Here is a 60,948-nt window from a genome sequence, read left to right on the forward strand (position 1 = left end):
ATTCCTGTGATGGACACACTGGTGTCAGTGAGCTGGCAGTCCTCAGCATCACATCTGCCCTGTCTGTGTACCTGTCATGCACATGGGAGCATACGGCTCAGATTCCGGCTCAGTGGTATAACTTTTTTTTTTTTCTTATCCCAGATATATTTTAAAGTTTCAAAAAAGAGAACCTGTGGTAGACTTCAGTTGTCATGAAAACCCCAAAAGACCTGATTTCTTTACCATTTTTAATGGTAACCCAGTTTATGGATGGAGCGACATTGTCTCCTTGACCTGTTTTCCTTTTTTCAGCCCTTGACAGAAGTCTGTGTTCAGAGAGGAATCCTCCAGTGGCAGGGGCTCTTCCTCACTTCAGACACAACACATCATCAGTTGGACATTTAAGTGTAGCTCCATTTTTCTGTGGGACACATTGACAGACTCTACTGAAATGACTTTCTATTTTACTTCAATAATTCAATGTCTTTCAGCACATTAGTACATTTATTTGGACTAAATAGTGGATTCAAATAATGGTTTTAAATATTGAGTTTTTCTGGGTTTTCTGAAGAATTTTAGCTGAAACACAGACTGCAACTGGTTATCAGATTACAGTTGATAATCTTCTATTAAATTAAAATATAAACTACAGGAGATAGAAGATGTTACACAATACTTTGACTAGACAATGTACAAAAATTAACACATTCTAATCATCCATGTTATTAGTTTAGATTATTTAGAAAATTCCCATTGAATCTTTTCATGTCTTCACTAAAAACATTTACATTTGGCTCCCACTGCATCTCCCATCACTTCCATGTCTGAATATACTGGTACGCACACAGATTATCAGCTGATGTCACATATGTTACTGTTTTTTCAGTTGGCAATTGATCAAGAAAATCAGCAAGAAGATGGTTGACAAGTACAAGTTCAGCTCTGAACGCAATTATTTCCCCCTCATTCCTGCCAATAATGTGTTGATGAGAGTGGACGCCCGGTTCAGGTGATGTGTCTCTGTAGGTTCATGAATTTAAATGTAAAACATATTGATTACAGATGTAGAAGTCGAATATCTGAACACTTCCCGCACCTCTGTAGGCCTGAGTGCATTTAGAATCCATGACGAAATGAGTTTAGCCGTGGTTGTTAGCTGCTGTGTTTCCACCTGAGAGGTTTTCAGAATGTGTGTCTCAGGAAAGAGACTTGATGCCCTTAGGTCAAAATCAATACGAGGATTTAAGTTCACTGTATACACACACACACACACACACACACACAAACACACACACACACACACACACACACACACACACACACACACACACACACACACACACACACACACACACATTCGCATGCACATACACCCTCAAGCAAATATTTGTATAGGATTAATATACCTCTATGAAATAGTCAAAGAAGTAATTACAGTGATAACGGTGACACACTAATAACAAGGTTTAATAAATGTCAGCTGAGCCTCGTTGACTGACTGGCTAAAAGCGTATGCATGCATCAAAAACTGTAATTAAGATTCAGTCCAGTGGGACAGTGATCATTTTAGAACATGGTTCATAAATACAAATGTACACACATATCAAATATCTGACATTAAGATGTTGGAAAAGACAAACAAATATTGGTGGTTTAAGGACAAAACGTTTGACCGTGTTGTGCTTGTGATACAACCGAAACCTGTGTTTATGTACTCTGCCATTCATCCCTAAGACCTGCAGCGGAAGGTCTCCTGAAGGCTTTCTGCCTTTTCAACTCCCTCTAGTTTAAAAGCCTTTCACACCAGCCAGAGACACTAAATCACATACGGTTTTCTCACAGGCTCTTGCAAATAAATGATCTGCCGCATAGAATTCCTCTGAAATAGCACTCCATTCTTTCCGCCTTTCATGGGCTCATCGCAGTGGCGCGTCCTATTGACTGGTTCGTCGTGTCGGCTTTTCAACTGGTCACCCCCACCAACTGATGAGGTGTGAAAAGAAGCTGTGGAGCAAATGTCTCTGCTGTGGGCAGAGAGAGGGACGAGGGAGATGAAAGAAGGAAAAACTGAACACTGGGGGATACTCAAAATCATCCCACACTGCTGACTTGAATGTGCCCCAAGTGTTCGGTAGAATCAGGGTCATCATCATTATGAGATAATTAAACTGTTACTTATTGTTAAATAGTGCAGAGGAAGCAAGTGTATTTGCCGCCTTACTCAGTATAACCCATCTGGAATATTTTTTTCTTCTACTGTTCAATACCTGGATATTCTTATCCACCTCTTCTTCTCCCAGTAGGCAAAACTGTAAATATGAGTCTGTCCCCTTTTCACTGGTGTCTCATCTGCTCTGTCATTCCTTGGAGACTCTCCAGGCAAACAAGGATTTCTTACAGCAAATAGAGCAAAAAAAATGGACCTCTCTCTAGAGGGCAAGCAATAGGTTCTGGCACAGGTGTGTGTCTGTGTTTATATGTGAGGTGTGACAGTGTGTGGATCCGAAATATGCTAAAGAAAGGGAGAATAGGTAGGAGGAGGCACAGCTCATGGGTGATTGCGGTGGTTATGTGGGTCCCTCTTCTACCGCCCTCCCTCTGTCCCTCTGAATCTCAGAGCTGAGAGAGACAACACCGTGCCTGCCTGACTCCTCAAATCACTGTGGCTGCTGGGAAGCTTGATTTAAGATCTGCAACCAGAGAGAAACGGGGTGAAGAAAAGAAGAAGAAGATCGACTCATTTTGATGAACTGCAGAGACGCCACACAGGGATTTTCTCAGGGTCTCCGCTCTTGAACATCTCCACAGGTAAGATATAATTCACTGCACGCATTTACATAAATGACTTGCACAAGTAAGGACACGCACTAAAAAACATGGCACCATCATTCTTCAACACATGTCCATAATTGTCTAATTAGAATTGTTTTTCAAATCAGATACCATTCAGCTTGTTGATTCAAGTATTATCTTATAAGACGCCACATTTTATAAACAACATGTTCTTTGTTTTGAGGTTGGACAAAATAAAGAAGAGCCTGAGGTGAATGACTTGAATCTCAAAGTTACTTACAATCACTGCCTAACCAAGTCTGTCCCAGATTCATCGATTATGACGATTTAATAGTAATAATAGGTTTAATTGTCCTGCGTTTTTGTGTGTGAGCTTTCAGGAGCATTAGCACGACAGCAGAGCACCAAAGCATCTTTGTTCAACCCCCAGGTGCAGACTGCGTTTCAGTCCTGAAAGCCACAGATTAAATTCTATATACAGGAATTTTTGTTCCCAATAAAATATGATTACAGGAACTTTCATTAAAAATGTTAACTTGTCTGATTTATGTTGCTGTAGCCTGTGCTGTTATTGCATGACATATTCATGTGCTTGCGTGGGGCATGTGTATACATAGATAGAATGGAAATATGACGCATTTCAGCAGTATTCATTCAAGACAAAAAAAATTTCCCTGCAAAGCATACAATTGCACATTCTATTCATATGAATAAATTCATACACATTAATATTAAATATTTATGGTATAAAAAAAATATGATCTGCTAGCAGGCATTCAGCCTAACACAACTAGCCTTAAAGCCTAAATTCAGATTTTGTATTTTAATTCCCTGAACTTTTTGAAATGTGTTTTTATGTGTTCGGTCATCTTAGATCGTGCTTAGCCGTTCCTTGGCGGATGTTAATTAGAGCGGTTTTGACCTCTCTTAATGAAAGGCTCAGCAGAAGATATTAATATTTGGCCAGCAGTCGATCATTCGCCCTGCAGAGAGACATTCTCACTGCGGTGTGAACATCAGTGTGACTCTAAAACACCCTGAACTGTCCAGAATCTGGTTCAGACTTTCATAACCATGCAATTTAAACATGACATTTCATTCATTGAGATTAAGTGTTAGAAATTAGATATCTATATTTATAACACAAATTGTTTTACATTGTAGTATTTGCACTAAAACACATTTTGTGTGGCAATCATGAACAGGAGAAGACCTATGTTTCTCATTAAATTATCGACGGACACTGTTAACAACTCATCGGAACTGCGTATCACCAAGTTGACCTTATTTGGCCCCCAACTCTCTGATGCCTCTGCACTCTCACAATGATGGAAATGCAAGATTGATATAAAGTGCTCAGGTTCGGAAATGTCAGTCGAGGCGGTCAGAGTGAATAAGTGAAAATGTTAAGATGGCGCGGAGGAGAGAGCAGGCTGAACAGAGTGAGAGCCATCATGAGCTGTCCCTCCTGTTTTGCATCTGGAGGGTTCTCAATTCTCCTCACGTCTCACAAATTAGCTGCCTTCGGTTTCTACATAGGCCACAGTAACAGCGTTACTAGGCGAGGGTGAGTTTCTTTCAGGCGTTGAGATGAAGTAGCCAGCAAAGAACCAGATGGGATCAGAAAACCTATTCCTAGGTTGATTGTGGACACGTGCAGAGCAAATTAGAAATCGAGGACACAATAACATCTGCATCTGACAGGAGCTAGATCCAACATGGAGAAAGCTGCTCTGCAAGAAATGTTTTCTAACAGGATTAATATTGGACATGGAACATTTCCAATACGCCCCTTCGAGCTGATTGCATGGATGTGTGACACATATTGAATCTCTGCAGTCGAACCACCTGTTAAAGATTTTATCAACTTTTTCAATCATTCATTCACACAGTGATGGAATGGAAAAGGTCAGCTGTGCTGTAACCACCTTTATTGAAGAAGTTTGTTCATCCTGATAATTGTGAATGAAAACGCCTCCGCTACTGTGTCAGTCTCCGACAAACCTGCAGCAGCTGCTCAGTGGGTTTTAATTATTTATTTTCTAGTTATTATATGTCAATGGTAGAAGCAAAACAAAATTGCACAGCTCAAAATATCAGCCTATAATCTTTCACTGATGTCAAATGGGTACAGACCTGCGTCACTGATGTCAAGCTGTGGTCCATTATCACACATCAAACCATTCAGTGACACATCCTGCCTTTCAAGCTTCTGCATTTATGTTCACGTAGAGTGAAACGTTCTCAAACGTGTCCTCAACGTATCTTGTGTGTGTTTGCTCGGGAACTTCACGGATTTTTGATCTGATCCTGAGATGATCACGTGGTCAATAAAGATTCATGGTGAAATGTCTCAACAACTATTGGATGGATTGAACCCAATCGATGCTAGGATGCTTCAGGATGCTAACCTGCTGAGCCAAGATGGTGAATGCTAACAAACAGGTTAATATCAGTATGTTAGCATTGCTCTCATGCTGACATATGCATTTAGTGCAAAGCATTACTGTACCTAAATAAGCAGATACACTGCAGACTCTTTTTGAGTTTGCATTTATTCAATTTGACCACTCTGCCATTTGTATGAATTCAGTTCCCACAAAATATATGAGGCCATGGGATGAATGTGGCGACGCCGGCGAGCTAGTTCTGGCAGGAAACTCGAGCTGCGCTGCGCCAATCATGTGACATACATCGTGTGACATACCTCACTCTCCACAACCATCTATATTACACACCCACCTTATCAGGTGGTCCCATTTCCCATCAACCCCTCTTGCTCGCACTGCTGCTGCAGTATTGCCATTAGTTGCTTCAGCCCCTCCACCACCCCAGCATCCACCTGTAGGTTCCAACGGGGGGGTTTCAAGTATTTGCTCGTCGCTTTCATCATTCCTGTGTAATCATATGGGAGAGTGATTAAGTTGGAGCTTAGATGCCAAACACTTAATCTGTGGTAATGCTGCAATAAATTATCCAGCGTGAGTTGACTGACTGAAATACATATTTCTTGCTCAAGCTGAACTATTGACATCTTTTAATCAATTTTTTGCTGCCCTTGGCAAGTTTGTGTCGAGCTACATATATCTATTAAAAAATCCCACAGGAATCAAACATTAAGAAGCAGGTCTCATAAGATACATCATCTTTTTCTACCTCAGTCCTGTCTAATATCAGTCATATCCCACCACCTTTCTAAACACATTGATTCACTTCAAAATATAACTGTAAGTGTTCTTCTACAACCACCAGTGCCAATACAATAATTCAACAAATTATTATTAGAATGTTGACAGATTATAAATAAATAAAGCTTGTTACATCCCCTGGCTAATTTGCATAGTTTGCCCTTATTTTTACCACCTCAAGCCCAAAGTGTCATTGAGAGACTAAAGAACTAATTAAATCAAGAGTGTGGAACATGGAAATGCAAATGTGAAAGGCCTTTAAAATGTTTACAATCTCTCACTCCGATTATTTCTGCATTTTAAGTGGATATTTACATTCCATTATTCTATTTATTTATATTTTTGTTAGCTGTTAATGGTGTTTTGTAAAACCCTCATAATTCAAACTATATATTGATGCATTAGTATTTCATCTGTTTCATCTGTTTACATCTGTAAACTACTTTTTCTATTGCTATTTAAATATCAAAAACAGGTCACCACAGAGGGTTTGGGGCAGCAGGCTGTTCAGGTGCTGCAGGAAAACAACAACATGTGACAGCAGAGAGTCGGCTTCCAAACAGCTCCTCACCCAAGAGTTTATTACAGGAAAGTCGTTTTCGAATTCAAAGAACTGAACCTCTTCTCAATCAATATTTACTTTCAACTGCCTTCACGAAAAGACCTTTCAAGGGAAAATAATAACGATACATAAAAAACCTAAGAGAAATCTACTCGACCTACCAGTATACATTGTATAAAAAAAGCTGCGACAAAGGTTAGGGTTATATATATTTTTCCATTTTGAAAAGAAAGGTACATTGATAGACGTCATGAATCATTGTAGGTGCAGGCCATGATTTAGCAGGAGCTGAGGTGGTGGGGTTTTTCAGTATCGACTGAAATTATAGAACAAGTTTTGTTTTGTTTTTTTATGTCTGAGAAAAAGTTAATATTTCATATTCTTACAAACCAAAGCAGTTGAGGTTTTAAAGGTGAGCATGATAGATTTATTATTAATGGAAGTTGCTGAAGTGGCCAGAAATGGGATTTCACAGCTACTTGGAGAATGTGCATAATGTTCTATGGTAGGATAAATCACCAGGTATTTGCCTGCATACAAAATCCTTTATCCATCATCTTAGATTGCTCTCTGGACAAATGAGTGAATCTTTGCAACATTCGTCATGAGGGTTCATCTTTATCTCAAAACTCAACTAATTTATATTCACACGCAGTCTGCAGCAGGTTTAGTTTCATAAAAAAAAACAAGCTACAGATGAGATTCGGTATAAACCAGATCTCTTCACAAGCATTAAAGAGTAAAAGAAGAATTATGATTCTTTGAAATGCTTGGGAGGATTTGACACACACATTCTCCTGCGTTCATCTAAGATCATAATCATTCACTTTCAGAGCAGTTTCTGGATTTGGATCTAGACAACATACCTTGCACTTTCACTCATTGCGTACATGGTTCAAATAACAGCTGCCACACAGGAAAGAACATTAGTAACTCATATTTTATGTGCCTTACAGTCCCTGGGGAGATCATAACTCCGATGTACAGCATGATTTTGAAGTTTTCTTTAATTTAATTAATTTTTTTTTATTGGTAAAGCAACAAATCAAAACATTCATTATCACACAGCTTTAAAGATACAATATTATTAGATACAATTAGATACAATATTACAGAGAAACCCAATATTACAGAGAAACCCAACAATGACCTTTAAAGATACAATATTATTAGATACAATAAGATACAATATTACAGAGAAACCCAATATTACAGACAAACCCAACAGTTCCCACAGCAGCAAACATTTGGTGAATGTAGAGGAAGAAAATACCAGCTAACTCCAGACTCGGTGTAGGCGGCCATCTGCCTTGAACTTGTTGCTGTGAGAAGGGATAAATCAGAGAGAGAGAGAGAGAGAGAGAGAGAGAGAGAGAGAGAGAGAGAGAGAGAGAGAGAGAGAGAGAGAGAGAGAGAGAGAGAGAGAGAGAGAGAGAGAGAGAGAGAGAGAGAGAGAGAGAGAGAGAGAGAGAGAGAGAGAGAGAGAGAGAGAGAGAGAGAGAGAGAGAGAGAGAGAGAGAGAGAGAGAGAGATCCAGTGTAAGGTGTACGCAATGTGCAAACATGTCCTGCTGATAGATCATTTTTCATAGTTTGAAATTAGCCAGTTTGTAAAAATGTAAACAAATATAAGTAGAAAATTTATGAATTTTTGAAATGGTTGCATGGCAACATTAAACTCCCCTCTTCTTGCTTATCCCACATTTTCAGTTACATGCGCTCTCACTTATTTCTCCAGAGACCCTTTAAAAGGCCAGTTATTAACCTCTTGTGCAATATCCAGCAGCAGGTCATGGAACATCAATCACTCGCATGTTTGCTGCTGCACCAGAACAATGGAGGTGAATAGAATTTCACATACATTTTACATGGCATCAAAAAAACTATATGTAAGAAATGAATTAACCACAACCCCATGTCAAATGATGCAGTGAACTTGTTTTTTATTCTGTAGATTAGAAACAGTCAATTATTTTCTGCTGTCACTGACATGTGCAGAGATCTCTGTGACTCAGTCAATTCCTTAAGAACGTGCGCAGGCATGTATTGATCATACAAGCTCCACCAGCAGAATCACTAATACGAGGTTTATCAGTTACTTGCTGTCTATTGGTTTGTTATTGATTATGCTATCCTCTATACTTAGGTTGGTCTGCAGAGACATGGATATTTTCATGGATTTCAGTGTGACCAGTAACATCAGCCGTGAAACAGGACAAGAAGGCAGTAAAAGCTACGGACTCAACCGCAGCGACCCCCTGGACAGTTTCGTGGGCATGGAGCTTCTTCTGCGTTTCAAACCCCTCTTCTTACCTCTCTACTGCCTTGTAGTGGTCGTGGCCGGGGTGGGAAACTCCATCCTGTTGGCTTGCATCCTGGCTGACAAGAAACTCCACAATGCAACAAACATTTTCATCGGAAACTTGGCAGCAGGCGACCTGCTGATGTGTTTAAGCTGCGTTCCCCTGACTGTGTCTTACGCCTTCGACAGCCATGGCTGGGCCTTTGGGAGGCCCCTGTGCCACCTGGTCCCCTTATTGCAATGTGCCACGGTGTTCGCCTCAGTGCTTTCACTCACTGCCATCGCGGTGGACCGCTATGTTGTTGTAGGTAAGAGCAATGGAAGTCACTATGTACAATTATCACCAAATACATTTATGGGGAACTTTACTTGAGCATGTTTCCTTGTATGCTACTTTCTATCACTCCACTACATTTCAGAGGGAAATATAATACTGACCACTTCACTACATAAATTTGATTGCTTCACTAACTCGTTCCTTTTACACAATAGACTATATATCAAACAATCTCCACCAAGTTGTGTTCTATCCCTTCAAAACTCGCATGTGGTTTTCATTTTAGTGAATGTCTAAATGAAAATGATACAATTAAATGCTAAAACACAGACTATTCAGTATTAATCATCTTATTATGTCATATATAATAATATATCAGTCAGAGAGAATACATTTTTTTTCTTTCACTCTGATAGTGAAACCACAGTTTGTTGCTAATGCCTTTATATGCATCTTTAGCTGAGTAGGATTTTAATGCAGGACTTGTATGCAGAACGAGTATTTTTTACCTACATATTACATTACTTGTTTCCTCACTGAGTAAGTGACTTAACATTATTGTAAATGATTAGGGGTCACATTTATAATAATGAGATAAAGTTAAATAAAATAAGTCAAGTTTGAAGACTGATATTATATATCAATTAAATTATAAAATCAGGTATATTTTAGGGAAATTATATCACTCTACTGAACCATTCTAGTTTGAAATAGGTTTTAATCTCACTTCTACTCATTTCAAATGTAATGTGTGAAATATTCTTCTATGCTTTCCTCTGTTGTACACAATATCTGTTTGTCTCCTTTTGGTGTCAGCTCACCCGGTTCGGAAGAGGATTTCTGTGTGGGGCTGTGGTGCAGTGACTCTGGGTGTATGGCTCTTATCTCTGGCTCTGGCCGCCCCTCCCTCTATCTATACTCGCTATGTGGACCTGCGGCCCAGTGGTATCGACTTGGTGGTGTGTGAAGAATTCTGGCCTAATAGTGGCAATCTGCGGCTGCTTTATTCCTGCTTCATCCTCATAGCCTCCTATATGATCCCCCTGCTGTCCGTCAGCATGTCCTACTGTGCCATCACTGTCAGCCTTAAGCGCTATTCAATACCCGGGGAGCCATCCAGCAGTCAGCAGCGCTGGAGCCAAAGGAGGAAGAAGACCTTCTATCTTCTGGTAGCCTCAGTTCTGGCCTTCGCCCTGTGTTGGCTCCCACTGCAGGTGAGTCTACGGCCATTTTAGTTGGACTATTCTCCTCACTTACTCCATAACTGAAATATTCCGTTTAGCAGATTCTTAGCACGACCTTGATTTGGCAGAGGCTTGGGAGGAAGATCCAGTTGACAAGTATTTGCTTTGAAATAATAGACTCGACAGCAGTGGAGTGGAAAAAAAGGGTGAAGCTTTGATTGCCGACCAGATGATTAGATTTGACACATCACTGAGCACAGAAACTCATCTACAGGTAATTGTGTGCACAAAACAAACGCTGCATCCACAATGAGCCTTACAAAACACAAACAGATTAGGATCGCATAATAGAAGAAGAAGGCATAGTTTATATTTCGGTGTACTTGCACAGACCTTAGCCTGTTTCACAAGGGTTTTTTTTTGGGGGGGGGGCTCCTGTCTTAAAGAGACAGAAGCCTAAAGTTTTTCAGACAGAGGCTGAAAAGAGGAGCTGCAGCAGTGGACAGTATGATGATTGTGTTATGTTTTAAGAAGATTTGAGCATTTCCAAATATTTAAGCAATAACCCAAATTTTAATGATGAACCTAGATAGGAGCATAATGTGTTTCCTTTAAAACCTAAATTGGCCAGTTGGGTAAATTAAGCAGTATCAGCATTCTACCTAGCACGATATCATTGCCTGCATGGTTATTTTTTACATTAATTTACATTTCATTTAGCTGACGCTTTTATCCAAAGCACCCATGCTCCTAGGAGTCTGGGTGGGAGCTAACACGGAGTTGTCAACTGTATTTGTCACTTTGTGAGTGGGAAAGCGTTTCCCTGGGAGGAAAAGCTGTTCAGTCTTGTCAAGGTTAATTGAGCTTGACAACATCCACTGGGAGATGGCAATCAGACAGGCAGAGATTTGTGCTGCTACCTGTGTTTCAGATTGGGGAAAAGAGAGGATTAGTTGGGTGTCATCAGCATAGTTATGGTAGGAAAAGTCATGTGAGTGAATGACAGAGCCGAGAGAGTTGGTGTACAGAGAGATGAGGAGGTGACCCCGGACGGAACCTTGAGGGACCCCAGTATTGAGAGGACATGGTTCAGACACAGATCCTCTTTTACCCAGTTACCCAGTAAGTGCGGTCATTGAGGTAGGATGAGAGCAGGGAGAGAGCAGAGCCTGAGACACCCAGGTCCTGAAGGGAGGAAATAAGGATCTGATGGTTCACTGTGTCAAATGCAGCAGAAAGGTCTTAAAGGATAAGGACAGAGGAGAGAGAGGCTGCTCTAGCATGTGAAGTTGCTCAGAGACAGCAAGGAGGGCAGTCTCAGTTGAGGGGCCTGCCTTGAAACCCGACTGGTGAGGATCAGGAAGGTGATTATGGTGGAGATAGGAGGAGAGTTGATTCAAGATAGCTAGCTCGAGAGTTTTGGGTGATCTACCCAGTGTCCCTTTGTTGTTGCACTACGATCCAGGGGCAGCAAAGTCATTATCACAATCTCACAAATGGTATATTTTCAAGAATTCCCTACACACTTTATCACAATTGTTGCCATGTCACTCTGTAGGTCCTGAACCTGTTGCTGGACCTGGACCCGAACTTCCACTTCATAGGGAAGCGCTACATAAACGTCTTACAGGTCTGCTGCCATTTAGTAGCTATGAGCTCTGCGTGCTACAACCCGTTCATCTACGCTTCACTGCACAGCAAGGTCCGCTTGCACCTGAAAGGCTACCTCTGTCCATGCCGCAAGCGTCAGAGCGCCGTGGTGGAGAGGGCGACATCAAGGAGCTGATTTCGACCTGTGTCTGCTTAAACTACTACTTCTACTGCTACTACTGCTACTACTACTACTACTACTACTACTACTACTACTACTACTATTACTACTACTACTATTACTCACAAGCTAACACCTACAACCCTAAAACGGATGTTAATGAAATTTAAAGCTTCTTTCCTCATATATATTTAAATCATTTTTTCTCTGCTATTTTACATCATTTTGTGACTTGTACAGTGTTACGAGAGGTAATTCTATATAGGGTTACTTAGTACAAACAGGAAAAGATCAAGTCCAGACAGGCGTTCACTATTATGATGAACAAGATTAAGTCATCCATTCGGATCCCTGTGCTTTTCTTGGATGGCTGAGCTGCTGGTGTCAACATTAAGCAGATGCTGCACCAGCGGCATAAACATACTCTTTGGCTCTGTCTTGTGCTGGATGCTGAGACCAGGGCTAGTTACTGAGTTCACAGATTCTGGTTTTATGAGAACACCAAACGCTTGACTTCCCGGGAGATGACCGACGATCAGCTCTTCTCAGCAGACATGGATTTGGGACATGAAGACAAGGCCAAAGACAAAATGTGATTTAAATGTCTCTTATATCCTATTTTAGTTATGTCATATTATATATTATGGCTGACATATAACATATCTTCTACATTATATTCGATTGCTCTATTAAAATACACATGTTTTACCTACTATTTTACTTGTATTATGTTATTTGGCTCCAATGTCTAACTTTGTGTGTCATCTGTGCCCACAGATAGATAACTGTGTGTTTGTGTGTATGTAGCAGTACAGTTGTGTGGATCTAGGCCTGTATGCAGCTGTATATGCAGCTGAAATTTTAAAAGTCCTGCTTGTGAAATGTAATCAGTTTTAAATATATAATGGCTGAATGGCTGAATGGGGCTAATGAACGGAGTCTCATTGCTTTGGCTCTGCCTGGAAAACAAGATTTACACAATGATCAATTCAATATTCAGACCATGAACAATAAAGCCAGCCATCAGCGTTGGTGTTCTGACGCCACTCCTGTTGCACTCCCATTAACTGAGATTAATCATTTTTTGTTTATCAAAGTCTGGCAATCAAGCCAATTTCAAATACATCTCCTGTGAAAAAGATTCACCATGAGAAGCAACTTTTTCGATCTAAATCAAATTTTGGCCACGTGGATTCTTAATTATTATCAGGTCTACAGTTTTCACATAAACTACTGTTTATGATTTTACGATTGTTTATTCTTTTTTCCAAGATTAACTGGGAGGTTGATTCTACGCGTTTCACACAATAAAAGCATTATAGCACACAGCACATTGTCTGTGTTCCATCCGCTCATAAAGGGGTAGCACAGGAGGCTTGAGCCAAAATAACCAGAATCTATTGGTCAGCCTACTTACAGGAACCAAATAACCCGGTGAAGCTTTAGCTGAAGGCGACAAGACCCAGATTTCCAGCCAATCCACCTGAGGCAGACTTTCACCTTTCAACAATCACATTACTTTGTTGTTCAGCAGACAAGTTGCCATGGCCCTTCTCTCTAAGTGAACACTGAGACTGCAGCCAACTCCCCTCAGTCTGATTCTTTCCCTGGTGGTGATTCTGAGAGGGTCTGCAGGAGTCACTGCTCCGTTCTTCAGAGGGGAGGTCACTTCCTCAACTGCCCTCATACCAGGCACAGTGTCCGTTCCTTGGTTATCCTCTATCTACCGTCTATCTACTAACACTTGGATAATCTGCAGCATGTCATTTGTGATCATTATTTTTCTGCCTCTCACAGCAAAAAGTGTGATGTGATGATGCAGAAAAATTCCATTCAAACACAAAGCTGATAAATAATGAGGATACAGTTAATATTTTGTCCTTTTTTAATTATAAAGATCAAATTCTGACTTTCTGTGTCCACTGTTGTTTCGATAGGACTGAGAGCTCCACAAGTTTATTCACTCCATGTGGTTGACACAAGGTTGAGTGGATTCTGGCTGAGACCTGTTTGTATGAACAAACTAAGCTCCCTTATGTGATGAGTTTAAATTACGTTCACCCATATATTGTGATTAAAGTTTGTTGTACATAAACTAGCATGAGTGTTCAAGCACAATGACGCAATTAAAAAGAGAGAAAGTGACCGGCTGGCTTTATATTTATGCAAATACGTCCTACTTGTTGGTTAATTTATTTGTGTGTCAATTAAAATTGGGGGAAAATATTCTGTGTCTTTTGTTTGTAACTTTTGTAATTCATCACTTATAACACACCTATAATGACTTTATGTTTCTGTTTTGTAATCCAGCGCACTTAACTTGCATTGATTTGTATGTTTGACCCTTTTTGGTAAAACTTTATATGTAACACAAAGGCGCTAATTACCCCCGGTCTCTTTGTTAGTTTGTTTTACTTTCTTTAAACAATGCAAGAGTATCTCAGATTTCCATTAGACATGTGGGGGCACTCATATTTATGAGTGTGGCTAGTAGGATTTTTTCCGCTTCTGTACTGTAATAAAAAGGAGCTAGAAACGTATAACTGTCCCCAGTGTGTAGAGAAGATCATGTGGATTCAGTGGGGAATAAACAGTTTATATGGATCTGTAAGAGTTGGTCCAAACAAGCATGATGGAGTGTTGGGCCTCGATGGAAGTATATGCTCTGTACCGTTGTAGAGTGTGCCATTCTAGTTATGTCTTTTCCTAAGTTTGTATTTAGTGGTGGTCTTTTACTGGACTGTATTATATTGCAATTGTGGACAAATCATTAGAAACACCTCAGTACAATGTAGCCCAGTTCATCATCTCAGCAAACATAACCACGAGAGAAATAAAAAAAATGACCTCTCTGTAAGTCAAAATTTAACCTTATCATCTATATAAAGGGTGAATCTATATATATGTATGGAATTGGATTATATTTTAGAGAAGTGGATTAGAGAAGTGTATGTGATGTTTGGTGCCCTGCATGAGCTGTGTGCTGATCTGTTGTCAGATGTTTATAACAGCGGCTGCCTGCGGCGAGGCTGATGAGAGCTGACTTTGAAAACTGGAAAACCTAACAGATTTTAAAGATAACACAATGTTTTTAGAGCTCATAGAAAACTGCATGTAGAGGTTAGTATTTATTATTGCATATTCAACCTTACAGTTGTACAAAAGTAGTAAACACATGAGAACCACTCTGATCTGCCACATTGTGTAATTCATGTTTGTAATCTACTCATTCAGTATTGTAATTTTTTTCTCACCATTATAAATCTAATGAATATTTTGCTTATATTGCAGTGTTTATTGTTTGTTTGTTTATATATATATATATATATATATATATATATATATATATGTTTATATATATTCATTTTAAGAATATAAGGTGATGTATAGATTATTTTGGGGCTGTAAATAAAGCTCACTTGATTTTATTTCAAATTTGAAAAAAACTAATGAAAGACATATCAAATACTTGTTTATCAATTCAAGTAGGCAGTAAAGACTATGCATTACTATACACTCACTAACTGAAACACCAACTCAAGTGTGTGAGTTGCATTTTGAAAATGCCTATTGTGATCCAAATGAAATCTCTAATCTAACTAATCTGGGTTTGAGCTTGTGAAATGTGTTGTGTCTGGGTAAAAAGGAGTTTGATTATAATGACTTGCTGTTTCATTACAGACACAATTACAGTGGGAAGGCGGAAACCAGCGTTTAACAGAGCTTTTAACTGATTAGCGGTGATTGCTTCTAATTTACAGCAGACGAGATGAAACATAACTTTTTCTATTGTTTTGTTTGTCACCCATTACTCAGTGCTAATGTAACATTGTCTACAAATAGCTTGCGTATACAATGATGCATTTAAACCAAGCCTGCATTTTGAGCTTATGAGTCAGAGCAGCTAATCAATGAAACTATCGATTTCCCAGGGAGTCTGGCTACAGCCTGACTTCGCTCATTAAAAGCTCAGGCGACAGAAAATGGATATGTAATAACTTGGGTCTAATGCCACCAGATGATGGAGTGCGGCCTCAGGTAATGTTTTTAAACTGCACTTCCACATCTGCGAGTATGGCGTCAGGTCGCTCTTTCAAGAAGGGCTGCTTCATATTACATTAAGCCTCGACTGGTTAGAGTACTGAGGTCAAATAATAGAGTGAGAAGGACGTGTCCTTGTTGAACCTCACATGGATTTGTATGAATAGGTTTTTCTTTATTTTTCCATCTCTTTCTCTGCCTATTGCACGGAGTGAGCTGTAGACCTGATGAAAACCTGTGTTTCAAATGTGGCAAATAAAACATCACCAGTTGAGGCTTGTCGGTCTGTTTTCAATGCTTGTTTGTTTGTTTGTTTGTTTGTTTGTTTGTTTGTTTGTTTGTCTGTGAGCGAGATTATGCAAAAACAAGATGGATTATCTTGAAACTTGGCAGAAGGATGTGGTATGGGTCAGGGAACAAGCCGTTACATTTTGGTGAGGATCAGGATCAAGAGGCAGATCCAGGATACCTTTTTTTCACGTTCTTGGCTGACAATTTCAACTATCAATACTGACCATCTTAAAGCCATTTGCTTCAACTGAAGATATAAATCATTTTGATCAGTCTTCTAAGGATTAGTTCAGGGACCATTTTCACCCAGTGAACTAGAGCACTAACATACACAATGCTCCAGCGAGTATGTCTGGCAGCAGGTGCTTTACATGGGACCGACTGCAGAAAAAATAGAATGGAACTCAGGAAGTCACATACCTCGGTCAGGCCACAGCAGCAGGGGCGGGTCCAGGGGCACTGTGCCCTGGCTGAAATCTGATTGGTCCCTGAAGTCCCCCTGGTCACCTACTTAAAATACCAAGAATAAATGTGACAATTTATGAAGAATTTCTATTTTCTAAGCCTGCTTTGAATTACTCAATGTGCTTGATTTAAAAAATATAATCAAGGATGTGTGGCATATAACTGCATATGATTGCCCCCTTTATGTAAATTGTGGCCGCTTTATGGCCCCTGATTTAGAAAAAGATCCTTGATCCGCCGCTGCCCATGAATCCCTTTAATTGTAATCAAGCCAATTCAATTAGTTCAATCAAATAGGTCCAATTTATTTCATCAAGATTTGTGAATTACTACCTTGGAAAATGCAGTGAAGTCAAAAATTCAAGTATTCAACACTGATCAACAACAGCAGCCTCGTCTCCTGAAAATATAACATATTTTAAAAACAAGTAATACTGCCTAGAATATTCTTTTAATCAAGGTAATTAGGAAACTTTAAGAGAAGGTTTCAGCCAAAAACCAAAAGAAAATTATTTCACTTGTTTTTTCAACAGGATTAGAGAGACAGAGCTTTGTAGGCTTTAAGAAAATCTTACACTGGATCAGTGTTCATACTGTTCATACTGCTTATATGTCCTGTGGTCAGCTGGTGATGTACCGACGTGCAGAACACAGCTTCGCCCACACATCAGATAGAGAGTGCACGAAAAAGCAAGATGTGCTTCGTCATACTTTCTTCTCAACTTGATTTGGGAACACTGTGTCTTGTCTGTCTGGGAAGCATGGCTTGTTTTTCTTTCCGTCCCTGTCAAATATCTCTCCATTTCACCCACATCGCTGAGCTGACCGATCACTATGGCTACGCTGAAAGCACGACTTGTTTACTGTTCCACCGTAAAAAAGATTCCGTCACAACAGTTCCCCATCACGTTTCCCCCTCACGGTCGTGGCCCCACCTGTTATGCTTCAGTGCCTCACAATTTGAGAATCACATTGCATCCCATTTTACCAGTAATCTTAACCAGGAGCTCATAAAATTATGTCTTCTATCATTAGGGTTGGTCACTGTTTATGCCAGAAAAGAGGCAACAAAAACAAGTATACACACACACACACACACACACACACACACACTCGTTATGTCCATTTATTACAGCCAACAAGAGAAACATTTTTTTGTCTTTCGGGCTTGTTTTGTCCTGTATTTCCATCACCCACGCACCGGCTTGGCTCGCATCTGATCTTTCCAGAGCCCTTCACTCCCTTTGGAGATGTTTAAAATGTCAACTGCAACTCTGATCATCTCATAGTATCTGCATGAACCAAACACAACCTAAAACCAGAGCACCTGATCCAACTGGTTTATTTGAGTTCACATTTGACACGTTTTACTCACAGTCAGGCAGTCATGCTCATAAGTGCTTATTATTACAGCATGCATCACAGTTAATGCATTATTTATACCAGGGTCACACAATCACAGTCTCAACATCCTTGTAAAGATTGTAAGTAAAACACAAGGGCTCTTCAACTGCAGTCTTGTCCGTTTGCAAACACAGAAGTGGCCATCGCTGGAGAACTCTTGGGAGAGCAGAACCTGAGGCTACGATCCAATTACAGAGCTCTGAGATGCATTTTATTCAACCTCCGTGCAGGATATGAAGGAGGAGAAAAACAAAGGCGGCAATGCAGTTCTTTCAGTGGATATCTGATCGCAGACAAAGGCTGATTAGGAATAATCCATCAATCCTCACAGGCTAAAACTGGAGAGGCAGACATGACTTTAAACAGCGACAGTATTATGCATAATCATGTACATGCTTACACACAAACACATATGCAAATGAATATGCAGACGCACTTTTCCACTCATGTGCAGCTCATGTTTCATATTAAATTAGTATTATTTGTCTTTCCTCTGCTGTATGAAGCTAAAGTACAACCCTCCTCCCGTGTCCTTCTCTGCCTCCTGCAGCAGAGTTTCACCTCCTCCCGGATCCCGTTACTGACCAGTGCGTACAGCACAGGGTCCACCACGCAGTTCAGACTGGAAAGTGCCAGCGTGCACGAGAAGAAGAAGTGCATGCGTTGCTCAAACTGGCAATAGGTTCCTTCGGGGTCTGTGTCGTCACTGTAAAAGAAGGCTAGCGAACGTGCGAGCAGGAGAATGTGATATGGAGCAAAGCAAATCGAGAAGATCCCAATCACCCCGAAGGACAGCATGCGGACCTTCCTCTTGGCCTGGGCACTCAGGCCTGGACTCTGGCCCACAGTAGCCAGCACCCTCCAGTAGCTCACCGCCAGCACCAGCAGGGGCAGCAGGAAGCCAACGGCCACTCTGATCAGGTTGAACACAGCAATGGGCCACTCCATGGGGTAGGTCTCATAACAACGGTCATGTTTGTTCTCGTCATCGTGGGCATCTTTGAGGTTGTCATGGATCAGCACCATGATGTGCAGCACCACCACCACAACATAAACAACGACACACATCAACCAGGCGTAGCGAGACGTGCGTTGGGTCTTGGAGCGGAGCGGATACGTGACCACAATGCAACGATCCACCGAGATACAGCAGAGCAGGTAGATGCTTATGTACATGTTGGAGTAGTAGAAGAAGCCTGCTACGCTGCAAGACAAAACACCCAGCTTCCAGTTGTGGTCCATGTGGTAATAGTTGATCCACAGGGGCATAGTGAAGAGGAAAAGCAGGTCGGAGAGGGACAGGTTGAGCAGGAAGATGCCCAAAATGTTTTGCCGCCGAACTTGTTGCCAGATGGGGCCCAGAGTCAGCACGTTGAAGACCAAACCGAATATAAAAACCAGGATGTAAACGGCCATCAGGAGGTCACTGATGGCGCTTTTTCCAATTTTAACGCACACTTCAGGGGGTTGCGTGGCGTTCATTGTCCCGTTCATTGTCCCGTTAGTTTTCTGTCTCGTTCCTGGTTAGAAATTCACCTGCAAGAGTGGGAAAAGATAAAAAGGAGTTTGAGTGAGTAGAAGTGACATGGGCAACACAAGCTTATTCTTATAATATCTCAAATTTTCTATCCCCACCATCCAATTTCATGGTTGAGAGAGAACGGTGTGGTCGTCCTCTGATGTTTCTCAAAGTGAGTCTCTTTGGCTCCAAAGTGTATTGTGTGTGAGCAGAGAGTTGAAGTTTCCCCCCAGAGAAGATGCAGACTTAGTCACGCTTGCTGATGACGAACAGTTTGCACCCACAGTTGAAATAAAAAACGCGATTGCCAAGATTGACTCCCTATCGCCTCAAGTGCTCTGTGTGGAGAAAACGTGTCGTGCATTTTCCTGTTTCTTATGGAAACTGAGAGTATTAAGGAGTAAATGCGGTGTGTCAGATGAATTAGATGTGAAAAACTCGAATCCCTACCGCCTGAGCCCATCACGGTACTTTATGTAAATGCTGCTTCTTGTTGCGAGGGTGTTCAAATTTGTGTTGGTCTGACTCTGAGCGGCTGGCAGGGACAGTGGTGACTGAACCGGCAAAGTGAGCATTTGCATTTAATCAGTGCTTGATACGACTCAACTCCAGTACATCTGTGCAACACATCCCACAGTCAGACCCATCCATCCATCCATCCATCCATCCATCCATCCATCCATCCATCCATCCATCCATCCATCCATCCATCCATCCATCCATCCATCCATCCATCCATCCATCCATCCATCCATCTATTCATGCCTCCATACCGCTAAACATTCGATGGCTGTGGAGGGAGCTGGTGCCAATCCCAGCTGACATTGGGCGAGAGGCAGGATAACAAACAGAGACCAACAACACTCCTACCTATACCTACTGTCAATTTAGAGTCCCTAAACTGAAAATATATTTGGGCTATGGGCGGAAGCCGGAGAAAACCCCCACAGACACAAGGAGAACATGAAAACTCCACATAGAAAGACACGACCGCACCAGGAACCTTCTTACTTTGACAGTGCCAACCACTGTACCACCGGGCAGCATCAGACTCGACTAGTCAATCTAAATTTATCCTCATAGAGACCAGCTGACAGTCCAGCTTAAAGGGATAGATCACTCAAAAATGCTTTTGGTGTATCAAAGATAAACAGCGTTTAAGCCAAATCCAATACAATTGAAGTAAATGGGGACCACAAAAACGCCTCCTTACTGCTCCTGTGGTGTCATTCAAATTCAATGATTTTAGCCAAAATGTCCACATTTAAACACTGTTTAAACACAAAAGTGTTTTGTGGACTCAAACACTCCATCAGCAAAGTGATGAGCGCATAATGACTGAATTTCAATGTCTGGGTGAAGTTTGAATTAAATGCCTGATGAAACCATCAGCAGTGAGTCTCTCCCAGACAAAGGGGATTAAAATGTTTACTGTGGCTTGAAGAATAAGGAACTTCTTCCATTGCATGAAATAAATAATTAATTCCTTCCAGGATTAATGCTGCAGGCGTGCAGTCTGACCCTGGTCCATTACGGAGCTGTGTGGATGTGATTCCCACCTGCTAGGCAGACACATCCCAGACTCGTCTGTGTCGCTTCCTGTTCAAAATGTTCTGTTGCTGAAATGGCATAGAAGGGCCAAATAAAAACCACTGCTCGCACAGATAAATGTCAGCAGCGAATGGAAAACGATTTTTTTTGTTAAAAATTGGCCTAAAGTGGCCTCACTGGTCCGACTACAAGGCCTTGTGCACTTTGGGTGACTCCAGGCAGATAAAAAGCTGGACACCGTGGAGAAATCAGTCAGTCGCTCACAGAACATAAGTTCATCATCAGAGTTAAAAATCCAAACACGTTCTGCCTGCAGGGCGCCACAGTGGTACAGTGGTCTTTTGTGGGGTTTGCATGTTCTCCCTGTGTCTGTGTGGGTTCTTTCTGGGGACTTGGGCCTCCTCCCACATTCCAAAGACATGCTAGATTTGGGGTTCGGCCCAAAATGACAGTTGGCATAAATGTGCTTGTACATCGCCTCTCGCCCGATGTCAGCCTGGATTGGATGATCCCCAGGCAACCATCAGACCAGATGAGGTGATGGATGGATTTCATAACACTGCATCTATATTATTAAATCCAGGTTTGATGACGAAATACAAACAACTGTCTTTTATTTTTCTATTAAACCTCTAGGTCATTGCGCTGTTTCCTGTGTAAATGAATTTTTTCATACATCTCTCCTATCCTCACCTTGTTGCTGAAGAACACATTTTTATTTTTAATTTTTTCTCTGTGAGACACACCAATATCAAATTGAGCCTTTGCTCTGTGTCTCTGTGGCATTTGGTCCTAACGCAGGCTCGGCCCGGTTGTGTTTATAGGCTCAGGAAGCCTCTAATGCCATTAGCGTCTGCCCAGGGAGAGCCTGCCTGGTCCAAATTCAATAATGGAGTAGCCATTTCGACTCTGGCCATCTTCTGCAAATGATAATGTGCTCCTGCATGAGTGTGTGTGCGTGTTTTTTGTGTGTGTGCATGTGGAAATGGTTTTGATGTAATTGATCATTCACAACATTTTTAAACAAAGTGGTTTCGGGAAACCACCACGTATTTCGAATAGCGGAAAGTTTGATTCATAAATCTTCCAAATTCTAAAACTATTCATCGGCTGCTGTTTAGTCATCAGTCTGACTTTATGACTTATCAGTTTTTCCCTCGTACTATCATCAGTCCTGTAACTGTTGTGGGGAGTTTTTATGCACTTGGTTTCGTCTTCTCACTTCCTCTCTTTCTCTTCTCACAAACAGATATTGAACTTGTCATGTATGTTCCCAATTAAAAGCATCCATGACCTTATAGAGGCTTACTTCTGGTCCAAGCCTCAGCCCGTCCTTTCGTCCATCCGAGCCAGCATTTGTTAATATTATGAGCTGATCTAAGCCTAGTTGTTATTACACAGCCTGTCACCAGTGAGGTGTTAAAAGAGCAAAACTTCAGCCGTTTCTTCCCAAGACGAGAATGTGCTGCGTATCAAACCAGCTATTTTAAAGAAGACCTGGAAATGTGCTTTTCATTTCACGCTCTATAGATTCCGAGTCGTATTTCAAAAGTGTCATAATCCACCTGTACGGTAGATCCTCATGAATTTCAACTATTTCCTCTTTCCAAGCAGTTCCCTGATGCATTCTCCAGAGCTAACCACCGCCTGGCACCCAACATTTCTAATTATCTTTTGCAACACCGACAGAGCCTGACGCGTGTCATCTTTCTCCCCAAGTCCACTGGGGACTCAAGGAAAACTAACAGAGTGAGATATCAAAGTAAATTTAATACTTTTAGCACCTTGCTTGAAAAGAATTTAAACAACAATGAGTCACATTTTAACCTCTTTTTTTTTTTTAACTGTCACTTCTTTTTTAAAGTTAATAATTCCCAGACACCTTACATCCAGAGCTGTACAATCAAGAATGACCTCACCTGTTGTTTCTGGTTAGAGGTGTGTCTCCACTGTAAAAGAAAGATGTCCACGAAAGTGAAAAGTTTTCCCGACAGATTCCAGCGCTGCGTCAAGTTTGGCAGAGTTCAGTGTAGGAGGGTCAAGGGACAAGCGTCAAGAGACTCCTCACAGCCGCTGACACTGAGCCAAGCCACTGCTGTAACACATGGAACTCTCAGATGATCTCCAGAGCATTACAGGTAATCGTCAGCTGGCTGAGATGATTTGCCGTGGACAGGCAGAGTTGAAATGTCAGCGAGGGGTGTGGAGAAGGGGTGAGACGAAGTAGAAAAAGGGAAAGACGCATGTAGGAGGGAGGGGGGGGAGGGAGGATTGTTTTTTTGCACATGTGCACAGCAGAGGAAGTGGGCAACAGGGGTGGAGAGTGTTGGTTATAAACTGTGAAGGAACTGAGCTGAAGATGTGATAGCCTCTTAGAGATATTTGAAAAGAAAAACAAGATTTGTGAGCAGTGTCTGTAAAGGAAATGGAAATTCTGTGGGCAGAAAGCAACAGTAAAGTCACAGACCACAAACCTTGTTCCTTTTTCTACTTCTTTAGAAATAGCAAGTGTTGATGTAAATCAGGATGAACCCATACCGACCTATTTGAAAATGCTCTTTTTTTTATCATGTTTCTGTCATATAGTGTTGAGTCATTACGTTGATCACCCTCAGCCTGACTCGGTGGATGAAAACCGAAGTGCTGAACACTAAAGCTGTCGAGAGGTGAGCTGAGACATGATTCTCAGGCAGCGAGCTCTGTGCAAGGCACCGATAGGAACAATATGGTTTTTCAGACGCATCATTTTACCCAGAACCACCCTGGACCAGCCCGGTATCTGAAACTCTTGCAGTGTTTATGACAGAAGAATCTGCGACGGGAGTCTGCAACCTATCTGTTAAATGTGTTGGATAAATATTTACTGCAGCCTGGGATGTTGTGTATTTTCCTTTCAGCGTGGATGCATACCTGAGGTCAGCAGCACAAGTAACGGCGAGAGGGAAAGAATACTGTTCTATTTTTTAAGGATCATTTAAAAAGAGGCTTCCATCATCCAGCAGTTTTTTTTCTCTCGCTCATAATAGAGGCTGACTGGGAGTTTCAGAGTCTGGCTCTGCAGCGGTAAATCATATTTGTGGTGACTCTGATAAAAAAAAAGGCAAAAAGAAGAACATTGGCAAATGGGTTTTTGCAGGTACCTGTATTAGTTGGGCTGACAGTTCAATTTAGCTGATGCAAAAAGATGAGAGTAAAGCATTGGTGACAGTGTTTTTATCACTTTTTCTGCAGTCTTCAGAGGCCAGACACTTATTTAAGTATGAGTTTATGAGATGCATTACATTAACTACACAGTGTAAGAGTCAAAGGGCAGATTTCTAAGTAGCACATTAGCGTGGGTGCACTGAACTCTGGAGTAATGTGCTCTGAGCCTTTCTGTCTCTTTAATGAAAGTTGGATTGCCTAGGACCGAAGAAACGTCATATAATAAACAGTTATACTGACTGTTGAAGCCATTTACACTGCAAACAAATGATAGAGAATTCAAGACAACTTACTGCACAAGATTTAAATGTATTCATTCATAAGATTTTTGGGGATTTTAAGAGAGGTTTTGGCAACTAATTATCATTTGTTCTGATCAATTATCTTTTATTGTGATAGAAACTTCTTCTTTTCAGCTCAACATACAAAGAATTCCAAATAGCATTCATCCTGGTCTTTTTAAAGGCAGTATTTTATATAGTGCTTTTCTATTCGATCATTCAAAGCACTTTTACACTTCTAATCCTCCGGTGGATGGACGGCCTTGCTCTACCTCCTGAACCAGTCTCTCACTACCTGAAAGGATTGAGTCCAAAAGGATTTCATTACATTTGATGGACTGAATAGGCACATAACACTATTTCCATAGAGATTCTGATCATGTCAAAGAGCCTCAACAAATTACAAACACTGAACTATGGATGTCACACTTCACATTTGGAAATATGGTTTCACATGTAGTTGAAAAAATGTATGTAGACCCTCTTCTGACATCCTGTCTCAATCTGGTCGGAATCATGTGTTTTGCGTTGTGTGAAGTTAGGTTAGTTGAAGCTAAAACTCCGGTACGTTTCTAATGCTATTAAATATAATTTTTCCCAGTTTCAAAAACCACATTTGAATTGAGCTATTTCAACTTTTTGCTTTTACAGTGAAGCTCCGGGTGAACTTTGAAACCAATGATCTCAGCGATAAACTCAAGTGTCACAGTTCATTTTACACACTCACACCTGAAGAGAGGCGTGAGTGTGGCTAGAGCAGGAAGCAGCTGCACTTTACGAGGTTGAATAAACCGAACTGTGTTGTATTTATAATGAAGCCTGTGCTGCATTCATGTCATTGTTTAGTGCTTCTGATTCCAGCACAACTTATATTAAGATTGTCATGTTGTAGAACAACATACAACATTAAAATGACGTGCCTTCATACAACTACTTTGACGACCATAAAACATGGTGTTTGCTTTCACTTGAATCCTGAGACTGTGCTCGGTTGCTGTGCGTGGTCCTTCGATCTGAGGTGCTCCTCACAGGACAGGGTTTGACATTTCACGAAGTTCAAGAAATCTGCAGTGTGGTGAAAAAAGTGATTTTAACTGAAGGCAGAATGTAAAGAACACTTACTTATTTCTACAAAGTCATCTCTTGAGGTCATATCTCTGTGAAACCACAGGGTGCTCGAGACAATGACTGATTAGCAAAAGGTCCAAACATCCATCCAGCTGGTATAATCCAACCGTCCATTATCTATAGTGCTTATCCTTATGAGCGTTGCAGGGGGAGCTGGAGCCAATCCCAGCTGACTTTGGACGAGAGGCGGGGGAAACCAGGTCGTCAGCCTATCCCAGGGCCAACGTAGAGACAAAGTCAATCTGCGTGGGTTTGCAGGAAGCTAGAGAAAACCCACGCAGACGCAGGCAAAGCATTCAAACTGCACATAGAAAGAGCCCTGGTTTTGATACGGTAATAATCCGGTAAATAAACAACAAAACACAAAGGTTGAAGTTAAAAATGGCAAATCTTCATTGCAAATATCATTTTATAAACCCAGTGAATCAATGTAGAAAAAGACAAATCTAATGATATGATTATGGGTTTGTTAAATGTCATATTGAAATAGGCCAACCTTTTGGAAGCTGTCGAGTCACGTCACACAGTTTATTATGTATTTTATTACAGATTTCATTAGTTATGCTAGAAATAGATTTTAACAACCGGCTGAGTCTTCATTTGTAAATTTGGAGGGGAAATAATATTTGTATGAGGGACCGTAAAAACTGATTCTTTACTTTATACCCAATAAACCTGCTTTTAGTATCAGCTATGATTGTAAATATTTCATTCAACAGGGTTTTTCTTTCTCTCTCTGAGTGAGCATTCAGCTTGTGCCGACCAGGAATGTTCAGTATTTTTGCTATAATTTGCTAATTGTTTCCGTTTTTTGTGTTAATTCATCCTTTGAAATGCATTTGGTCGGAGCGTCAGGGCGAACTCAGCAGCTGGCGGAGCTTCTTAATGCACTTGATGGCTAAAATGCAGGTCATTGCCTTTGCACAGCTCCAGCAGCTAATGAGGAAGGGCGTTCAGAGTTTGCGATCGTGTTACACAATTAGAGACGGAAAGATGTCCAGAGTTCAGCGCTCCCTGCAACAACAGAATCATTTAGTGAGCAGATCGAAGAGATTACTATTCACGACACATTTGAGTTCAGAAGCATAGGCCTCCTGTTTATGCTCTTTAGCTGTATGATGAGAATATCTGGGGAATAACCTCTTGAGCACAAAAGTAATTGGATTTGATTTCAACACAAGATGAAACTCATTTTCTTTTGTAGGCTGTAATAAATTAACATATTGTGTGTGTGTGTGTGTGTGGTGTGTCGGGGGGGTTTCTTCTTATCCAAAGCAAAGCTAAAAAATCCAAACACTAGACTCCGCTGAAGCTGAAGCTGTGAAGAAATGAGCGCTGGGAGGTCTCAGAGGTTTAAGGTGACAAAACACTGTCTGAAAACACTTGATGACAAAAGCAATCAGGAGTTCTTTCTGTCTGAAAGGAAACAGAGACATTAGTTTAATGTTTCGGTCTCACATGATACTTCTGGTTTGATTTTTCGTCATTATACAAAGACAATTGGACTTTACTGTTCTTCAAGAAGGTTCACTTCGGAGACTGAGCCTTTCGTTGAAGATCCAATATAAATAAATGTAAATATTGTTATTTGGTTGATGTTCTCAGTTATTTCACTTCTGTCCGTCCTGGGAAGGGGATCCTGTGGCTCGTTCTGAGGTTTCTACGTTTTATTCCATTATTCATATTTCTTTCTTGGTAGGTTTTCCCTCTCTCTGAGCAAGGGTTAAGATCAGAGGGTGTCGCACCTTCTTAAACCATATGAGGCAGATTGTGATATGTGTACATGGGATTAAATTTGATTGATTGGTTGATTGATGATTGAGATATTTTTTAGCAGGGATTTCTTTGGGAATTATGAATGGCTCTTGATGAAAAAAAACTCTTGGGCGTTGGTGTTTTGTGTGTAAACCATGTTGTTTTTATGAACTGTATAAGTGTATCTTAAAAGCCTGAAGTCACCCACAATACCAGCTGCCATGGTAGTTGAAAGCGTAGGTACAGTTTATTTCAAATTAAGTAAAACCTTATATTTCTTGAGGTTCACACTCACGCCTGCAGACGGGATGCATTGCACTGAGGTGAACTCCGATTCGGCAAATCATCCTCTTCCTCAAGCGACTTGTCGACGCTGTTCTCTTTGCCAAACAGATGGAGCTATTCAGAAACTAACTGGTGGAGCCAGGTCAGACAGACGTGCTGCTGAGTACAATCCTGCCTACACACAGACTGAGAGAGAGAAAGAGTATATCTGGCCGTGTTTGACAACGATGATGGCTGCAGTGTAGGCTGAACAAGGGTGCACTCTTACTAGAGGAGCTGGCTGAAGTGCACTCATCACAGAATAGAACAAAAAAATCCATCTCTCGGCCTCTATAGCCACAAGGTTCTCTTAAGTGCCACTTAGCGTGTGAGCTGTAATGGGTAAAATTAATGTCTTTGTCCTCGGACAGCTTCACAGCTATTTCTATAGGTGTGAATTTGACTGCCTACATCACTCAATCATATTTTAAGCCCCTGTTGCATGCACCCAATTCAGAACATGCTTGTTTGCATATTGTATTGCGTATGCACGGTAGCCTCAAATCAGAAGTGATAGTCTGCATTCAGTAGTTCGTCAGAGAGCGACAAAATAAAAGACCGCCGAGTGCGAGTAGAGAAGTAAATTATACCTGCAGCACAAGTGCTCCTTATTCTGTTGTTATTCAAAGCGTGTCTGTTCCGGTGTATATGTCATGAGTGACGGTAAAGGTCCTTACTACTTCAATATATCACTGACAAGCGCAGATTGTCTGTATTAGAGCCTGACCCGTAACATCAGTTACCTTTCACAGACGTGCATTTAGGTTAAATGCTAGTTTAATCAATGTTTATTCTCTTCAAGTTGCATATATTTCTCAATCACATTTCCTTGTCATCAGGGTTTGATAATGACATCTCAAAAATCATCGACATTTTTTGTTTATATTTCTATATCAGCCGATATATTGGTGTCAGATATTTTTACTCCCTATCATCAGTATCAGCAGGAACCGCCCCCAAAGGGGTCTCTAGGGGACGATGGGATAAGGGAGTTAGAGAGAGAGAAAATGGGGATGTGTTTGAAAAGAAAAGATAAGAGTTGAATCAGCAGTTCACACAGTAACTCTCCACATATCCCAGTTCTGTGTGTTTTATCTTGAGAATGCTGAACATTACAATGAGTAAAACCTCCCAGACATAAGTCTATTGTTCAATGTTTGTATTATATGTTACAAAGGCTAGGATCAACATTCAAACATGTTAAACACAGTCTACACATATTTGACAACTACAACAAGTTCAGGTTACACATGCGTATAATAGACCATCATAACTACAGTTTGTTTTAAATTGTATCTAAATAACTCTACTTGACAGAAACATGCAACATGACAGGTAGCCGATAATTGAACTACAATAGAATCTTCTCATCATGGACACTAGGTGAATCTTATGTACAGGCAACTTTAAGGACGTGTCATTCGCCACTGAAACACACAACTTATTGACTTCAGAGTTGGAGTGAAAGCGGGCGACTCAACCCAGGGGAAGCAGGTTTTACATTTCAGGAACAGCCGATGAGGCTAATTCCGTACAATACGTCAGCTACAGATAGAGACATCGGTCAGAAAGCTGTTGAGACACGTCACAAACAGCCCCAGTGCTCCAGTTCATCTAAACCCACAATGCCTCTTTAACCACGTACATTTTCTTTTAGTCAATTGTGGCTCAAAACTCAAGTGCTAATTACTGGAGGATTTCCCGTCGCAGGATCAATGCTTTCAGTTTTCACTACAGCACATGAATTTATGATAAATGCATTTGTGAGATCGGATGGGTTTGACGCCACCGCGGCACATTAGTGATTATACCAGCACTTTAAAGTGCTTCGCCGCTGAAAAGAGATTGAACCCATTTTTAATTAAGACAAAAGATGGAGTGAGAGTCCGGTCAGTCTAACTGAATGATGCTAAATACAAACGTGACTTCTTTAAGGCAGTTTCGTTGCAAATATAAACTCACATTCGTTTATAAAAATACCTTTTAAAAAATCCACTACAGACTCTTCTCTTGATCACTCAAGTGTGAACAGAAGCATTCTGTTGAGCGAATAAAAGAGCAATTCGATTTTGTTTTGAATTTGTGTGGCAAATTAGGATTCAAAGTTTTGACACCAATTTCACATCAAAGACTCCCCAGGTCATCGTTTTATAGAGTTGAGCAGTTTTCAATATGAAAGAGTCCAACATTTCAGAAGATTACAGAGAACCAATCACAGCAGAGGTAATTGATCGGGGGGGAGTTTACATGAACTCAGTCTGGAGGTGAGAAATTGGATGTATTGCTGTAAAATTGCCGGCACACAGCAGACACTGTGAAAGATCAAACGGCTGGAACCACATGTTCCTTTGCAACTAAATGTCTCAAGGTTAAACATCTCCTTCTCCCTCTTCCTTCCTGTGTCTCTGGTCAGAGGATGCTGACCCTCTCCGTGAGGCCTTGCATGTCCGCATCCTCCGCGCCCTCCTCATCGTCAGAGCCCGGCGCGGGAGGGGGGGGCACGAAGTGAGACGGGTACGGCAGAGTGTGCTCGCGGGCAAACATCTGCCAGCGGCTGTCATCACTCTCGTGGGTGATGTAACGCTCGCCAAGTTTGGTCTCCAGTTCCCGCAGGTCCAGCCACGCCTGATAGTCCTGAGAAATGAGAGACAGGAGTAAACACGGGGATGAAATTTCAGTTTCAGTTTTAAGAGCCTTGAAATTAGATTAAGTCAAAGAGGTTTTTTATGTGTTTATAGAGCAACAGTAATCCGTGTGTGTGTGTGTGTGGGGATTACTGTTGCTCTCAATATTTTGAGAATAAAGCTGTTACATTATGAGAGAAAAAAGTCTTAAATAAATTAGAGTAAAGTTGTAATTCTAGGTTACAGTCATTTCAGAAGATGATACCAGTGCCTGCGTTCTAAAGAGAATTTGGAGCATGTTGTTAAGTTATACTTTAGCATAAGTTTTGTAAATAACAAAAATATGTATTGGCACATTTGCACCACAACATCATAACTATCAGGACTTTAAAAAGATTGTGAAAGAAAAATTGTTTATTAAATTATAACTTTATTATATTATATTACAACTCTATACTCGTACTATTACAACGTTATTCTAGACAACTACGAGTTTATTCTTTAATATTGCATTTGTTATGGCGAGACCAAAGTCTGGTTTCACATGTGCCTGTCCTGAAACAAACTTAAACACATCATAATACGGTTCTTTCTGCTCGGTTATGAGTGCAGACTCCCCGTCCTCATACTTGTCATTTCCTGCTATGGCCACAGACTTGCAGAAGTTAAAAAGCAAACCGTGCACTTCTTGGGGAGTGTCGCTCTGCCGCAGGTCACGAATGTCAACAAATTAAACAAAAGTTGCTACTTCCTGCACGTTGGGGGAAACACCCGACAGTGTCCGACAGGCACTAAACCAAGTGCTTGAGTGTAGTAGTTTGCATATGCTGTGTGGAATATACCTGTAAGTACACGTGACTGAGACTCTTGTCCACACTATAGCGTTTCCTCATCTTAACTTGCAGCAGATTGTTGATCAGGTCGATTGCTGCGAACACAAAGACATGCACTTCCCATCATGAAGACAAGTCACATTACAGGAACAAGAGCATGTTGTTATAAATATCAAGGTTTGACACGCACGTTGCATCTGAAATCTCCTATTCCTGTAAATAATTGAGGTCCAAATAAAATGCAATAACCATATTGACATTGGTTACCCAGTTTTATCAGAGATTCAGGACATTAATAAAAAATCTGTTGTGAAATCTAAACCTTTTATAAAACTTGTAATGGCATGTCCTGATGATTCCTGGGAAACTTTCCTCATAATCAGGTTCATCAGGTACACCTAGCTAAAATAATGCAGTCTAATACAGCAGTCATGCAAAAGCTCCACCCAAATCAACACCTCTCTAAAGCAACCGGAAATACTGCCTCCTGGTCTACATACATTGTTTTTTCAAACTAATATGAGGGCAACATGACCTTTTACCTCTGGCCTCAGACATCTCTTAGTCTAAGTGAACATGCGATGTGTGCGATTTGAAAGGATTCTCTCGAGGTGGACAATGAGTTCAGAAGGCAGAAAGAGCTAGGTCACAGTGACTGTCATGTGAGTAGATTCCTTGCAGGGTTGTTGCATTAAGTTGCATTTAGCTTAATAAACTACAGACTGAGCTTATATCCTACGTGTGTCCGACAACCCCCCTCCCCTCTCATCCCTCCTTGTGTTTACCATCACTAGAGATCTGCTTCCAGGGGTTCGGCGGGTACATGAAGGCTGCGTTGTGGATCTGATCTTTGATTTCTTCATCCTCATTAAACGGGAATGTTCCGCTCAGGCTGACATACATGATGACGCCCACCGACCACATGTCCAGTGAGCGGTTGTAGCCCTGGTTCAGCAGCACCTCGGGGGCCAGGTAGGCGGGGGTGCCAACCACCGAGCGGCGAAAGGACTTCTCACCGATGATGCGGGCAAAGCCAAAGTCACACAGCTTCACCTGAGAGAGAAATGGCGGGTGATAGAGATATCAGGCTTTGACTTTGTCTTTTCAGCATGTGACAATCACTGCGGTTTGTGTGTCGTGTGTGTGTGTGTGTTTGTTTGCACGCGTACCTGGGGGAAGGGATCAGCTGAGGCAAGGAGCACATTCTCTGGTTTCAGATCGCAGTGAACGATGTTTTTAAAGTGCAGATGCCTCAGAGCTGCGAGAATCTGTCCGGCCACAACCACAAAAACAAGAAATGAGTGCGTCAAAAGTAGGTACAAGGTACACATGGCACAAACACTTCGAATGGTAGACCACAAGAACGGTCATGCAGCATCCGGACGTCACTTACAGTATTTTCAGTCTTGTACACGTTCAAAAATAACAGTGATAACAGTATTTCTACACACAACAAATCCCCTCTTTGCTGCTGTGGCACATCCAGACCTGTGTGATGAGGAACTTGGTGAGCCTCTCTGGCAGTCGGCCCTTCTCACTGGAGAGGATCATCTCCAGCATGTCACCGTGGAGCTTCTCCATCACCACAAACACTTTCTCTGGGGTCTCGAACATGCACTCCAGGTTCACGATGCCGAGGTGACGCAAACTCTGGGGGATGTGAGAGGAGGAAATAAAAAGGTGAGGAAAACAGGGTGTATTTTGGAGGGGGGGTGGCAGGGGGGCAGGGGTGGAAATAGCGAGCAAAAGAAGGGGGGAGTGGTGGAAGAGAGGTGAGAGAGGCAAGAAATTACACGGAAAAAAAAAGTGGGTGAGACAGACTGCAGACACATGTCAGCAGACGACCGAAAACCACAGAAGAGCAATGTGACGCACAGACAAGAGGAACAGAACACTGGTTGATGAGTGATTAACTCACACTCAAAAAAAAGGGATTTCATAACTCAGAGGGGCATCATTTCACTGGTCTATTTCCCTGTAAGCCTGCGTCAGAGAAATTAATCAATGTTGAGGTGAAGGGTAAGTAAAGAGACAGAGCGCTCTGCGTGTGTCTCCATCTGCTGGTGAACAACCGAACCTGTGGGAACCAAAACCAGAGGAACCCAATCGACAGTTCTAGAAAATGGAACTGAATTGTTTCTCTGTCTCTAAATTGCATGTTCATCTCGGGACATGTTGACTTTCCATCATTTAAAAAAAACTGAGATACTTTCTGGTGACAGTTACAGTTTTAAATCTCTTATCTTTAGAGCCTTCATCCTAATGGACAGTGTGTTATTTGATTGTTTGTTGTGTCAGTAAAAATTATCAAAAAAGAAAATATAAATATCTGACAAAAATAAATTATAAAAAATCTCAAATTATTTCTTGGAACATAGGACGCAACCGCAGAGGCAGTTATCGGATAACTCTGTCCTTTGGGATATTGGTAGATGGAAATCTGACTAATAGCCCAGACTAATGTGTCTCAAACTGAATGTCTTCATGCATCGATAACAATGTGTTTTTCAAACACTCACATGCACTGTGAGTGTGGGGGCCGCTGTTCCTTGTAACCAAAGAACCACTGTTCAGTTAGTAAGAAATAGTTCTAGCATATAATTTATGTTGGGCTACTGATATGATTGAGATTCACAGCCCAGGGAAGTCAATAAAACCTTATCATTTGTCTGACAGTGAATAACAGCATCTTGCCTGACAGCATGTGCATGTGCACAACACACTTTACATAACCAATTTCCAATATACAGAAAATATTTCAGGATGTGAGTTCCTGAGGCTGTGCATTAAAAGGAGAAAACACAGTTCTGTGATCTAATTGATCCCAAACAGCTCATATAACTCTGTGGGAAGCTGTTTATAGAGGTGAAAAATGCAGCAAATCCAACCTGTTCCAAAAACTCTAGCGAAAGTTTTGGAGTCTGTGTCTTTGAACAACAGATAGGGACTTGGTGTGCAGAGACCTTTACTTTGTAGCATTAGTATGTGTGTACAAAAACCTGTTGGTGTGTTTACCTGCAGTATGGCCACCTCGTTCCTCAGCTGGCTCTCCTGCTTGGTGGGAAAGCGAAGTTTGTCGATGACTTTGACGGCTACGTCCCGCCCCGTCATCCTGTGTTTTCCTGATGATGAAACAAAGGGATGGTAACGGACAGGATTATGGACTGATCCTCACGTGTAGACATGAATCGGGCCAAGTTATCCACAGTTTGGGATGTACTCAAAATAGTAGACAGCTCAGATGACACTGTAGGACTCATCGACATTTTTATTCAATGTCAAAACCTGGTGCCTGCATTACCTATAACACAACTCCACTTCCATAAGTTCAGTCAGAAATTCAGAAGTGTGAAGTGAAGATTAGAGCAGATCTGACAGTCTCCATACCTCCATACACTACTCCAAATTGCCCAGATCCCAGCACTTCATCAGCAAAAATCTGGTACACTGTTCCAATATCCTGTGGGAATATGTAGAGTTCAGTCATTAATCATTCTCTGTGTATATGTATTTCAAGATTAAAGGAAATTGATTACAATAATAATAATAAAAAGTCATACCACGTTCTCTTGGATTTGACTGTTGGACACTGATATGCTGATAGAGGCTTGTCCTACAAAAAAACAGGGAAAAGCAGATGTTATACAGTTTTAAGTTGTCTATTTGATCTGTTAACATTTTGTAAAACTAAGATTCGGTTCCAACAATCTTAATTTGACTAATAAATCAAGTCGATCAAAACAAATAATTTTGTACTAAGCTATGTGATGTTTGTGTGTTGCACAATTTTTAAATAACAAAACAATTTAAAAACAACACATTTGATGTTTATTTTTCACCAGGATAATGTACTTGATAAAAGTATTCAAATTGAAAGTAAAAAAATTAATTAAACAAAATACACATTATATCAGGGGTTATTTTTTTATCTCAGAAAAAGTATTTTTTATTTTTTTTAACTGAAAACTTATCTCGGAATTTCCGAGATAGTTTGGTTCAGAAAAACAGAACAGTTTTTTTTTCTCAAGTGAATGCAATACGCTTCTGTAGAACTTCCATCAACCTCAGAAACTTGTGAAAGGAAAACTTCACTTGCATTTCAACTGCCCTCTACTGGTCGAAACCTGGCTATTGCAATTGGATTTTGCTATTGCCTGATCTATCTGGTGGCAGCTTACGTCAACAACCATCCGCTGCTCATATCAAAAAACATCTTCTGACTGTGCACATTGTGGGAGAGGAGTTAAATCAACAATGGAGCGATCAGATATTGATTGAAAATTTCCTGCAAAAGGACCAATCTAAAGAAATACTGTATGGCGGATGAATTAATAAAGAAAATAACGGCTTCCTCCATGATTTAGTGTGTCCTCAGGATCTCATTTTAAGAGCAGTGCAGAAGCTTTAACAAGGAGCAGTGTCTCTCTCCTGATGACTGAACTTCTATGATCAGCAGTCAACACAGAAACTGCACGAAGATGTGCTTAGGAGTGTTTTAGCCTTACTTCTCAAAACTGTGTTGTAAAGGCATTTCCAGGATAGAGGCTAAAACTTACCCATCCATAAATATAACCAAATATATACCACCTACATTTGTTTCAACTTACTATGAGTTGTGTTCCCCTCAGCCGGCGGCGCGTCCTGAAAGATGACAGGCATGAGGGCCTGGCGAATGGCGCTCTCCCACGCCTTGGCCACTTCAAGACCAATGCCGCTATTGGGCGCCACTTGGCTGGGTGAGGGAGGGGTTTGGGGGAGAGTCTGGGTTGTGCTGGGTAGCACGGCGGCGAGGGTGTTGGGGTCCTCCCCTACGAAATAGCACATAGCGCCTGTGATGAGCTCGAAGCAGTGCCGATTAGTGCCGGGGGGCACAAGGGTGAAGCTACCAGCGGGTCGAACCTCCAGGATCTCAGACAGAGGGATCTCCTGCAGGAGGATGGACAAAAGATGGAGTCATACAAAATGCACTTCTTAATAGAAATGATTGGTGTGGAGTTAACTCTACTTACCTTGTAGTATTTGTTGGAGGTGTTGTTCTGGAACAGTATGACGCACTTGCAGTCCAGACGCCAGTAGTGCCTCTTTCTCTGTTGGGGGTTGGAGGAGGGTGGGATGAGTTCGGACAACAAAGACAAGACATTGAGGAAAGAGTGGAACAGGGAGAGGACAGAGGGTGAGGGGTGGGGCATCGATGGGGGGTGAAGGTTTGTGGGTCAACATGGATGCATTTCAAGTTTGGAGGTGATGTCCAGAGGAAGAGAAGAGAGGCCAGAAGCAAAGAAGGATGAGCAGGACGGTGAGCTGTGAGGCGAGAAGGAGGAAACAAAGAGGAAGACAGAAAGGGACAAAAGTGAAAGAAAGAAGGAAAGACAGAGCAGGTGCATGACAAAGACTACAGAGGCAGAGAAGTTTCTTCGAGGTCAAATACAGAGAAGTGAGCAATGAGTGGCTTTTAGCTGAAATCCACCACACATCTGCTAAGTGCTGCTATGAGACGGCCTCTTCATCAATCTTTAAATATAGTTTATTCCATATAAATGTATTCTCACCAACATGCACAGATAGAAAAGGAGAAGGAAGCAATAAAGTCCATAAAGCCAAATGATCAAAGGGGGAATTATTGCCACAGAAGTGAGTGAACAGAGAAAACAGACCGACAACGAGACTGACTTCTGCATTTCTCAAGCAAGACAAACTCGCTGCAATAAAAAGTATGTGACTGAATGCATGACTCGTTTTACCAGTGTGTCCTTATTGCTGTAGTGAACCATCCATCCTTCTTTGATCGCCGTACTGGATCGACGGGTCGTCTGTCTCACCGACTGCACCACCCTCATCAACGGGATGTAAACACTAGGAGAAGCAAAGAGTAAGTTTGAGTTTCTCGAGTTCCAGTAAGAATTTGAGGATTTTCCTGAAATGTTCCTCTTACCTCTGATCGCCGCTGGCTCCGTCCTGGTTGTTCTCGGGAGAAAAGGACCCCGGGATGCTGCAGGACTCGTCTGAGTCATCCATTGAAGACTTGTCCGAGGTGTCGTAGTCACTGGTGTAGTCCATGGGCACCTCAGGGTCCGCACTGGGACTGAACATGTCTGAGGCAGGAACGAAAAGAGGGAGGAGGTTGAGAGGATCTTCATTTAAAGTTAGAGTTCATTTAAAATACAAGTACTCGCTGCTTGACAGGCATCAGCACAGAACAGGAACGATACTTACCGCAGCTGCTTCCTTTGTCTGAGAAGATAAAAACATTACAGCCAGTGAGTTTCAGTCTTGTTCGATTTGTTATATCACACACAGTTATTAAAGTTCTCACAATGGAATCGGGCAAATGAGAAATGAATGCTTTCAGCAAATCCGTGCAAGGTTAAAAGAATCATAAACAAACTGTAGAGGGGACAGATTCATATTTTCCCTCACCTCCGATAGTCTCCCCCAGGCAGTCATTTGGAACCTTGTACGCACAACGTTTATGGCAGTTGAACTTGCAGTCTGAGGAAAATAAAAACACAGTTCATTCTGATCAGATTCCATGTTAACTGATGCGTTTGAGCTCATAGTCTGCATCACACTGGACATCCTGAAATGGGACTGGGTCGCCCGGTGCTCACCTTTGCACTGTAAGCCCTGCCTGAACAGTCCCCGGAGAAGCCTCTTGCAGTACTGGCACACGGTCGGCCGCGTGTACGAGTGGACGGCGAACGTGTGGGGCACCTTCACCTTGCTCATCAGGATCTTGTCCAGGTGAACGGGCCGGCCCGTGTAGAAGCGCCGGGCTTCACTAGGAGTCCGTGGCTGAGCAGAATGGAGAGGAAATAAAGATTAGCCATGAAACAGATTGTCCAAGAAAAGAAGCACATATGGTTAAATAACAAACTGTACTCGACCAATGGGGTTATGTTTTCCCAGCTGTTAGTTGTTTTGTTTGTTTGTTTGTTGGTAAGCGAGATTACACAAAGCAGGATTTAGTTTTGGTCTGTTTCAGAAATGGTTTTGGAGGTGGTAAAGAATGTGGATTATCCTCGCTAACCAAGGTTTAGTCTCTGGAAATGTTGTCCTGACATTTTTAAATAAAAATATTAATTTGTCCATTGCTTATTTACTTTTATTGTCAACTTGAATGCCTTTTAAATCAGAGGCCGAGCTAAATTCAAGTGACTTTACCCAGTTTGTGACAGCAGCATGAAACAAAGCTGCCAAATAAATGCTGCCCAGGTCTCCTTTTCATTTTACTGGTGTAAACCTGACATGAGCAGTGTGTGCACGGGTCCCCTCGTACCATCTGTGTGTGTGAGCGGATGAGAGTGGCTTCCTCTGTGCAGGTGGAGGCCGTCCCCACGCTGTACACCGAATCGGTGGTGGAGAGCCGCAGGGACTGGCTGCTGCTCAGGGAGGTGGTGGAGAGGCGGCGTTTGCGAGCCCCACTGCAGTTGTTTGGGATGCTGAAGGCGCAGCGTTTGTGGTAGTTCAGTCCACAGCCTGCAGAGGGCGGCGTGCATCACAGAAACCAGTGGAGGGGGCAGCAGAGCAGGAGAAGACACAGTGTATTAGGTGAGGGCCACAATTCATTTCCCAGAGAAAATGATGGACAATGTTCAAGGCCTCACCGTCACATTTGAGCCCTTGTCTGACCAGACCGAACAGCATCTCTCCGCAGTGATCGCAGAAGGCCGGGGCCCGGTACGAGTGCACATTGAGTGCGTGGGGCCGAATTTGGAAATCTTCAAATGTTGCTGCCGCTTAAAGAGATGACAGAGATAGAGTGTGGTTACAGTGGGCTTCAAGATACGATCACATTACAGTAACTGAGCAGGATTAAGTATGGTGAGATGGAAATAGGATGGACAATCTTCCATTACAGTTTGAAACAATGACAGATTAGACCTGAGGAAGATAATACCAGAGCTAAAATAATCTGATAAGGACTAAGTTCAGAGGAGAGGAGAGAGGAGAGGAGAGGAGAGGAGAGAGGAGAGGAGAGAGGAGAGGAGAGGAGAGGAGAGGAGAGGAGAGGAGAGGAGAGGAGAGGAGAGGAGAGGAGAGGAGAGGAGAGGAGAGGAGAGGAGAGGAGAGGAGAGGAGAGGAGAGGAGAGGAGAGGAGAGGAGAGGAGAGGAGAGGAGAGGAGAGGAGAGGAGAGGAGAGAGGAGAGGAGAGGAGGATATTTACCAGAGAGCACCACCTCCACCAGATCTCCTTCCTGAATGTCAACAGCAGCTTTGACCAGTTGCAGGATGTTGTTGGTGGTTGTGTCATGTTTGAACAGCAAGATCTTGTCGTAAATGCCGTAGAATCCACACTCTGGGAACTAGAGAATAGAAAGAAAACATGTCTGTTAGGAGGATCAACAGCAGAACAGGCAGAATTTTGATCAACGTTATGATTTATTTTAATTTGGGACTTTGTATCAGCAAAAAACAACTCAATCTGAAATGGTGATTTATGAATGCGTTTCGGGTTCACATAAAACAAAAAGTGACCGAACCAATCAGCTGAAGTGGCAGAAAACAAACCATCTGAACAGACACATTTAAGGATAAAACATGGCTGAAGAGTTTAAAAAGCTCAGTAACTTTCAATATATTATTTCTTTTTTAACCTATTTGTCAAAGTTGATAATTATCTGGGACTGTTTAAAAATGAAGATGTCTCCTTAAATAACTTAACATTAGGCTCATGGGCAGAGGAACTTCTCAAACTTTTATATTTATATTTTATATTTTTTAAATATAAACTAAAACAAATCAATTGCATAAGCAGGGGAAATATATCAATATGTATTAACACAACCCAAAGTTGTCATTTTGAAATAATTGTTCATGATTGTTTGTGACATATTTATGAAATTATAGGATCATTTCACTGAAAGATTCTAAACGGGACTGCAAAAGCAGAGCATCAAATTAGTACAACAGTGAACACAGAGCATGTAGGTGCAACACAGGAAAGGCTGTATGTCCTTAACTAATTGTATCATACTCTGCTTTGCAAAGCACCTGCAGTATCCAGCAGCCAGCATGAGCACACACACACACACACACACACAAACACGCATGCACGCAAGCACGTACGCACGCACGCAGTGCAACCATTGATAAATAAATGACAAAGGGGGAATTTCTCAAATTAACCTGGTCAATGTGGAAACTCAGACAAAGGGGGAAACATTATCCTATCTTCCCATCAGTCATAAAGTCCTCACACACACACACACACACATACAGACACACGCTCTTCCAGGGATATGAGAGATGAGAGTGTCAGTCAGAAGTCAACAGAGCGAAGGGAAACCCTGCTCTCCTGAATAATTAATAATGTCGGGTTCACTTCAGTGGCCACAGGACACCACATATACACAGCTTTAAAATTAAGTTTGTTTAGTGGGAACATATGAGACAAAAGACACACACACAAACACACACACACAAACACACACACACACACACAAACAATCCTCCTCTTCTTTCTTGTTGTTGTTTTTCCCGCGGCAGAGTAGAGATACGCTATTTATCTAGTAACTTACAGGAAGGGGAACCCTGGTCTTCACCTCGGAACGACACAATGACACAATGAAACACACACACACACACACACCCACCTCCTCACTTACCAACAGACACACCCTCCTTACAAAGAGCAACACACACCCCCGTTTCCCTTCTATTCTAGTAAACACACACACACACCCCTCTCAGTTTCCCAACAGGCACTCCGCATCACCACATCTAAAATCCCAGCCGGGCTTGTCCAGCTGCCAAACTACACAGTGAGTCCACCACGCCCCACCAGTGAGCCACTGCTACTGACCACACAATCAACAGCAAGACACAAAAAGCACACAGTCACCACTTTTTTTCCACAAAAATGTGCACAAAATCCTCAACGTACAGAGTTTGACATCCATCTACAATATCGACAGAGGAGTTTTGCACATGAAAGTGGAATTCAATCTCTGGGAAATTTAATTAAATTTAATGCGTCTAATATAATTTCTCAAAGATGGTTTCTATCGTTTTCCGTAGATCTTATCACACTGATGTATGGTCAAGTTTTCATGTTTTGTTAAGCCTGGATTTAATTGGTTATTCAATGCAATAAAAACGGGGCATGATTGACAGCTGAGCTCATCATCAGCTGGAGTGACTGCTCATATAAAAGAGTGATGTAGCTATAAAAAAATCGTGTATTTCTGTTCAAATTACATCTACATTTCGTGGCCGTTCACATGATTTTTTCTTTCTACTGCCCCAAAAAAAGAAAACCAGCAACTTGAGTGGAGCAGCCAGAGCTGGCTCACAGCCCTCACTTCATTAGCGGTTGTCACAGAATCTTAAAAATTCAGCAACTTCACATCTCTCCAAAATCATTATCCCATCACTTTGTATAGTCCCCAAAACAAACGATCAACAGTCGGTTTCTCTAATAGCAGCTCCAGTGAATCCAGTTCAGCAGAGGCCTCTAGATTATTCAGAATAAAGCCCAATTCATGCTTCTGAGTTGAATCTAAGCCGTAGCTTGAAGACGTGTACTCTACGCAGAACCCTATTCAGTACCCTGACGTACACCTCCCCAAAATGTTACTACGTGTGAAGGCAACGCAGCCTGCAAGAGCTGTCATTGCTTCGCTTGGTAGCATTGCATATCCGGCAAACAGTATTTCCAGAATCTCCTGCTTCGCTTCACTTGGTTTAACGGTCATACAGACCATCTCCTCTGACGTCTTTCTTTAAGAAAAAAGCAATTGCTCTTCAACATCTATCAGCTCCAACACGATAACACTCGCCATTGTTCTGAGGTAAACAGAGACCCCAAAGAATTTGTAAATAATGTGAAACTGGAAACCGGAAGAAACTCAAGACAGTAGCATAGAAACTCTACGGCCACTAGCGTTTGGGCTACACGCCCACTAGCGCTTCGGCTCCACGCCCACTAGCATTTCGGCGGTGTAATTGCAGAGTGATGTACGAACACCTACACACAAATGCTGTGTGAGCAACACCAAAGAAATTCCGATCATATCATAAAGTGGACTCATACAGAGTCAGACATCTCTCAGATGGATATCTCAAAAGCTTGCCAGATAAAACCAAAACTGTCTGCATGTCTAGATATCAAAGGAGAGCGAGGGGAAAAATCTGTTACATGTCATTTAAGTGAACAGGCTCCTCAACCCCAGCAAATCACTAAACTAGTCAACACAGACACTAATAAGTCGAGGCTCCAAACTTTTCCCGACACCAGACTTGAAAACCCATAAGTTCTGTGACAGCAGTGAATCATGTAATAACATGTAATGCATCAATACCTGTGGCTGCAGCAAATAAGACCGACTGCTGCCGTTTGTAATTATAAACACCCGCAGAGACCAGATCAGAGGAGACTCCCAGCTCGGCCCAAATCCGCAGAAAACCCTCAGCCTAAGTCATTTGTAAACCCCATGGTGCTATTTGATTCCAGCCTCCCCACCATTAACCCCACTCCGCTACCGCTAGCTCCTTCTCGCAAGTCACATTGTCCTACGCTGACCCTCCAAAACATACACAATGCACTGACCACAAGTGCAGCTGCCACGTCTTCGCCGACCACAAGTCTTTACAGCTCCTCTGAAAATCGCAATATCCCAGCTACCCCCCCGAAACCGCAGCTCCCTCTGAAAAAATACAGTTTTCTTCTTTTTCTTACAGTTTTCAGCGAGAGTGCAGTGGGGAACGGGCGCAGTACGTCTGCCTGTTTGTCAACATGGTGAAATGAGTTACATAATCGTATCTGTGTGTTTACGTGCACACTGGATACAGGGGTAGAGGTCAGGGGTTTACTGTTGCAGCCGACCCTGTGTGTGTGTGAGTACAGTGTGCAGACAATGAGCTTGTCGTATTATCATATGCACGGTAGTATAGAGTCGTGCGGTTTGCCTGGAGACAGGGCTGTGTCTCTGCTTTCTTTGGGTTACCAGGGATCAGGTTACCCGGCGTCGCCTGCACTATTCCTGCAGCTCTTTGGGCCAATGAAGCCATTATGACTGAAATGAATTATGGACTCAAGGTTTGCTGTAACCCAGCCCCTCCATTTGTTTCCCATCGCTCACTTTCCACTCTTCTTCTGGGCTGTCCAGCTCTTTATTCTTATTATGGTCTCGTATTCTGTCATCCTGTCTGAGTTCAACCTTCCAATAACACTGTCCACTTGTCCACAATGTGGTCCACACCCTTGCTCCAAAGCTGATGCAATGTTAAGGACAACCAGTAGAGCGTCTCACTACAGGTCAAGGACAGAGATAATCATACACATCTTGATTTTCTCTTTCCTGTTGTCTGTCCTAAGTGTAAGGTGACATTCAGTTTGTCCCTTGACTGACAGATAAAGTATTGCGTATTGTATCGTATCTTTTCGAACCACATTGTACTGTATCATTCTGTATCATACCGTACTGTACGCCATTGTATCCCATCGTTTCATATGCCATTATATCGTAACCTGTCATATTATTATCTATGGTATTGTACTGCACCATATCGTACCTGCATTTACCTACTTTGTTCCAAGGTTTGATTCCGTGTTCTGTTCGGGACATGATGAAATTACTTTTAAGTGGAAGTAGAGAGCAAATTAATTTAGAAATCTACACAGTATAATTAGAGAGAGAACACTTCTGTAAGGTTCTGTATCTCCATTTCCTCATCGTTCTGCATTTGTGTACATCCGCTTATTATTTGAATGGTCTCCTATTCGTTTTGAATACGGATGCATTAGCTGCAGCGATAACATACCTCAGTCGAGAAAAGTCTAATCAGTGAAGTCTCTGGTTTTTCTGGCGTACTCTAGTACTGCATCAGTATTATAACCCAATGATGATGGGTTAGTATTTCCAAACACCATTTAGGACAGAAGCAAACCTTGGTGCAGACATGTTTCCTCGTGTTTCATACCTGTCTGCAATCAGACATCACCAGGCATAATAGTTGATTTTGAGAGACATTGAAATGGTGTCTAATGAACCTATCAGTGCATTTTGTATTCTTATTCAAACAGTTAGCGGTGAAAAACTTTTCCGAAACTGCAGCATCACTTCGCCAACCGGTAAACAATTACGAGGACTTTCTGTGTGTGCCGTTGCTGCTGTTGGTAAGTGAGAGCAAACAACTTTGTCCAGATTACTCTATGACTCATAATTAAAAACACAGACTCTGACAACAAAGAAAACAAGGGATATCGTTGACATTTTGTGGACATCATCTTTCTCGTCATAGCAGCATGATGTCATGGCACAGGGCTTTTGTGAGGAGAAATCTGATCTCAGAAACATTGTATTGAAACACACAAGACACATGTGGTGCCACGGCGCTGGCTGCCATTTTGTACCCTCAGTGCACGCCTGGTCGTATGATGCAGGTCTCAAGCACGGAGGTAGGGACTGGGGTGTTGTGTCTGAGGTGCAACAAGTGCAGATAAACCGGAGCATTCCTTGTCGAGCTGCAATTGTGATGAGCTCTGGTTTTATTTGCTCTAAGACAAATCTGAAATTAAATTAAAAATATCTTGGCTGTGCAAGGAAAACAACAGCAGCAACCATTCAGCAACAGGTTAGCATCCCCTCATCAAAGCACTGACACAGACACACAACAAGCAGCACTGATGCCCGGCCTGGTCGGTTTGAACCTCAAGGGCTTGTCAAGCGGTTGTAGAGCTGAGCTAAATATAGAATGTTTTTATATAAAGATTGTTGCGTGTCTGAAGAACACAAAGACTTGTATGTCCTGCTGAGAAAGTCAGCTTGCTTCTGCTTTTCAACCCCCCCCCATCATTTCCCCTCCGGCAGCTCAGCGTGAGCCACATTCGACCACTAAGCTGCACAAACACACACACTTCGAAAAACAAACAAAGTCACTACCAGGTTTACACATCAGTAGGTTAAGGTTCTCAATGAAGCAGTTAATATCAAGCCTGCATTTTGTTTATTCTTATGAAATATCTTTTCTCAATAAAAAAGCATTTATGCAGCCTTGTGGGTGAAATTTACTTCGATGACATTTCTGACAATGTCTCTGGATGCAAAATAAACTGTCAATAGAGGAATTCACACAAAGCAAAACACTTGGGATGTAACTTACACTCCACACACTGTTCACTCAGCTATTATCGGCTGTTGCTGGAGTTTTCTTTAACATCAGCATGTTGACATGCCACATTAAGGGAAACTCCACACGAGCTCCGTGAACTCACAAAGAAAAGACTTTTCTGTTCTGTCTTGTTTGATATTTTAGATTCTGTTCATTTATATATAACGTCATTGCAGCAGTAATTACTTTGCAGTGTTAGGATTAGTAATAGCAAAATAGTGCGTGTTAATGTTGTCGGTTACCTCAACAACACAGGAAACTGTGAGCATGTGGTTTATAGATCTACAAAGGTGTAAAGTATATGGGAGGTACAAACACTGGCATGTTAAATAAAATACACAAACTGCGATGATACATCATGTTAGAAAAACTGTTATTACAGCTGCATATGAAGTTACTATTGAAATTGAAGAATATTATAATTTCATCAAAAAATCCCATGAACGTTTTTATCCCAGCAGATTTAATTTTTTTATCATTAGTATTTTGATATATTACTTATTGCTCTTTTCTTGTTGTACCTTTTACTTTGTAAAGCACTTTAGTCAACCGAGTAAATAAAGTTGACATGGACATTGACATGACATTTTAAATATTGAATTTAAAGGTTTTACTGAATTGTTAGTTTTATATCTCTGGGGTCGGTTGAAGGTAAGAATCAATTTTTTTATTTTTTATTATAGTACCTTGAAGAAAGGAGTGGGTGACTGAGATGTCAAGGAATGACAAGATCTGGATTTGTGTTTACACAGCGACTTACAGCAGAGAAACACTGCAGCTCAATAGGTTCAGTCGAGCCAAATTCCAAATGAGGACAGCACATGACCAACAACTGAGCATCAGCACGGATAAAATACAAGACGTGCTGTGTATGACACAGCACACTGTAGCTGTGTAAACACAGTGACCTCTACAGCCTTACATGGGTCTCCATGCTGATGTGTTCCTGCAACAGAGGCTGGTTATCACAACAGGAACCTGATCGAGCCATTTTATAGTGAAGAGGAAATGTGCTGCATCCCTTCAAACAACAGACATTGTTTAAACATCCACGTCTTACTGTGCGACAAATCATACACCCTCCTGCTCACGTGTGTATGCGCACACTCACATACTCATGTTGCTCTCAAGGATCATTTCATTCATTGTCTTCATGCTTTTATATTTGCATGAACCATCCTTCTCCTTGAGAAACAAAGCATTATTGTTGGACCATAACTGCCTCAATCGTGGTTAACATGTCAGGCACGGGACTCAGAGAGAACCACCCCACCTTTCTCCAAGTGATGAGGTGTTTAATGAGGGATTGCTGTGGAAACGGGCACGTAAAGACGTCAACGGTGTTCCCCGATTTGCTCCTGACAACAAGTTGGCGCAACGCAGGAATTTTCCCTTTGTGTTGACAGTGTCAGCAATGGAACAAATGTGTTGCAGCCCCGGTGCTCTATTTTTATCACCAGTCAGGTCACAGTGACGAAGAGATGGAGCAGGCGACAAGAATGACGGCAGTCCCTGCCCTCCCTGTGCCCTAAGTCAGCGGAGAACAAGAGGTATTAACTCAGAGGGCTCATATCACCAAATCCCAGTGAGTGAGTGAGTGAGTAAGTGACAGAACCGTAGTATGAGGACAAGGAGTTAAGTAATGTGCGTGACGTCAGCAAAATGCTGGGCTTGGCAGACACAAAGGAGAAAGACGAAATTCAACAGAGAAAGTGTTCGCACAAGGAAGTAGAACGGCAAAGCTACATGACAGGCATGCCTTCGGGACGTCACAAATATCCTAACTTATCCAAACACACCATGGCTTTGATTATCTTACTTTGTTTGTGCAGCAACTGCAGCAAAACACACCTTTGATAAGAGGTGCACGTCCTTTCTGGTTATTTCAACTCTTATAAACACACAAAAATAACCACATAGCAGCGAAATTAGCTGGGTGACTGAGGTACGAGGTTTCGGAGCAGGTTGAGGGGTTGTGTCGTTTATCAATAGAAATAATGAGATTCCACTCAGCGCCATCATGATCTTTGTAAGGAGACATTAAAGGCCACAAGCAAAAGCTTTATTCTTCCTGGATGTCAAATGTTTCCTGCTGAAAGATGATTCCGAGGTTGGGCATGAGACACAGGAGGGATGTTTTAATAAAGTAAACCAGTGGGGCATCAAAAAAAATAAACAAGTTTCATAAGATAGGTGAGGCTAAAGAATAAAAAAGTAAAATCAGGGAAGCAATGGAGGTGATTTCTACCATTGCAGCCAGCGTGTTGCAGCAAATTTAAACAGAACAGTGATGAAAGAAATGTCCGCAAGCCACGCAGATGCAAAAATGTTTCTCACAAGTTACTTTTGAATAAAAAAAATGCTAGCTCTAATGTCGTCATCTCTGTTTGAATGATCAGTCTGCACCGAATGTTGTTTTCAACACATTGTATTAGCAGGTAAAGATATAATGCATTAAGCAAGACAACTGTACTGTGCTAAATACTTTCTGCTTTCCCCTGACTCATGTGTTTTTCTTGTGTGTGTGGCGTGTGTGGCGTGTGTGTGTGTGTGTGTTTGTGTGTGTGCGTGTGTATGTGTGCGTGTGTGTGTGTGTGTGATTGAAAGACATAATCAGGTTTACAGTCCTGACCTGCTAGTTTCTACATACCAGAGATAATTGGGTAAGCTTGACAGAGTGAGGGAGGGAATGTAAATGCAAATGCTGGTCTTACACACACATGCACACAGCAGCATCATTGTATGATCTGTATAAGAAGGTACAGAGAAAGAATATGTGTGTGTGTGTGCGCGCGTGCGTGTGTGTGTGTGCAGTCTCTGAACGTGGAAAAAGCTTCGTCTCAAGCAGACTGCGCAGGGACAAAGCTTTTCATTCTGCTCCGAGCATCAAGGAGGATGAGGAGGTAACTTGAGAGCCGTGACCAGGCATGAGAGAGGGGTCTGGGGATAAAGGAGACACGCACTGCTGTTCTGAACCAGCCTTTGTTGGTTCCAGCTCCTGTCTCCATCAACCCCCACCACCTCCTTCTCCTCCTCCTCCTCCTCCTCCTTCTCCCCCTCCTCATCCTCCTCCTTCTTTCCTTGGCTTGGTTCTGGGCAGGTAAGCCGATAGGAACTTTGGATTCAGTCCATCCTGTGTACAACGAACAACTCACTGATTCATGACAAGAGGCAGTGACAGAGAACAGGCCTTCAGTAAAGTAAAGACGACGGATGGAAACCAAATGAAAAATAAAATGAGACCTCTATGAGTCTCAGTGAGTTGAACAGTAGGACTCTCTTATTACAATTTCATTCAAACTAACCATTATACACATTTTGTCGAACTAAGTTTCGGTAAAACTAAAACTATTTCCAAAACACTTTTTAACTTTTTATGCTGAAACTAATTAGTATTGAATTAGTTTCTGAAAACAGCTTGACAACATTATAAATGATCAAAGTATGCTGATAATATGAATGGAGCTCCCGGGTCATGTATACTCATGGTGGAATAAAAACTTAAGTGAGGTTGCTAACTGCATACTTCCTGAAGGCTTATTTGATGGGCTTCCTTCTATTATTAATATTATTATTGTATCCAAATACCCAAATATCCTAATCATCAGTTAATTTCCAAGAAACTCATATATCAGTGTTTAAAGAGAATTTTGTTGAAACCAAACCAGCAACTGTAATGTTTCTGTGTCCGTAGTGAATAATATGATTTAATCACTGCTTTCAATCTAATGGCACTTATTGTATTTGTTTTATTTGTTTTACAAACATCTGCATTGCGTTTTGCTGGTGACACAACACGGCATTACATCTGAAACACAGGATATAAAGGAAGAAGGAGGGAGAGCAGGTCCATCGCTATTAATTCCCATCATTGATCACACCAGACTGGGCACAGCAGTGGACGCCTCTCTCATCCTCTTCCCTCTCCTCACTTCGTCCTTTTTTGAATCCATCAAATTCATTAATCATCTACATTTTCTCCGGCTCCTGAGTGACCATAAAGAAAAACACACACGCATGCCCTGACCCATTAGAAGAGTGTTTGCACGTTCTCCTTGTGCCAAGTGCCATGAACACACAAGCACAGAAAGCTGCATGGTGACGGCCACAAAAGGCACATTACTGCACTCTGAGTCATCCCCTCCATCTCCTGCACACTGTGCTTCTCTCCCTCTATTCACTCCTCTCCCTTCCGTGATGTGTGGCCTGGCATTAGATCCCCATTTAAAGAAAGGGAGGGAGAATACACTGGAGGCTGTACACATATAATTTCTTATATGTGTACAGTTCTAGAGTCCAACTGCTGTTGCTGGAACTCTTCCTGAACCCTGTTCTGTAGAAAATAAAGAAAAGGCAAAAAATCCACTAAACTATAATGAATCCTTGCAGACGCTGCGGAGTCCAGCCTGTTTTCAGTGTCCTGTATTACTGCATCCACATCTAATAATCAATAATCAAATGAAATATTCTGTTGTATCCAAGTGGTTGTGGTAATTATTTGTGTTGATTAAGCTGATTAATGTCATTTTCAAAATAAGAGCAGGTGACAGACAAGTGTGCATGTGTATCGTACTCTTCATGATTCACAATGAGCATTTACCCTGGTTACGATATAAATTGTGCATTAAATGATTCCCCTTAATCTTATATTCTCAACTATAATGGCACTCACAACAGTTGACCTTATGACACCACATTCAAATTCACTAGATACAGATTTTTATTTGGATCTGATTCTGCACCAAATTGCACACATTCATAAATATGAATCCCCTTTTTTTCCCCATCAAGATCCATGAATTATTCTCTGAAATAATCCACAAAAATGTTGAAAAACGCCCTCACTTACAATGTTAAAGAAAGTGAAAGAAATGATTGTTTCTCCCTATCGGGCAATGCCCCACCCCTTCCCAAAATTCCATGGACATAGGTTGAGTAGTTGTTGTGTAATCCTGCTAAATGACAAACAAGTGCAAAATGAAACCAAACCTCCTTGCAATGGAGCTAATTATGTTTTTGTAATCATTGCACACTGAAAAGTATTTTTGGTGAATATTCTAGAAATGTATTAAACCCAAGTTAAGCACTAAAGGCCGAGCTGATGGCCTCACGTTATTTTCCACTCGGCTCTTCCACTCAGCGACCTTCACTATTGATGTCATGTGTTTGTCTTCTGAGGTAAGACTTCAGTTTGGCCCATTTCTCCTCACAACTGAGACGCAGACACACACACACCTCACAACGTGTCTGGTTCACACCAACACACACTGCACTTGTGCCGCAGACAAACCAAACCCACCCTTTCAACCCTCACGCTCACACAATTGTCTGCTGTCGGTCTCTCTCTCACACACATAATCAAACAGAAACTGCTTTCATGTCCTGGGGCAATGAAGCTCTCCCAGTTTTTCTAAGAGATCATTCAAGATGTCTGACTGTGCTTAAATATCTTCAATAGAGTGTGGCAGTCATCTCAATGTTTCCGAGGTTCCAGTCGCTTACACCACAGGCATAACTAACTTATTTTGGTCACTTTGAGTGTGTTTATCTCGCCCTGACCTCCCCTCACCTTGGTTCTGTGACATGAGAGGAAATTCTCTCGACCCGGCTGGTACGAGCTCTCCACATGGTTACATGTCACCAAATGCTGCTCAGCAGTTCCCAATTGGATTATTGCACAAAACCGTTTTCTTTTTCAACAGTGCTAATCGTTGGATTAGTATCATAAGGCCTCTTTTGCTGAGAACAAGAGAAAGAATGCAGCACTATTAGAGGCTGTGTGCGCTGCAGAAACACACCAAACCAGAATTCTACTTTATTAGTTAACTTTAGTCTCATTTTTGACATAATTTCCACCGGATATTCAAACACTACTCTACTCTAAAAAAAACATTGAAGTCAATGTAGGTCAGGAGCCACAAGCTTTCAGGCGAACGGACAGGTTTTCTAAAGTGTTGTTTAAACAGTTTTTTGCTGACAAATTGAAATGTGAGCTTTCTCACGATCAGCCGGGGGAGTGACACTATATTTGTTATCTTATTTTATTGTTTTCATCTTTTTCTCTTCATCTTATCATAGTAGTAGAGGCAGATTTAATTAAAACATGTGTAACCACCGGACTGATCCTTTATTTCCCTGATCGTTCAACATTTTCCAGCTTAAACGGTTAGTATCAGTGTTACAAATCTAACTTATTACAATAATGAATTACAGCACTTTAACAGACTCAGCTTATACTGTCCAACGTCAATCATAATGAAACTAAATGATTTCGTTTTTAGTTTTTAACAGTTTCAACAAATTTTAAAAACAATCTTGAAGTCCATGATAGTTTTGGTCATTATAAGACGAGGATATGTACTTTTCATACAGTTTCTTCTCTTGTCCTCGCGTGCCCAGATTTCAGAAATCAAGATGATGTGGAAATCTTGTGATTATTAATAGCAATTATGGTTAAAATGATCAGATCAAGAAACCTCCGGGTCATATTGCATATTTTTGTCTGGGTCTAGTATTTTGTTTCTCTTTGTGGTAAATTTCCATCCCTTTGTCATAGATTTATAGATTTTGTGTATTTTTGCCTCCTTTCTGGATGTTTTGTGTACGTTTGTATTAACTTTCATTGTCCGTCATGTTTGGGCCCCTGGAGGACTTTTGGTAAATCCGTTCAGTATGACAGATTTATGTTTACTTTGCATCTCTATGTGGTAATTTTCTGTGTCTTTTTGGTAGCTTTGTGTCTCTTACTCCATTTTGATTGACCTCACAACAAAATATATTGACAGCCACACAGAGAGACCCTGTCCCAGGGGCCCCTGGATCCGTCCCCTGCAGGCTCCTGACCATGATAAACTAGATTATCCTCCGATACACAAGGTATCTTTATTTGTGCATTGTGTCCTGCATTTTAACTTCCCCCTGTGTTTTTCATGACAACATTTTAAATTTCCATTTACTGTCCCACCTCTGCCTCTGATAAACATCCTGTCACTTTGCTACGGGGCAGCGGTGTGTGCTTTGAATAATCAAATGTCCGTGTGTGGCCCGAGCTTCGAATGTAGCACAGTGCCAGCAGCCAGGAGACACCAGGCACGGTCAGTCATGCAAAGCTGCTCTGCTACCATGCAAATCAACACACACCACACGTATACACACATACACCCACACACACACACACACATGCACACACACATAGGGACTTTGGGGAGCAGAAGTGATACATGTTGTTGTGACTCTCCCTCCTTAGAAATAACCACAATTTCCTTTACAGAAGTAAAGTTTTATTAGATTTAATATTTATAGTTTGGGTGTGAGGTTCAGCATCTGCTGTGTTTAGTCAGAGCTCTCTGCTATCTTCACTCCGTCATCAAATGTCATGTTATTTTGCTTGTATCTACACCTGCCACTTTCTTGCTAATTGAGTGGCATTTATTCATTGACCAACAAAGCTTTGGGGTGATAAGTGCGGTGTATTTGCCCGGTGGTTCTGGCACATACAGTACAGCAGGCTTTTTCAATAATCTGAGCAGGAGGAAAACATCCCCCGTCCCATCAGTTCAGCGGATGGAAGTGTAGCTGTAGCATCTTCACCTATTAACGATGCCGAACGTGGAACTGTGATGATTCCATATAAACAATACAACCTTAGCTCACCTCACACCGGTCTTTATCTGCAAAATCAGGGCCAACTGTTTGCTTTACAGTTAGTGTGCTTGTGCGTGTGTGTGTGTGTGTGTGTGTGTGTGTATAATACAGGGGAGTGAGGTAAACAGGAGGTAGTGTGTATGATCCCATTCCCAGGGCCAAACTGCTTCTCCAGAGAGAGAGAGATAAAGAAACAGCCCCTTCCACAGCGGAGGTGGAAACAATGGCCAGGGCAGGGTCTCTCCTTCACAGCTGTGTGTGGGTTTGTGTCTGTGCGTGGGTGGGTGGTCCAGGTATTATTCATGTTGTGGAGACAAAAATAATCCACATAATGGAAATTATTAAATTTTAAGGTGAAGACCTGTTTATGTTTATGTCTGGGTTTGGTTTGGGGTTTAGGTTAAGGCTAGGGTTAGATTAGGTTAGGTTTAGGTTGAGTTTAGGGTTAGTATAATGGTGGCACAACTGTGTCAGTCTGTGTGTGTTTGTGTGTGTCTTCCATGCGACAGTTTCTTTATTAATTTTAGGGGCAAGTTGATAATTAACTGCAACAGCATGTTAAACTAATATCCTCAGTTATGGATCTAAATGAATGAACAGCCGTGTGCTTCCTGTGTATCCGCCGCTGGATGTGACCCAGCAGCTCACTGGCTGTTCAAACTGTGTCGCAGCTCATTAGTCTGCAGACATTTTCTTCAATCCAGCAACGTGACCACAGACAACATTATTGGGACTCAACAGGTTTTCACTCGTCTTCATACGCCAACACACTCGCACAAACACTCCCTGTGACGTCAGCCCACGTCGATGTGCATCGACACACCTTTTTGGAAAGTAAAACCTGACCATGCAGCATGTTAGCTGTACTCCTCCGTAGCTGCTTGACTGACACTGTAGTCTTATCTTCATGGGAAAACATGAATCATTATAGCGGAGGTAGCCACTGGACAAATGTGAAAACAGGATTTCTGACTCAATGCTAAAGTATACGTCCTGGCTCGTTGTATACTTTGGGTTAGAGGTTATATTCAATCATTCATTTTAATCATATTTCTTAATTCAGTTGATGTGAAGAAAAAGGAACACTGACAGGGAAGAAGTGGATAGAAATGGTGGATGAGTGCAAAGAGAGGGAAGTAGATTAACAAGAGGAAGAGGAGGCCGAGCGTGAGAAGAAGGTGACGATAAGGCAGGCGGCAGGAACCGGAGATGAGCGGATAAGGAGAGAGGGGAGGACAGGATCTACAGAGAGGGAACGGCACGAGAGAAGGAAGAGGAGGAAGTTGTTCTCCTGACGACGCTGAGAGGAAACAGATGTCATCGTGGAGGAGAGAAGAGGAGAGGAGAGGAAAGGAAAATAGCCACATGCAAAGAAACAAAATGAAAGGAATGGAACGGAACATAAAGGAGAGGAATGGAAAGGAAAGGAAAGAAATGGAATGTTAAGGAAAGGAGAGGAACAGGAAGGATAGGAAGGGAAAGGAAAGGAAAGAAAAGGAATGGAACGAAAAGGAAAGGAAAGGAACGGAACCAAACGGAATGGAAAGGAAAGGCATTCTCAAAGGCCAAAGTTTGAAATGAAAATGAGCCCTATAGGTGGGGTGAACAAGGATGTAAAGTGAGGAAAGGAAATAATGACAGAGGGAAAAGAGAAGGGGGTCAGTAAAACAGTGAACACATCAGAGATGCATCACACTCATGGTTTCTAGGCCAAACTATTAGTTCTTGTTCCACAGGAGGAGGAGAGCGGGTTTGTGCTAAAGATGGAGACGTGCCGGCTAAATGAGATTTTGGCAAACGTGATTTCGCGGTACAGAGCCAAGCCGGGCTTTATTGAGGCTTGGGGAGAGTGGAGTCCAGATATTGGTGGGTTTACTGGCCTGAGAGCCTGGGGGTGGGGGGGCGGGGAGGGGGTAGTTTAATGCTCAGATCACAAGACTATTGGCCAAACCTGTAGAAGGGCCACTAACTCCGGGATGTTGTTGGAAGGTTGGGTGCGCTCCTCCGCGGAGAAGTGAATGGAAAAACGTGTCAATGGAACACAAGGAGGGAGCCTGTGAATAAACAGAGCCGGTGACTCACCCTTTCTGGGATGGGAGAGATGACCGTGGGCGGGGGTGTGGGGTACTTCACTACCCCTCTAAACACACCAATGTGGGCATTCATGCATGCACACAGTCCAACGCATGTTGCACTCAGTTAAGCAGAGCAGGACAGGCCGTCTATTGTCCAGCTCTCCCACCTAAAGCTGTGGCTCCAAGCAGGGCAGGAGTTTTGGGTTTAGGGGATTTTGGAAGTTTTCTGAATGTGTGCGTGTGTGCGTGTGCATGTGTGTGCGACCGCGCCAACAGAACTTGAAAAAGATCAGGTTGTTTTTGTTTGTGGGATGAAGTTATTCTCCTCTAAGAGATGAAAAATAAAAGATATAGGGAAGAACGAGGAATAATGTGTCTTTAGTTTAATTACATAATATGTACATTGGAACTATTATTAATATATATGTGCATATTTGCTCTGGCTCCCCTTGAACCTATAGTATAAGCGGAATAGATAGATGGGTGTATATGTGTGTAAATTAATTCTGTATCATCTTGCTCTAGTGCTTCAGTTGAACTACAGAGTGCATCAGCATCTGACTAAAATAATTCAACTCAGTCATAACACATTACACAGGCGACTGTGGCTCAGGAGTTAGAGCGGGTTGTCCACTAACCAGAAGGTCGGCGTTTCAATCCCCGGCTCCTTCATTCCACATTCCAAAGTGTCCTTGGCCAAGACACTTAACACAAACATTCCCCCTGACACCTGCGCCTGCAGTGTCTGTGTGAAGTGTAATAAAGAAAGACTAACAAAGTGCATCATTTCCCCATAAGTCAGCTTTCTCTCTAATTTAAAGCAGTGCAATGACTGTCCTGTCGCTAGGAGAGAGAATAAAACTGCTGGAAGCAGTGAGGTAAATTCAAAACAAAAATAAAGCTAATTTCATTTCTAAATTTGATTCAGTGGAGCAGGAACCACAGACTGGTTCCCAGTGTATATTTAAAATTCTGATGTGGAATCAACATTCCTCTCTGTCTAAAAATACAGACAACGTCAGATGGGTGTTGATGTAGTAGAGTAAAAGTGAGACTGTGGCATTGAAACTGATACAGGTTAAGGTTGGTTATCAGAGTGTGTGGACTAATGTGTCACACTGTCAGTTTTATCTTTTGACTCCCGACTGCAACTGAAAATGGCTGAAGTTGAATCTGTCCCTCACAGAACTGCATCAGCATCCTGATCTTTACTGTGCGGTCAAAGATTCTCGAGCTGACCTATAACATATTTGCTTTGTGCATCCTGCTTGCCAGTAGTTTTATGAAAGGCATGGACATGTTTAGAATGTGTTGTGACGTATGAGTTGCTGTTCTTGTTAATCATGGATAAGAGCTTCACGGGATCTTATCGTTGTCATTTTTTTAAAGGTGTAATGGATTGATCCACAAACAGCCATCAAATGCAATTAAAACGAGTGACCCACATTAAGGAGTAATTGTTTCTCTATTGTGCCATTTGCATTGGATTAATGTCCAAAAGGGGTCTGTTCTCATGTGACTTAATGTACTGCAATGTGAAAAACTCTGGACTTGATTTTTACAGCAACGAAGCAACTAAACATTTTTTTAACAAAATAATTAACAGTGTTTATTACACACACCTGTCTTAAAATAGATGCACTGTGAAGTTTTGTTTTTGACGTTTTGTCAAGTGAAAACAAGAAAAGAGGAAGAGTGAAGTGAAGTGAACACGCAGAGACACGCATGGTGCCGTTTAGATTTTGACGAATGTGAGCGGAAGAGGAGATTCATTTGCCTTACTATTTAACTCACTCTTATGTTTACATCATTTAATTTATGGGGTTTATTTGTGTGTTTGTAAAACAGATGATACAAAAAAAATAAACTAAACACATTTTCTTGAGACGTAGTGGTTGAATGCAGAATGAGTCGAGGAAGAATCCATTAAATGTTGGTGTGGATCCAGCTATGTTTTTATGTATTTCCCGGGCAACAATTCATGAAAACAATCAGGCACGTTTGTTCGAAATTTGGTCCTGCTTGTAGGGGAGGGTTGGGCCTTGCCGGAGGTTTGCACTCTCTTCATATTGATCAGTAATGCATGTAATATAAGGGATGTTTAGCAGGGGCGGAGTGATGTGTTGTAATGCTGTGATGTGCAACTCAAACTGGGGGAGTTGAGTTGTCCCATGTTGTGGATTTGGACATTAAACATGGATGGATTCACACGGTGCTCTTGCTTTAGCCACAGCCCTGGAGTAAGTTGTTGTTAAGGCTAGAGGAGGAGAAGCCTGCTTCACAGTGAGAAACACCTCTAACTTGTTCCAACCACATTTGTTTCCATTGTATGGAAACTCCACAGCTCCTGATCCCAGCCTCGCCCACCACTGTACAGTGCAACTGACACCCTGTAGCGATCCGGCCACAGATTCACAGCCCTGCAGAATTTGCTTATCGCGCTTGATTAAACCAAATTCATGACAGGGAACTACTTGCGTGAGGGGAGAAAACAAAGAGCGGCATGCACATGGAAACAGATTAGCAAAGGGGCTGGAGAGAGAGAGCTACCGGTATTTCCTGGAAGATTTGCAGATGTGGAGAGTTTCACAAAGCAGCTCAGAGCAGGCTGTGGAAATCTGCATATCTAACACCTGCAAACCTTCTGCATTTGTATATCGTGTGAGCATGCAACCTCACACCATTACTGTGCAGGTTTGGATGATTGATGGCTGACACTTCTCAAATAAAGACCATATTCCCCATATCACTCATTGCTTCCTGTTGTAAAGAGGATGTCACTGCTTCTCTGCCCTCACTGAACCCTGCACACACTTGTTTTGAAGGTTTTCATTTTTCGATACATTAGTTTGACGCCAGCGTTCCCGCAGGTCATTCACTCGTTCCACCTGCAGCCTTCAGAGAAACTCACATGAAGTCTCTGACGTTTGAACCCTACTTGTATTTAACACTTTGAAACGATGGAACTCACAGAGGAGAGGATGCAAATTGTTTTGTAATGATATAAAAACTGTTTTACGCAGACTTTAAATATAAACTCAAGGCAGAACTTTAAAAATGTTTCAAAAAACGTATGGTGCGGTCCATTAGAGAGATTAGAGGCCCGGGTAATAAAAGCCTGTGAATTGACAGCTACAGAGAGGACATCAATGAAGCATTCAGCAGGGAGACTAAATTTGGCACGATGTGTTCTTTGGGCGTGAAATGCAAAACCACTGAAGTTGCTCTGCTGAGAGGTGAAAGGGACTTTTGACATCACAACGTCAGAAAGGTCACAGACTTTGAGGACTTTGTCTTCTGACAGAGAGAAGCACTGAGCTGGTATATTATATTTTAATGCTGATCCCGTCTGATACTCAGTTTGACTCTGCTCATGGCTGTTCAGCAACAGGCGTCATACTAACAGTCTGTTTTACTGAATGTTAAAGTAAAGGTTCCCTTCTAAGTGGAGCTGTTTGTTTAACTGCATCCAACCATAGAGTGTAAATAAAGATGGGCGACGTGTCTCCAGTTCTTCCCACTACGCAGAAATGAAGCCAAAATATCCAGGATATGAACACCGCCATCTTCCACATTTGGATACAGCAGTATAGAGGTTCCATTGATACACACACTCGACCAATCAGGAGTCATCTTTCAATGGTGACGTTTCACCTTGTTTGTTTAGCAACGATTAACAAATGAAAACTTTGGAATTGGAAAAAAATAACACTTGAACGTACATCAGCATAATAAGAAAAATACCTAAAATGACAGATCACCATCTTTCAGCAAAAAATTATATAACGTGTACTTTGATTGTTTTAGTTACGCCAATACACTGACAAGAGGAGGCGGGATTTATGACCAACGCTGAGGCCAGCCACCAGGTGGCGATCGAGATGCTTTGGTTTCACTTTTGAATCGCCACCATGTCGTCCATTTTTATAAACAGATTATAAACAGGGAAACTGTGAAAAACCCCACAGACATAAGGCCCAGATACCAACTTCACCACAGAAAGTGAAGTTGGCAAACTGGCAGGTTTGAAGCCAGGACATTTTTGCTTTGAGGCGAAATTGGTCAACCACTGAGCCACCGTGCCATGTCGAGAAATGACAGTCAAATCACATGTAAACTGCTGCCGTTGTTGACCAGTACATCTTCAGTTTTAACTGTTCCCGCTTGACACGTTTTGCTGGTGGATCAAACTGAGTGTGTCCCTGAGCCGATCCAACATCTCTGTGTTAGTCCGCTGTGATGCTGAAACAAAACCCTAATTGAACTCCTCCAACTGTGAGAGCCCGACATGCTAATTGCTATAATTAGAGCCAGAGCCCAAAAATTTGACATTTTGTACATTTCCTACGAGTCCGTGGCAGCTCTTTGTCCGGCCTGCGTGAGGAAACCCTTTCCTTTAGCTACGAGAGCAGCACAGTGTCAACAGAGGTTCGGGTGGAACACTGGGACACAACAACACAAAGTGGAAGAGACAAAGAAAACAACTTTGAACCGCTCATGCGAGAAAAAAGCTCTGACACAGATGTGCACGTCTGGCAGGAGGGACTCTCCCACATGCACACCTGTAGGGAGCATGTGTGGCCTGGGTGGTAGAGTGGTCGTTCTCCAACAAGAAGGTCGGCAGTTCAATCCCCACTCTTCCCCATCTGCATGCCGAAGTGTTCTTAGCAAGATACTGAACCCCTAAATGGCCCCTCATAAACATTGAGTGTATTCATTGTAAGTCGCTTTGGACAAAACATCAGTCAAATGACATGTAATGTAAATGTAAAGCATGTCCACTTTGACCCACTTTCACACACACACACACACACACACAATCACCCACTTCCTACCTTGGTGTCAACAATGGAGCAGGCGATTTGTTTGACATAGGCCAGGTCGGAGGTCAGGGGCATCAGGACCGACTCTCTGGTCAGGCCGATCTGGATGATGAAGGACACCCCCAATGGAGTGGGGGGGCCCGAGGGCATCGCAGCCCCCCCAAGACCCTGCCAGGCTGTCAGCTCCATCACAGGAAACCCTCCCTGAGCGGGAATCGAGGGCATGGGCACGGGGGTCTGCTGGATCATGGCCGGGCCTGGTGGCGAGGAGCCCCCCGGAGGGAAGAAGACCTGGGCCATGGCCCCCCCCGAGGGCAGACATGGGCTCGCGTTAGCCATTCACGCCCCTGGAGCTGGAGGTCCCGGTGAGCCCACTCTCATTCAAACTGTCTCAGTGGAGGAGAGAGGGGCACACACACTGACACATGAACACACACACACACACACACACACACACACACACACACACACAAACCAGAAGAGTCCTGGTTCCTCTGGGTCCTGTGTCCAGTCCCTCCCTGTGGATGAAGGAAGAAATCCTGATCCAGGAAGCGGTGGTTTTTCCTCCTCTCTCTCTCTCTCTCTCGGTGTCAGAGCTCTGTCACTGCCCGGGCATGACAGGAACAAGTGTGTGTGCGACTCGAGAGAAAACACACACACACACACACACACAGGGAGTAGAACCCCACCTCCTCCTTCCCTGTCCTTCACCTCCTCGTCCAGGAGGAGAAGCTGCTCTGCAGAGGAGGAGAAAGTCCAAACCGTGTGCCTGTGGAACTCCCCGGGGCGTGGGAGAGAACCGCAAAAAACAAATGC

The 60,948-nt window shown here is 42.1% G+C and overlaps 3 protein-coding genes across 4 annotated transcripts; 1 reads left to right on the plus strand and 2 right to left on the minus strand.

Annotated features, from left to right (window-relative positions):
* The first annotated feature begins 8,674 nt into the window (after positions 1 to 8,674).
* On the plus strand, positions 8,675 to 12,073 carry si:dkey-202l22.3 (7 transmembrane receptor domain-containing protein). The gene is made up of 3 exons (XM_061073427.1): positions 8,675 to 9,134; positions 9,920 to 10,317; positions 11,846 to 12,073. Exons 1-3 carry the CDS (start codon positions 8,687 to 8,689, stop codon positions 12,071 to 12,073), a joined length of 1,074 nt encoding a protein of 357 aa, XP_060929410.1. The 5' UTR covers positions 8,675 to 8,686.
* A 5,912-nt stretch (positions 12,074 to 17,985) lies between these two features.
* gpr184 (G protein-coupled receptor 184) lies at positions 17,986 to 23,492 on the minus strand. Its single transcript, XM_061073426.1, has 2 exons — positions 23,249 to 23,492; positions 17,986 to 19,795 (listed from the first exon to the last, which is right to left on the minus strand). Exon 2 carries the CDS (start codon positions 19,751 to 19,753, stop codon positions 18,722 to 18,724), a length of 1,032 nt encoding a protein of 343 aa, XP_060929409.1. The 5' UTR covers positions 19,754 to 19,795; positions 23,249 to 23,492; the 3' UTR covers positions 17,986 to 18,721.
* A 5,673-nt stretch (positions 23,493 to 29,165) lies between these two features.
* Positions 29,166 to 60,551, minus strand: prkd2 (protein kinase D2). 2 transcript variants are annotated; one of them, XM_061073375.1, is made up of 19 exons: positions 60,145 to 60,551; positions 39,643 to 39,781; positions 39,083 to 39,214; positions 38,755 to 38,954; positions 38,087 to 38,270; positions 37,896 to 37,967; positions 37,692 to 37,709; positions 37,411 to 37,570; positions 37,220 to 37,331; positions 36,488 to 36,565; positions 36,086 to 36,404; positions 35,039 to 35,091; positions 34,866 to 34,938; positions 34,494 to 34,600; positions 32,967 to 33,128; positions 32,648 to 32,746; positions 32,264 to 32,531; positions 31,488 to 31,573; positions 29,166 to 30,655 (listed from the first exon to the last, which is right to left on the minus strand). In XM_061073375.1, exons 1-19 carry the CDS (start codon positions 60,469 to 60,471, stop codon positions 30,431 to 30,433), a joined length of 2,814 nt encoding a protein of 937 aa, XP_060929358.1. In that variant the 5' UTR covers positions 60,472 to 60,551; the 3' UTR covers positions 29,166 to 30,430. The 2 variants fall into 2 exon arrangements, with proteins under 2 accessions (XP_060929358.1, XP_060929359.1); XM_061073376.1 differs by lacking the exon at positions 60,145 to 60,551 and adding an exon at positions 43,156 to 43,195.
* Positions 60,552 to 60,948: the final 397 nt, after the last annotated feature.

Source organism: Limanda limanda, chromosome 6 (genome assembly GCF_963576545.1).
Source record: "Limanda limanda chromosome 6, fLimLim1.1, whole genome shotgun sequence".
Lineage (NCBI taxonomy): Eukaryota > Metazoa > Chordata > Actinopteri > Pleuronectiformes > Pleuronectidae > Limanda > Limanda limanda.

Excerpts from the sequence above, each read along its gene's own strand:
- gpr184 (XM_061073426.1), bottom strand. The coding sequence starts at position 19,753 with ATGAACGGGACAATGAACGCCACGCAACCCCCTGAAGTGTGCGTTAAA.
- si:dkey-202l22.3 (XM_061073427.1), top strand. The coding sequence starts at position 8,687 with ATGGATATTTTCATGGATTTCAGTGTGACCAGTAACATCAGCCGTGAA. Across the intron at positions 9,135-9,919 it reads GGACCGCTATGTTGTTGTAG|CTCACCCGGTTCGGAAGAGG; the intron begins GTAAGAGCAATG and ends TTTTGGTGTCAG. Across the intron at positions 10,318-11,845 it reads TGTGTTGGCTCCCACTGCAG|GTCCTGAACCTGTTGCTGGA; the intron begins GTGAGTCTACGG and ends GTCACTCTGTAG.
- prkd2 (XM_061073375.1), bottom strand. The coding sequence starts at position 60,471 with ATGGCTAACGCGAGCCCATGTCTGCCCTCGGGGGGGGCCATGGCCCAG. Across the intron at positions 39,782-60,144 it reads GCTCCATTGTTGACACCAAG|TTCCCAGAGTGTGGATTCTA; the intron begins GTAGGAAGTGGG and ends TCTATTCTCTAG. Across the intron at positions 32,532-32,647 it reads CAGCTGATCCCTTCCCCCAG|GTGAAGCTGTGTGACTTTGG; the intron begins GTACGCGTGCAA and ends TTTCTCTCTCAG.